Source organism: Hirundo rustica, chromosome 18, assembly GCF_015227805.2.
Source record: "Hirundo rustica isolate bHirRus1 chromosome 18, bHirRus1.pri.v3, whole genome shotgun sequence".
Classification (NCBI taxonomy): Eukaryota; Metazoa; Chordata; class Aves; order Passeriformes; family Hirundinidae; genus Hirundo; species Hirundo rustica.
The window spans coordinates 347,916-415,996 of record NC_053467.1 but is presented as its reverse complement, the minus strand read 5'-3'; the positions used below and the strand labels follow the sequence as shown (position 1 = coordinate 415,996).

Below are 68,081 nucleotides of genomic sequence, written 5' to 3'. Positions count from 1 at the left end.
TCCCGGGGCCCAGCAGCATCCCACTCCCCAGTGCAGGCAGCCTGGGTGGGGGTGACTCCCAGGACAGCTCCGGACCAGACACACGGGGGGGGTTCCCAAATAACCCGGGTTTAAGGAGCACACGGTGCGGGAGGATGGGCTGAAATGTCTGTCACCAGCCCAAGCCTGGCTTTTCTTTAGAGCAGGTGACTTTGCCGCCTTCCTGTGCTTCCCAAAGCCGTGAGCTCCGTGTGCAGTGTCCAGTACTCCAAGGCTGCACCTCCAAAACGTTGGAAAGACCCCACGGGGTACGGCCCAATGGATTCTCCCTTTATTCCAATAAAGCTGCGACTCCTCCATCTCCTTTATGGACACTGGCCTTTCACAGCGTGACCTTCCACACACTCCTGACCTGTCCCTGAGGGAGAGCAAAGGAAAAAAAAACCTCGTGGCCACGTAGCCAAACTCTAATTTGTGTGTTTTGTACCCCACTGTAGATTCGGTGAGACAGATGGGGAGTTTTCTGAAGGAAATCCTGGAGCTAACAGAGCAGGGTGCGTCTGACCAATTGACAGGGACGGAAAAATCTTGTACCAACATCTTCGAGGGCCCGAGCTCAGGTGAGGGCACTGATGGGCACGGGTGACGGGCAGGGTTACAGCAGAGCGTCCCCACATTCCCTCGCGCTGCTTTCCTGCAAAACCTTGGGACGTTTTTACTGATAATCCTAAATCCGCCCTGGGCTGGAGCTCAGCCCGTGGCTGCGGAGCTGCAGGCGGAGGTGGTTTGTGCCGGACCTCGGGGCTCTGCCGTGCCGGGATGAAGGGTCAGTGCCCTGGTTTCCCTTGGCTGTGTGTGTTCGTGTCCTCCGGCACTGCGGGAAGCTCTCGGTCCACCGGGATTCCTGCGGCTCCGGGGCACTCAGGATTTACTCTTTGGTAAATGTGGGACGCATTCCCTGAAGTACCGGGAAACGCTCGGATTTTGTTTCGGGCAGCGCGGCACAAAAGTGAGCCGCGCTTTTAAGTTCTCGTAGCAGTTCGCTGCCCAAGGTGTAACTTCCCCCTTCCTGGCTGCCGGGCATTGATGTTAATTGGTGGCTAATTGCAGCCATTAGCGCCTCGATTGTCGCGGCGTCTCGGGCAGGGAGTTTGTCACACGGAAATGATTTCTGATGTGGCAGAGCGAACATTGGATTTTGTGCGCGGAGCATCCTCCGCAGGGAGCCCGGAGCCGGCCCGCGGGCGTGCGGTGCCTTCACTCCGGTGCGGGCAGCAAGGGCCGGGGTCTGCGGCAGGATGAAGGGATTCTGGAGTCTGTCATTTCATCTGGGCAGCTGAAGGTCCCTGCACGTTCCCACCTTCTGGCAGCGATGGATTTGCTGCCGCATCTCTGCTCTTGTGCTGCGGGGATGTGCGCTGGCCCAGCTCTGTGCCCACCCCAGGGCCCGGTGGAGGAGCCCCTCCCTCACCCTGCGCGGCCCTGCCCCGGACACCCCGAAATGTGGGGCAGGCAATGGGGAGCCCTGGCTGCCCCCAGTCCATTCCCTGCTCCAAGGGCCGCGTTCCCCCCGTGTGCTGCAGAAACGCTCTGGGTGGCTCCGCTGGGCTTCACTGCGGGGCTTTGGGGCAAGGATCCCTCACCCCCCCGAAGCTCTGTTCTGTCCCCTCACGTCATCCCGGGGGACGAGGGCTGCTCCTCTGAGCCCCCAGGTTTGCTGGAGCAGACAGAGGGCCCTGCTGTGTGCAGACAGACAGACAGACGCACACCAGTGCGCTGTGCGCGCCTGGAGCGCTGCCAGGGGAACATGGGAAGCAGATGTTGGAGCGGGACCTGCTGGAGAAGCCCTGCTCTCGCTCCCTCCCGTGCCTCTGCGGTCAGGGCTGGAGTCGGGAGCTCTGCAGGGAGCAGCGCAGCCCCGGCTGTTGGGAATGTTGCTCACGTGGCGTTTGCAGAGCGCAAAACCAGCCGGGAGTCACGGGAGCTGAGGCACGACAGGAAAGCGAGGTGCTCCCGCTGCTTTTCCCTGTTCCCAGGGAAGGTGGAGTTACCCCGGGGTGAGTGCTGTGGGCAGCTGCGTGGGGCTCCTGCGCTGCCCAGCCCAGCCCAGCCCAGCCCAGCCCAGCTCTGCCGAACCCAGCCCTGCCCTGCCCAGCCCTGCCCTGCTGGGCCCCTCTCCTCACGGATCCCCGCATCCCTTTAACCTCCCAAAGAAACGCCCCGATGGCTGAGATCCCAGCCGGGCTCCACAAACCTCCCTGACTTCCACAAGCCGAGCAATGGGAATTCCCTCGCCTCTCCTTTGTCCTTTGCTGTGTCACCTCACGCTTGCTCACCAGACACGGGGGCTGAGCAGCGGGGTCTGGACCATGGAAAAGGATCCCAACTCCAGCCCCTACAGACATTCCCGTTCCGGCCAGCCCTGGCTCCTGCAGCTGGGATGTGGCAGAGGAGCAGCTCCTGCAGCACGGGAGGTGTCTGGGGTCACTGGAAGCCTTTCTGCAGCTTGGGGTTTCTTTGCTCTCAACAGCAAAAAAAGAAAAAGCAGGAATTTTATTGTGTCTGGCCCAGAGGCTCTGCCTGCGAATTTCCAAAGGGGTTTGACGGCTCAGGGCTGGAGAGAGCAGACAAAGGTTACTACGGGGAGGAGGGATCCGTTTTGCTGAGCAGGAAAACTCCAGTGGAGTGATTTTGCTCCTGGAGTGAGGAGCAGCACTATTGGGAAATCTGGAGAGGATGTTCCGAGGGCCTCGTGCCTTTCCTGCTCCAGGCCATGTGTGCAGCTGGAGCAGCCCCAGCCCTGGCTGACTTTCAGGGCAGATTAGGGAAACTGATGGGATCCAAATGCTCCGATCCGGCTCCTCTGGCTGCGGAGCAGCTGAGAGCCAAGGGGTGATGTGAGGTGTTAAACTCCTCCTGTGTAGGGCTGGGTCCCGCAGGTGAGCGCTGGACAGGAGTTTGCTCTGGAAAGGAAAAGCAGCGCTTTGGAGGGGATGAACCTTCAGCTGGAGAGACCCCAGCCAAGGGTGTGTCACCGTTGGCAAGAAAAATCTCTGGATGCTCTTGCACACAGTGGTCTGTGCTTCCATTTGAGGGTGCCTGTGTTTTTGGGATTCAAGCCCTTTATGGAGTGTTAATCCGAGACATCCCTTTCCCACCAGCACCGGGAGGGGGGCACGGGCTTTCGCTGCTCTTGGCCTTTGCCTTCCCTGCACCCCTGCGGAGATGGCTCTGATTTCCAGATGGTTTCCACTGCCCTGTCCCACGAGTGGAGAGGAGGCAGGAGGAGGCAGAGGGTGCTGGAGGGCTGAGCTGGGGAGAGGAGGGGAGAGCTGAGCGTTTCTCCAGGCAGGAATTCACTGGGAGCTCCCCTTGAGCACAGCCCGGGAAGGACAAGGCTGCGAGGGATCGATCCTGCGGGGGACACTCCTGCTCCTGGTGCCCAGGCTCCTCTGGTGTCTCCTGGAAATCACGTCCAGAGCTCCCTGCAGGGATGCGGGAGGGGTGCAGGCAAAGCTCCTGGGGACCCTTGCAGAAAGGCAGAGCGCAGGTTCCACTGTGGGGGGCTGACCCCAGGGGTTCAGTGTGCCACCGGCCTGCGTCCTGCTGGCCCCTGTGTCCCCGAGAGCTCCTGGTCCCTGTGTCACCCCCGGTGCGCCCAGGGCTGACCCTGCTGATGGAGCAGCCTGTGCACAGCATCTCCTCTGGGAAAAAGGATGAAAGGCTCCTCCAGAAATCGCCACAAAGCTCCTCAGGCCATTCAGGATGTGCTGCGGGACGCTGGGGATGCTGCTTTCCCTTCTGGAGAGGTGTGGACTGAAAGTGGGCAGAATTTCCTGTGCTGAGTGAGGCTGGAGGCTGACAGAAAGCTGCTGCTGCTGGCAGACACAGAAAGGGTGACACGAGTGGTGACACGAGTGGTGACACGAGTGCTCTGAGTGCTCCCTTGATGACAAAGCTGTTCACAGCTTCGGCTGTCACAAGTGATTTCCCAGCTCTGGATCACGGGGAGAGCTTTGGTCAGGGCAGGGCTGCTCAGGCACGGAGCCCAGCTGCCTCGGGAGAGTGCTCGTGCTGGCTTTGTGACATTCCCCGTGGAATCCAGGCCTGTCTGCTCCGTATCTGGGAGATAAATGGGTCTGTGGTGTGCGGCACCCACCAGGGAGCTGCTCATCAGCAGGAAAGTGAAATCATCCAGGCTTCGCTTCAAGTGACCTCAGAGCACTCAGGTCATTCCAGGAGGCTCCCAAAACCACACAGCCCCCACCAGAACCCGGCAGCCACAATTCCTGCAGGGAATTCCTTCCCTGGATGTGTACAATTTCTTTTATCCTCGTGTACAGCTGCTGCTCCGGCAGAAGCTCTGGAGACCCCAGGGCTGGGCGGGATCTGTGCAGGGGGAAAACGACAGAAAGGAGGGACTGCTGCAGCCAAAGCACTCCAGAAAGTCATTTAATGAAACAGTAAATGAATGAATCAACGTGAGAGCCCCAGGGACGATCCCAGCGCAGGACAGGTCGTGCCGCCTGTGTGCTCTGGCCCTGCCTGGGTTATATTTGGTGGTGGGTCTGGCAGCGTTTCCTCGCCTGCCCTTGTGTTTGTCCTGGTTTGCTGTGCAGGAATGAGGGGCTGGGAGCCGTCCTGGGTCACCCCGGGTTTCCTGGGGATGGGCAGGGGGCGGTTCCCCCCCGAGGAAGGTGAATTGTACAAACTGGGACAGATCTGGCGGGACACTGAATGTTCCTGTCTCACATTTCTGGCGTGGCAGGGAGGGGTCACAGCCCCGCAGCATCTTCCTGCTAAAAACAGCCGCTGGCCCGGCCCTGCTCCTGCTGCACGCGCTGTCCAGGGCAGTCCGTGTCCCGGGGCCCCTCCCGGGAACGTGGGGCGGCTCAGGGATGTGAGCTGGGCTGTCACGGGGTGCCGTGACCCTGCCCATCCTCTCCTGCCCCAAGAACAGCCTGCCCAGGCATCCCCATCCCTCGGGGTTTAAAAGCTGTGTGTGACCCTTGGGGACGGGGTTTGGCGGCGGCCCTGGCGGCGCTGAGGGAGTGGCTGCACTTGGTGGTCTTGGAGAGCTTTTCCAAGCCGAACAAATCCGTGACTCCGTGATTTCCAAGGGTCAGGATGCTCAGGCAGGGCTGGGGTTTGAAACACTGAGCGCAGCAAAGCCAAAAGGCTGGAGCAGCCCGGAGCAGGGAATTCTGTGCCGGAGCGATGCTGCTGGCTGGGAGCTCGGGAGATGTTTGGGCAGTGACATCTCCCGGGGCTCTGCAGCTGGAGGGGGCTCAGCCCAGCAGGGGCCGGTCTGGGAGCGTGTCACGCCCGGCAGGAGCCGAGAGGAGCAGGAACGGCGCCGGGAATGTGTGCCTGGGGCACGGCGGCACTTGTCCTGTCACTCCTCCTCAGCCGCCGTGCCGATGGGGCTGGCTGGGAATGTTTCCCTGTGCTAAGGAGAATTTCATGGCAGAATGAGAACAAGCAGTGCAAGTTTTCCGTTTGGAGGGATGGTTTGCACTGAAAAGTGAGATTTTCCTCTTCTCTTGCCTGATCACGTTTTTGATGCAAAGTGGAAGTTTTCCAGTTTTTCATCTTGTCAAAAAGTCAACAGCTCTGAAAAGCACATTTATTCTGGCAAAATACTTCCAGGCTGGAGCTTTTTCTTCCCAACTCCCTTTCAGCCAGCTCAGCTCACTGTAGCTGTTGGGGTTGGATGTCTCCCCATCTGAGCACCTTCGCACAGAAATCCTTCTCCCAAATTAGAGAGCGGGATTTTAGTGGGGGCAGAAATAACCATAAAGCAGCAGAGCCTCTGTTCTGTTGTTGAAAACCTGCTGGGCTCCCTGCTCTCCACAGGGAATGGGCACGGTCCTGAGGCTGCCCGAGCTCCAGGAGCTCCCAGGGGTGCCCCGGGGGGATTTCTGGGGGTCTGGGCAGGGCCGGGAGCTGCCCTGGGTGATCCTGGGGTCCCCCCAGCTCGGGACGTTCCCTGACGCTGTGATTTCCAGCGGAACACGTGCTGTGGGTGGCTGTTCTCCAAAAGGCTTCCATCAGATGGAGCTGTGGATATGCTCTGGGTTTTCCTTCCCCTCCTGGGAGTGTCTCGGTGAATATTCCCGTGCCTGGGGGGAGGACACGCTCCTGCTGCCACCGGGACCACACCGAGGGACCAGGGGCGCTTTGTGTCCCATGCCAGTGGCGGCTGGAGCGGGGCTGTCCTGACACGGCCCCCGGCCCTGGCTGTGCTGTTCATCCCCTGGGAGCTGAGAGGGAAACGTCTGCAAAGAGCAGCGCTCGCAGTTAACCCCGGCGTTAATGGGACTTTGGTCCTAGAAACCTCTTTCGGAAGGAATTGTTCCCTGTGAGGGTGTGAGACCCTGGCACAGGTGCCCAGAGCAGCCCCTGGATCCCTGGCAGTGCCCAAGGCCAGGCTGGACATTGGGGCTTGGAGCAGCCTGGGACAGTGGGAGGTGTCCCTGCCGTGGCAGGGGTGGCACTGGAGGGGCTCTGAGGTCCCCCCCAACCCAGATGTTCTGGGGTTCAGTGAAGCACTGAGGTTTCGTGGGGGGCAGGATTTTGGGGGGCTGTGGCAGCAGCAGGGCAGCAGGCGGATGTGGAGCCACTTGTGAACCTCTTGCCCTTTGCATCCCGCTCCATCTGCATTGGAGTGCAGGGCACTGCGTCTCCCAGGGGAAAAAATGCCCAGAAATTCCACAGACCCTTCAATGTGGCTCTGTTTTACAGCGAGACAAAAAAGGGGCCCTTTGTGTGAGGGCTGAAAGGAACAGCCCAGTCCCACAGCCTCCCCAAAAGCTTAATGTCAACTATTTGCCTCCTTGTGCTTTCTCATAAACAAGCACTTTCTCCTGAATTTCTGCGCTCTGGTGGCTCCCCCGGCTCGGTGTTCCCTGCTTGGTGGCTGCTGTGGGATGGACACGTCCCTGCTGTCCATCTCCCGGCCAGGGGAGGACAGGAGAGGGGACTAAAGCTGGGCTTGGGGAGAAGCGAGCAGCTTGAGCAGAGTTCAGTTCAAGACTCTGCTGCTTGCCCAACAGCAGGGGCGAGCTCTTGCCCACAGATCTGAGCAGGCTGAGGCGGCAGCAGCAGCCTGGTGAGTCCCCCCGGCTCACAGCAGGACCTGCCCCCGCTCCTGCCGGGGATCCCGTCCCGCGCCGGGGTCAGCGCTCCCGCGGCAGGTACCTGTGGAACCAGCAGCGGGGGAGCCGCCCCTGCTCTTCTGGGGCTGTTTGCGCGGGCACAGGAGCGTCCCGGTGCAGCACCGACCGTTTCCGTCCTGAGCCCACCTTCCCTTCCCCTGTGAGCACCTGCTCTTCCCCTTCCCAGAAAGGAGAAGCAGAAGTGCAGCGAGGCCCGAGGACGATGTGTGTGCAGAGTGAAGGCGAGGGGCAGCAGATTGCTGTGGGCACTGCTCGGTGCCCGCTCCTGTGCCCCCTGGCCCCAGCAGTGCCAGCAGTGTCCCAGGAGGCTGGGAATGTGCTGCCTGAGCTTCCTGCTGCTGGGGACCCCCACGCTCCCCCTCCTCCTCCTCCTCCACTTTCCAGCCCTGGGGCTGTGGGGGTGTCCCAGAATCTGGGAGTGGGCTTGGTGAGGGGATGTGATCCACAGGGGTGCGTTCCCACCTCAGCACCTGTTGGGAAGTGCTTGGGAGCGTGGAACCCCTGGGCTGGGGCAGGACCTTGGCTGATCAGGCCTGGCTCAATTCCCAGTGGATGCAAAGCCCCTGAAGGCAGTGGATGGGCACTTGTCCACTCCACCTGATATTGGATCAGGCCTGTCCTGGGATAAACAGGAATAAAATCCCTGTTGAGCTATTCGTTCCTTCTGTTGGCTTTTCACTGTAGCCCTAGCACCTAGACAAGGTTTTTCACCTTCCCTGGAATCTGTCACGGGATCCCGACTTCCCAAATCTGCCGTGCTGCCCCCTGTGTTGATCTGTCCCTGCTCCTCCCCTTTCAGAGCCTGTGACCCTCTCTTTCCATCTTCATCACACACAGGGAGGAGCTTGGCTCAGGGGCTGCTCATGGAGAACTTCAAACAGTAGAAGCAGATGAATGAATAAAGGGGATTTTTGTCACTCTTATCCTTTCATCAGCTTGATTTGGTTCCCAGCAGTTGATTTTGCAATTGCTGTTCCATATTTTTGCTTAGGGTCAAATTAAAACCCTGCTGGAGATGGAAGCAAAGTGCTGTGGGGTTGTACGGGACAAGGAAGGGCTGAATTTGGCTTCTGTCAGAGGAGCGCTTGGTTCTCCTCCTTTTGCTTCTTCTGAGAGGTTGGAAAACCCTGGATGGGAGCCCTGTGGGCAGGAGGTCTCTGTCCTGGGGATGGACATGGAGGCCAAGTGAAATGCAGTGTCCAGATGTTCCCAGCAGTGCCTGGCAGCGTTCCTGCCCCCCGGGCTTTGGGGCAGCACCAGCTGCTGCTCCGTCCCAGGGCAGCCCGGCAGTTTTGTGTGCCTCTCCTCGGCTGCAGGAAAAGGAGATGTTTCAGTGGGAGACTGTAGAGCCATTGACTCTGGAAGAGGCCTTTAGGGCTGACCCCAGCCCTGGATCTCCCCGTGCCCCCGTCCCCCCCAGGGCCCCTCGCTGCGTTCCGTGCTCTCCATCCAGGCAGGAGCGTGTCCGAGGCCTGGAGCCCCGGGCTGTGGGGTTGTGTGCGTGCCCCGGCTGCTGCTGCCACGGGAGCGGCGTGCGGCATCCCCTGGGGTGTGCCAGCTCCTGCGGGCCAGGGCACCCCGGCCAGGAATGTGGGAGCCACGTGGCCGGAGCCTCGGGAAGCCGAGGGGGCCCAGCGCCCGACGGCAGGGGCTGGCTTAAAAACAAATGAAAGAACAGAGGGAGAAACATTTCTAATGATTGTGAACTTTAGAAAAGGAAAATAAAAGCTCATTCTTTTGCAGGGGTCCCTCTGCAGCCTGTAATTTCATTTCCCCCATTTGCTTTTACTGCCTGCCCTGGGCCCTGTCAGAACCCCCTGATTTACAGGCGACAGCTTTGGCTGTTTGTCAGGCGAGGCTCTCTAAATATAAGGGTGTGAAACCTGTCCCGCTGCCAGCAGCTCTGAGAATTAAACTCACGAGCTGCAGCATGAGGCAAAGCGCCGGGCGCCTCAGGGCTCAGAGCGCTCTCAGAAAAGCCACACTCCCTCCTTCCTCTGGGGAGGCTTTTGCTTCTATCAGCCCGAATCTCTGCTCCTGCAGCTGGACGATGGAAGCAGAGCAGGCAGGAGGGTTGCTCTCTGCTCTCTGTTCTCTGCCCTCTGCTCTCTGCCCTCTGTTTTCTGCTCTCTGCTCTCTGCCCTCTGCCCGCTGCTCTCTGCCCTCTGTTTTCTGCTCTCTGCTCTCTGTTCTCTGCTCTCTCCTCTCTGCTCTCTGCTCTCTCCTCTCTCCTCTCTCCTCTCTCCTCTCTCCTCTCTCCTCTCTGCCCTCTGCTCTCTGCTCTCTGCTCTCTCCTCTCTGCTCTCTCCTCTCTGTTCTCTGCCCTCTGCTCTCTGTTCTCTGCTCTCTGCTCTCTGCTCTCTGCCCTCTGCTCTCTGCTCTCTGTTCTCTGCCCTCTGCTCTCTGCCCTCTGTTTTCTGCTCTCTGCTCTCTGCCCTCTGCCCGCTGCTCTCTGCCCTCTGTTTTCTGCTCTCTGCTCTCTGTTCTCTGCTCTCTCCTCTCTGCTCTCTGCTCTCTGCTCTCTCCTCTCTCCTCTCTCCTCTCTCCTCTCTCCTCTCTCCTCTCTCCTCTCTGCCCTCTGCTCTCTGCTCTCTGCTCTCTCCTCTCTGCTCTCTCCTCTCTGTTCTCTGCCCTCTGCTCTCTGTTCTCTGCTCTCTGCTCTCTGCTCTCTGCCCTCTGCTCTCTGCTCTCTGCTCTCTGCCCTCTGCCCTCTGCTCTCTGCCCTCTGCCCTCTGCCCTCTCCTCTCTGCTCTCTGCTCTCTGCCCTCTGCTCTCTGCTCTCTGCCCTCTGCTCTCTGCTCTCTGCTCTCTGCTCTCTGCTCTCTCCTCTCTCCTCTCTGCTCTCTGCTCTCTCCTCTCTGCTCTCTGCCCTCTGATCTCTGCTCAGCTCTGTGTGCGGGCACTGCGGGGCTCAGCACCACCAGGCACAGCTCCATTGAGCGAAGGTTTAGCACCAGGGCTTGCTCTCAGGTTTTGTTATGTTCTCATCATGAAAAGGAAAAGGGCCAAAGGAGCCCTCACACAGTGGCAGCGATGCGGCACAGGCTGCTGATGGAGTGCACTGATAATTTTGTCTGAAATCTGGGGAGAGCCTGGGCAGATCTCAGCGTGTGCTTTAAGCTCAGGCTGATAAGGAGAAGCTGTGATCTCTGTGTGATGATATTTCTGTGTGTCTGTCTCTTCTGTCTCTGGTGGTGCTTTTTTGGATGGTGTTAAACAATGTGAACCTTTGCCTGGCAGTGTCTTGAAGCTCAGCAGCATTAATTCGGGTTTAAAGGGGGCCATGCGTGTCCCCACTCTCCCGGAAACCATCATTCTATAATGGACTATAAAACTCCGGGTTTGCCCATTTTCAGCATCACAAAAGGGTCATTGTGTGACCAAGGGGTCTTTTACACTCTGCTCTCCAAAGGGGACCCCAACACCCTGAGCCTGATTTACAGCCTGGGGCTGCTGCTGCCAGAGCTGGGGCAGCCTCAGGCCGTCCCGGCTCTGCTCTGAGCCACAGCTGGACGCAGGGGGCGGCACAAAGGAGGCGTTTTGATCCCGTTTTCGGACTGGAGCAGAGATCTCAGACCGGTTTGGGTTGGAAGGGACCTGAAAGCTCACCTTGTCCCACCGCTGTGTTTTTGGGTTCCAGGGGATGTGCTGCCCTCTCCCAACGTGGGGCTGCCGAGCGCCCTGGTGCCCCGGGAGCCCCCCGGGCCGGCTTACGTGACCCACACGGGGCCGCTGGTGCGGCTGCTGCTGGTGCGGGAGGGGCTGGGCCGGGCTGTCCGCTCCGGCCCCGCCGGCCCCGCACCGCCCCGGCCCCGCACCGAGCGCGGACCCGAGCGCACCGAGGGCATCTCCGAGCGCACCGAGCGCAGCCCCGAGCGCACCGAGCGCAGCCCCGAGCGCACCGAGCGCAGCCCCGAGCGCACCGAGCGCGGCCCCGGCAGCGGCCCCGCCGCCAGCCGGGAGGATTCCACGGGAATTCCCAAGGCTCCCGCCTTGGCACCGCCGGGCGTTCGCCACAGGATTGTTTTTGCGAGAAAACTTCCCCGGAGCGAGCAGGCGTGTTCCAGCCGGAGGGAATGACCCGGCTGCAGCTGAAGCAAAGGAAAGGAAGGAGATGCTCCCGAGCGCTTTCCAGGCTCCATTAAACTTCCCCTGCGAGCAGCATTTGGCTCTTGGAGTCTTTTCCTAAAAGGCTGGTTGGAGGGAAAGCAGGGGGGGGGGGGGGGGGGGTGGAAACGCATCCCGTCCTCTGCTCTCAGGCCTCTGCATTTGAAATAAAATATGTAACTCGCGATGGTGCAGAGCGTTTGCGGTGTGCTGGGACTGTGTGTGCAGGTGTCCCAGGACAGCGCTGTGACAGTGTCCCTGCACCTGGGAACCTGAGAAAACCGCTGGAAGCCTCCTGGAGGAGCCCTGGCCCCCAGCCTGAGCTGGGCTTTGCTGACTCATTTCTGTCGGGATCACAGAGCAGGGGACAGCCGCGTTTCCGCAGGAATTCCCCTCGCCAAGCCCTGCTCCATCCCCCAGGGCACAAAGCCGCGGTCCTCCTGGCCCAGCACTCGTGCAGGGAGCAGCTGCGCCCCTCTCGCCGCGGCTCTGCCCCGGTAGGAGCTTGGTATGATGTCAATGCTTCGAGTGGGTGAAGCAGAGGAGGCAAAAATAGACATTTAGACATTTTTCCAGTTATGCCTTTTCAAAAGGGAATATTTATAGCTCGAGGCCTGAACACAGGCCCTCTTTGTGGATCTGCTCCCAAACACAGCACAGCACAGCACATCCCCCTGGACCCTCAGGATGCGGGAGGCAGCTCTGAGCCCCGGCAGTGGGAGCCCCTGAGTCCCTGGATGTGCTGAAGCGCTCCCAGCCCAGGCACGGGGCACCCACAGGCACCTCGGGGTGCCCTGGGGCTGCTGCCCTGGCTGCAAGCTGCCCTGGCTCATCTCCAGGGCAGGGCTGCAGCCCCCGGGGGTCTGAGCCTGCATTTCATGACTAGCTGTGGACATGATGAGGATGGTGATGAGGGAGGTGATGAGGGAGGTGATGAGGGAGGTGTCCCCAGGGCGCTCACTGCTGGATGTGGAAGGTCCAAACCCCTGCATTCCACTTCACCTCTGTTTCTCCAGCTGTGGGATTTGGATAAGGGGCTTCACCGCACAGTTTTGAAGTGCTTTGGGACCTTCTCAGGCGTTGTTTCACCCAAACCACCTCCCAAGGTCTGATCCTGCTCACAGGGAGCTTTGGGGCCGTTCTCACGAGCTCTCACGAGTTCGAGCTCCCCGTGTCCTGTTCTCTCCCTGCCTCAGCACCGCGGGGAGCTGGGCTGTGGGTGGCAGGTGAGGAGGTTCCAAAGGTCAGGGCTGGCTCTCCAAAGCCCGTGGGAGCTGCACTTTCCATCGGGCTGTGCCGGGGCTGGCTGCGCTCTGCTGCCCTGCAGGGCTCTGCTCCTGGTGCTGCACAGAGGGGCTGCTTTGGAACTTGGGTTTGGGGCTTCTGGGACACTTTGGAGAGCACCTAATGGAGGTGTAACCTGACCCGTGTGGGGGCAAAACTCCCAGACCTCTGTGATGGGAAAAAGCGTTGTGGGCAGGGAGGTGGCGCTGATAATGCCTGTGAGGCTCTGCGGGTGGATTCAGGGCCTTGCAGGGTCACTCTTCGGGGATCCGGGGGGATTTAACTCCTGCACCTTAACCGCAGGAAAATAGTCCTGATGAGCAGTGGGTTAAAGCCTGGCTCGCTGTGCCCGGCGGCTCCGAGGGGCAGCCTCCAAAACGTGGCCAGAAATCTCCAGCGTCGCCTCAAAGTGCTTTTCCTCGAGCCTTGGGCTGACCCCTGGCACGTTCTGCAGGCTGGGGAGTGGGACAGTGCCCACTGCACAGAGCCCAGCTTTGTGCCAGCTGCTCGGGCTCCCCACGCCGGCTGCAGGCTCCGAGCCCTCCCTGCCCCGCGTCCCTGCCCGGCTCCAGCAGCCTCTGCTGCCTCAGCACTGGCATTTGGATTCCTCCCCTGCGCTGGAAACATCCACAAAGGTCGAGTTTAGGAACAATAGCACTGAGAACCAGCAACTCCTCCTCCAGCAAATGCAGATCAAAGAGTCACAGAGTCACAGAGGGGTTGGGCTGGAAGGGACCTTGGGAAACATCAATTCCACAGCTCCCACTGTCCCAGGCTGCTCCAAGCCCCAGTGTCCAACCTGGCCTTGGGCACTGCCAGGGATCCAGGGGCAGCCACAGCTGCTCTGGGAATTCATCCCAGCTCCTCCCCACCCTCCCAGGGAACAATTCCTGCCAATCTCCCATCCAGCCCTGCCCTGTGTCAGTCTGAAGCCATTCCCTGTCAATCCCTTGTCAGTTGTCCCTCCCCATCTTTCCTGCAGCTCCTTCAGGTCCTGGAAGATCACACCGAGGTCACCCCAGAGCTTCTCCTGTCCAGGTGAACAATCCCAGCTGTCCCAGCCTTTCCTCCCAGCAGAGCTGCTGCATCCCTGGGATCATCCTGGAGCCTCCTCTGGGCTCTGCAGCAGCTCCAGGTCCCTCCTGTGCTGCTGTGGGGCAGCTCTGCAGGTGGGCTCTCACCTGGGGGGCACAGGGACACAATCCCCTCCCCAGTCCCCTGGCTGCAGTCCCTTCCCCTCGCAGAGTTTGTGCCTGGGCGTTTCCCAGCAGGATGGCAGCCGAGGCCAGCGCTGCTCTGATGCCCGCCGGGTCCCTCCTCTGCTCGCTCTACCCACACACATTTCCTGGAAGAGGCTGCAGCAATTAAATCAGCATGGATGTGCTGGGCTGTGCTGAGCCGGGGCTGTGGGGAGCTCGGGGTGAGATGGAAACCTGCTGGAGGAACAGAACCTCTCCCTGGTGCCGCTCTGGGCCGCTGGCCAGGCTCCTTGGGCTGGATCGATGGCAAAGCCCAGCCCCAAGAACACAGATCCTGTGCAACGGGAGCTGATCCCAGCCAGCCGGCTCCAGAGCCGCTGATTCACTGCCTGTGGGTAAACAGGGATGCGCGAGCTCTGTGCCCGAGCTCTGTGCCCGAGCTCTGTGCCCGAGCTGTGCCTGGAGCTCTGTGCCTGGTTTCTGTGCCCAATCTCTGTGCCTGTTCTCTGTGCCTGAGCTGTGCCTGAGCTCTGTGCCCGAGCTGTGCCCGAGCTGTGCCTGAGCTCTGTGCCTCAGCTGTGCCTGGAGCTCTGTGCCTGGAGCTCTGTGCCCGGTTTCTGTGCCCGATCTCTCTTCCCGAGCTGTGCCCGATCTCTGTGCCCGGGCTGGGCAGGGAAAGGCTGTTGGTGGCTCCGCAGACACTCGTCAGCACTTCCACCGGGAGCTCTCCTCCCTGGAGAATCCCCGAGCCTGAGGGAGGGGAAATGACGGCTCAGGCTGTAAAACCGGGTGGGGCAGGAGCCGCAGCAGCCTCGTGTGACCTGGCAGTGACCCGGGAGCCAGGTGAGGGCTGTTGTGGTGCTCTGCCCCCTGCACAACGCCGGGGAGGGAAAGGCAGGGGAGGGAAGGCTTGGAGAACCCGCTGTAGGATGGTTTTTGTAGGCTTTGGCTTGGGAAAACACATCCTGCTTGGATGAGCTGGTCTGGGTGGATCCCTGAGAGCTTCTGGGACCGGCGGGATTCAGAGCTTGGTGCTTCCAGCTGTGCCAACCCCACTGTCCCTGCAGCGATGTCATAGGGCAGGCGAAGCCTTACCTGACTCTTTCCACCTGGGAAAGGTGTTCTGGGCTAAAACCAGCTGGTTTAGGAGCCTGCCTGTCCCTGCCCTGGCCCCGTGCCCGGTGGCACCTGTCCCTGTGCCAGCTGTGAGCAGACGCTGACGGGGTTGGTGCCTCTGGGGAGCTCCTCAGCCTGGAGGAGCCTCTGTCCCCAGGGCCTCAGTCCCAGCACGGGTGTATTTTCCATTCCTCCTCGTTGCTCAGGGATCTGGAGTGGAACAAGGGCAGAACACCCAACAGGGCTTCGCTTTTTACTGAAATATCTGTTTAGTGAGGGAGAAAGAGACCAGTTGAGTTAAAGCCAAAGTTCAGCGGGACATTCTCCCCCACGCACGGCCAGGACTCTTCTGGGGACATTCCCGGTGTGGTCAGGGTCAGCTTGGCCACAAAGAGCAGCTCCAGGTCTCACTTGGCTTTGTGCTGATTTCAACCCTAAAATGCTCCATTTTCCAAGTCTGAGGAGCCCCACGGACAGATCCAGCCCCTGCTCTGCTCCCTGCAGGAGCTGGCCCGGGGCTGAGCAGAGGTTCCTGCTGTTCCTCCAGACCCAGACTGAGAGGTGAAATTTCAAAGGAGGCAGAGTGAGATTCACACAGAACTGTATTTCCCAGCAAATTTTGGCCAGGCCCTTTGCTTCCAGCACTGCAAATGAGGCCGATCAATTATTGTGAAACAGAAAGTGGAAATTACTTTCCTGGCCGCCCTGGCTTTGTTCCAGCCTCTCAGTTTGCTGGAAAACATTCCAGCTGATGTACTCCCCACAGACTCCCTCTGGGGTAAAAGGCATCCCACTGCTTGTTTTCAGCTGATCCCTCCAGCCCACCGCCGAGCCTTGCCCACGTTTGTGCTCATGTTCCTGAGTGCTGTGGGTGCTGGGACACCCTGGGAGCAGCTCGGTGACAGCTCTGAGCCGCCCATGCGCTCCCGGGCTCTGCAGCCCAGCACAGGGACCGTAGGAAGAGATTTCTCCCAGCAGCTCAGCTGCTTTTCCTGCAGCTGGACAGGATTTCTGATGAAGAAGCAGAGCCAAGAGTGAGCCCTGCCTGGGAGGGACATTCCCAGGGTGAGCCTCTGCCCTGCTCCCACCTCCTGCAGGGAGGAGAAACCTTCCCCAGAGTTATGTCACGGGAGGGACGTGCCGAGGAGAGGTTTCACTTCTTCAAACAGCCGCATTTTGGACAATTTCCAGAAGAGTTCTGGTGATGAATAAGCACTTTCACCCTGGAAAACTCTTCCTCCCCCCGCCCGGAGCAGCGCAGTTCTCCACTTCTAAGGGCCACATTGCCTGAATTCCAGGCGAGTCACCTCCCTCCCTCCGGTGCTGACACAGCTTTTGGGGGATGCATGTCCCGGGGGCTGTGGGACCCTCTGCCAGCTCCACACCATCGTCCCTCTGGTCCTGTGGCTGGTGACAAGCTGGGGTCACCGAGTGCAGCTTCTCTCATCATTTGTCTGAGGTCCCCTTGCAGGGGGTGGTGTCACCTGCTCCTTTCCTTTGGGGAAAACCAGGGGTGTCCTGATGATGTCATTGAGGCTGTGGGTGCCCCAACAGCAGCGAGACAAACAACTCCTGAGCAGCTGGGGGTGGATCCATCCCTGTCCATGGGACACGGGCTGGGTGTGGATCCATCCATCCATCATCCATCGCTCCATCCATCCATCCATCCATCCATTCATCCATCCATCCATCCATCCATCCATCCATCCATCCAGCATCCATCCAGCCAGCCAGCCAATCCAGCCATCCATCCATCAGCCATCCAGCCAGCCAGCCAGCCAGCAGCCATCAGCCAGCAGTCCATCAGCTCAGCACCAGTCATCCAGCAGCCATCCACCATCCCATCCAGCCAGCCAGTCCAGCCATCATCCATCCAGCCATCATCCATCCATCATCCATCCATCCATCCATCCATCCATCCATCCATCATCCATCGCTCCGTCCAGCCATCCAGCCAGCCAGTCATGCCATCCATCCATCCAGCATCCATCCAGGCAGCAGCATTGCCAAGCAGCCAGCCAGCCAGCAGCCCGCCAGCCAGCCAGCCAGCCAGCAGCCAGCCAGCTCACCGGCAGCCCAGGCCAGCCATCCAGCCAGCCAGCCAGCCAGCCAGCAGGCCAGCCTAGCCAGCCAGCCAGCCAGCCAGCCAGCCGCCAGCCAGCCAGCAGCCAGCCAGCCAGCCAGCAGGCAAGCCAGCAGCCAGCCCAGCCTAGCCAGTCCAGTCCAGTCCATCCCATCAGCCAGCCATCCATCCATCCATCCATCCAGTCCATCATCCATCCATCCATCCATCCATCATCCATGCATCCATCCATCATCCAGCCACTCATCCTCCATCCAGCCATCCATCCATCCATCCAGCCATCCATCATCCACCAGCCATCCATCCATCCATCCATCCATCATCCATCATCCATCCATCATCCATCCATCCATCATCCATCCATCCATCCCTGGTGGCTTCTCTCCCTTTCCCTTGGCTGTCCCCAAGGCTTGGGTGGCCCCGCAGAGGAGAGGAGAGGAGAGGAGAGGAGAGCCGGTGCCTTTGCCTTGTCCTTGGGCGGGGCTGGGGCTGAATGTCCCACTTCCATATTGTGCTTCAGTGGGTTTTTAAATTTGTTTTCTTTGTTAAATCTGATCTGAAGCACAGGACTCAGTTTTGGCCGGCGGATCCACACCCGGGCTGGGTCTCAGGGGCTGTCCCTGGGAGCACCGCTGGGTTTGCTCCGTGGAAAGCTGCTCAGCAGCGTGTGATGAACGAGGCTGTGTTGTGGCACAGCTGTTCCAGAGCCAGCGAAGCCCTGTGGATATTCAGGATTCCGCGGGGCTCTGGAAACATCCCAGAGGGCGAGTGGGAGGTGAGGTCAGATCACAGCTCCACTTGGCCCTCGCTGCTTTTCCTGTTTCCCTCTGAGGCTTCCCGGAGCTCTTGGTGCAGTTTGGGCAGGATTTGGGAATGAGCACTTTGGAAGGGGAGGGAGGGCTGGGATGGGCCCCCACACATCCCTGGATCCCCCCACTGCAGCCCGTCACCGATCCCATTCCCAGCTGCTCCCACACTGCTCCGAGGATCCATCCAGTTTGTTTCTCACTTTGGGCTTTGCCCTTGAGCCTCCACGTTTTTCTTACAGATTCCAACCAACTTGGATAATTTTCTTTTTCCAAGATTTCTCCCTGCCCCAAGTTTGCTCGCGTTGAGGGGAACAGAATCTGGGGTCTGAATTCTTTCCTTGCCCAAACAATCAGTTTCATATTGACTCAAGCACAAATATGCTCTCTGCAGTCCAAGGTAAAGAGCCACGGAGCCAAAGGCCCCTTCCAAGAGCTTTGTGGTGTGAGAGGGAAGGAGCAGCCCGGAGTGATGCCCCGGCACGGGGGAGCAGCCGCTGCAGAGCCTGATGTGACACCGCTGCAGAGCCTGATGTGACACCGCTGCAGAGCCTGATGTGACACCGCTGCAGAGCCTGACCTGACACCACTGCAGAGCCTGACCTGACACCGCTGCAGAGCCTGATGTGACACCGCTGCAGAGCCTGATGTGACACCGCTGCAGAGCCTGAGGTGACACCACTGCAGAGCCTGACCTGACACCAATTGCAGAGCCTGATGTGACACCACTGCAGAGCCTGATGTGACACCGCTGCAGAGCCTGATGTGACACCGCTGCAGAGCCTGATGTGACACCACTGCAGAGCCTGATGTGACACCGCTGCAGAGCCTGACCTGACACCGCTGCAGAGCCTGACCTGACACCACTGCAGAGCCTGATGTGATACCGCTGCAGAGCCTGACCTGACACCGCTGCAGAGCCTGATGTGACACCGCTGCAGAGCCTGATGTGACACCGCTGCAGAGCCTGACCTGACACCGCTGCAGAGCCTGATGTGACACCGCTGCAGAGCCTGACCTGACACTGCTGCAGAGCCTGATGTGATACCGCTGCAGAGCCTGACCTGACACCGCTGCAGAGCCTGACCTGACACTGCTGCAGAGCCTGATGTGACACCGCTGCAGAGCCTGATGTGACACCGCTGCCACCAGAACCGGGCGTGGGGATCCTGGAACCGGGCACGTGTGTGTGCGTGACCCTCCCTGGAACAGAGACGAGGATTCATCTCACGATGAGAGCAGGCGTCCCTCCCCTCCCTGGGCGATGGCTCTGTGCGCCCTGGCTGCTGCCGGGGCCCGGGTCACCCTGGCTGCTGTGGCAGGGCCGTGTTCCTGTGCTCCCCGCTCCCAGCGCTTGCTGAGGCCCTGGCAGCCTCACCCCGACCTTCTCACGTTACCGAGCTTTGTGTCCCGGCGAGCTATAAAAAGCCTGCAGGGAAACTCAAACCACAGCACAGCTCCCGGCTCTGCCGGCGGGATGTTCCTGCTCCTTTCCAAACGGAGTGGGGCACGAGGAGAGAGGGATGCAGCACTGCAGGGACAGGGTGTGGCACTGTAGGGACTGGGTGTGACACCGCAGGGACAGGGTGTGACACTGCAGGGACCCGGTGTGACACTGCAGAGACTGGGTGTGGCACTGCATGGACCCTGTGTGACACTGCAGGGACCATGTGTGACACTGCAAGGACCCAGTGTGACACTGCAAGGACCGGGTGTGGCACTGCAAGGACCGGGTGTGGCACTGCATGGACCGGGTGTGGCACTGTAGGGACAGGGTGTGATGCTGCGGGGACCGCGTGTGACACTGCAAAGACCCAGTGTGGCACTGCAGGCACCAGGTGTACATGTTCAGGGCTGTTGCTCCACACCTCAGGCTCCTTGGCTCTGCTTTTTCCGTTCCTGGCTGGGGTCTCAGGGGAGGAAGCTGTTGGATAATTCAGCCATTTGTTCTGGCATCTCCTGCGGGTGCCGGCTCCGGCCTTCCTGGATGTGCTCACACGGAACTGCTGGGCCCAGAGCAGCTGCGGGGCCTCCGTCCCTCACTGCTCAGTGAGCAAAGGACACAGAGAGGTCCTTCCCCTGATCCCGGTCCTTCCCCTGATCCCGGTCCTTCCCCTGATCCCGGTCCTTCCCCTGTTCCCGGTCCTTCCCCTGATCCCGGTCCTTCCCCTGATCCCGGTCCTTCCCCTGATCCCGGTCCTTTCCCTGATCCCGGTCCTTCCCCTGTTCCCGGTCCTTCCCCTGATCCTGGTCCTGTGTGAGGCTGCCCAGGGACTTTGGGATCCTCCTGTAAGTGGAAAGAGTTTCATCCATCTGACCTTGCAGGATTCCAGAGGGATCCCACCTGTCCCAGCTCCCAGTGCCCTGCACTCCGCAGAAATCAGACACCTCCACGTGGATAAGAGTTCCCATCCCCAATCTCCTTGCAGCCCATTTTGGATGCAGCATCTGCCAGAGGGCAGGGCTGGATGGGAGATTGGGAATCAGGAATTGTTCCCTGGGAGGATGAGAGCCCCTGGCACAGGGTGCCCACCCTGGATCCCTGGCAGTGCCCAAGGCCAGGCTGGAGCAGCCTGGGACAGTGGGAGGTGTCCCTGCCATGGCAGGGGTGGCTCTGGGTGGGCTCTGAGGTCCCTCCCAACCCAAACCATTCTGGAATTCTGTGCTGTCCCCACACTCCCTTTTCCCCTTGTGAAATCCAGGGATTCCCAAGGGCTGGGGGTGAATATCTCATTGGCAAATCCGGGGATTCCCAGGGGCTGGGGGTGTGCATCTCCACAGCAAATCCAGGGATTCCCAAGGGCTGGGGGTGTGCATCTCCACAGCAAATCCAGGGATTCCCAAGGGCTGGGGGTGTGCATCTCCACAGCAAATCCAGGGATTCCCAGGGGCTGGGGGTGTGCATCTCCACAGCAAATCCAGGGATTCCCAGGGGCTGGGGGTGTGCATCTCCACAGCAAATCCAGGGATTCCCAGGGGCTGGGGGTGTGCATCTCCACAGCCGTACATTCCCATTTCCCATCCTACTGCATCCAGAGCAGTCAGGACACACAAAAAGCCAAATCCGTGTTTTGTTGCTATAGAGAAATGCAGATTTTGCCCACCAGGCCAGCAGAAGTTGGTTATTTATTCCTGAGGAGCCCATGGAGAAGCAAAGGGGGGTGGAATTGCTCTGAACCATTTATTGTGCCAACTTTCAGGAATATGAATTTGGAAAAACACGGTCTCGGTTTCTGTCTTTGCTGCTTGCCTGTGGCACAGCATTTTAACTGCAGCAAATAAAAGGTGGGTGGGAATGTTGTGGGGATGAGTAGGATGGGAGTACCTCAGTTATTAAAGCCACTATAAAATTATTCCCATTCATCTTTCCATATGAACCAGCAGGTTAATTGAGCCTGAGCCATGCAGTAGAAATGTGCTGATTCCAACAACATTTTCCAGCAGCAAAAAACCAAGTGGAAATATTTTGCTTGGACAGTATAGAAACTCCGGCAGAAGCAGAAGCTTTCTGCTCCATCATTACGCTCATTTCATGTAATGGAGAGTGTAAATTTCATGCGTTATTGTCTTCCTAGGTCGTATCACTCCTCACACGTGCGGTGTGATTTAGGAAAGGCACAGGAGGAACAGGAACCTTGGGAAGAGTCACCGTCACCCAAGTGAAACACCGCGATGGCCCCAGACTGCTGCTGGGGAGGAAATGTTCCTTGGCAAACACGAGGATTCCAGCTTTTTGTGCAGAATCAGAATCAGTCTCTGCCTTCGTGTCAGGATTTCCCAGGCAATGGAAATTGCAGCTCCCAGGCAGGATGTCGTCTGTGTTAATTGTTCCCTGGAGTCAGATGCAGCAGGAGATAACCCGGAGGGAAGCAAAGCCCCTGCTGTGAGCCATCCACACGCCCGGGAACAGGGCGGGGATGCTCAGATCCTGGGGAGGATCCCGGGGAGAGAGCCTGGGAGGGATCCTGGGGATGGATCCTGGGGATGGATCCTTGGGATGGATCCTGGGGATGGAGCCTGGGATGGATCCCGGGGAGGGAGCTTGGGGGATCCATCCTGGGGATGGATCGTGGGGAGGGATCCTGGGGAGGGATCCTGGGGATGGATCCTGGGGAGGGATCCTGGGGATGGATCCTTGGGATGGATCCTGGGATGGATCCTGGGGAGGGATCCTGGGATGGATCCTGGGGAGGGAGCTTGGGATGGATCCTGGGCTCTTCCCAGGGCTGGGATTGTTGTGATCCAGGAATGACAACGGCATGAGAACTTTTCTGACTGTTCCACCTCAAACCTGTGCTCACCCTGGAAAAGCAGCTGCGCCTTCCCAAAAACCTTCCAAGGAGGAAAACAGCTTTCTGTTTCTAATAAGGGCCCCAGCATCAGCGGAGCAGGCTTTATTTTCACTTTTTCTCCTCCACAAAAGTTTCCATTGTGTCCAAATGCCACTTTCTGTCAAAAAAGGTTTTGATGGAAAATATTTTACTAAATCTGTTTGCAACTGATTCGAAGCTGTGCCAGGACAGAGGGAACGAGTAAAGCCCGTGAAGCTGCTCCTCGGCACATTAAAGGGAATATCCCAGACTTCCCAGCGCCTCTGGAGGGTGTTTGGGTGGTCCCGGTGGAGCTGGGATCATCCCAGCCTCCGGTAAATGTTAAACTAACAAATAAATCTGCTTCACTCAGCAGCCGGAGCCGAGCCTTCGAGCTGGGGCGAAGCTTTTAAATATCATCAGGCGTATTTTCTTTAAAGGAAGGAAGGATCTTAATTCCAGCATTCCAGCCCAAAATAGACGTCCCTAAGAATAGCCCTTCCCCGCGGCAGGGCAGGATGCTGCCGGGAGGAGAAGGGGCTGCGGGAAACAAGGGGTGCTTTCCCTGGAGAGCCGGCGCTGGGAAGCGATGGGGGCTAGCTGTGGCTGTGGGAGATCGGCCCTGGAGCACCCAGCCCCGCGGGGACGCCTCGGAGCTGCCCCTGGGGCCGGGGCCGGAGCGGCCGGGGGCTCCTGGGGAGGGGGAGCTGCTCCCGGAGCCCTGCCGGCCCCTGCGGTGGCGATCACCGCTGTCCCCCCGCCCCGGGGCCGGCTCCAGGCAGGGAGAGGATGCTGCGGCCACGCTCCGTGTCCCCGTGGAGAGAGGGAAAGCAGGAAAAGCATCCCCTGGGAATGAGAGCCTGGCTCTGTTCCAGCGGGAGGTACCCTGGATCCGGAGCTGCCGGGCTGGAGGGGTTTCTCTCCAATTCCCACCTCTCCAATTCCCCTTTATCCAATTCTTCTCTCTCCAATTCCCCTCTCTCCAATTCCCAGCTCTCCAATTCCCCTCTCTCCAATTCCCATCTCTCCAATTCCCCTTTATCCAATTCTTCTCTCTCCAATTCCCCTCTCTCCAATTCCCCTCTCTCCAGTTCCCAGCTCTCCAATTCCCCTCTCTCCAATTCCCCTCTCTCCAATTCCCAGCTCTCCAATTCCCCTCTCTCCAATTCCCATCTCTCCAATTCCCCTCTCTCCAATTCCCCTCTCTCCAATTCCCATCTCTCCAATTCCCAGCTCTCCAATTCTTCTCTCTCCAATTCCCCTCTCTCCAATTCCCCTCTCTCCAATTCCCCTCTCTCCAATTCCCCTCTCTCCAATTCCCCTCTCTCCAATTCCCCTCTCTCCAATTCCCCTCTCTCCAATTCCCAGCTCTCCAATTCCCCTCTCTCCAATTCCCCTCTCTCCAATTCCCCTCTCTCCAATTCCCCTTTCTCCAATTCCCCTCTCTCCCAGTTTGAAAAGCGCACTGCTGCGGTGCCCCAGGCTCCGTGGAGTCCCACAAGAGGCTGAGGGATGGAGTCTGCATTCCCAGCCCTTCTCCCTACAAAGTACAGGTTTGCACCCCTTGAACACTTTGGGCTGGATATTCCCCTCTTCTGTGCAGATGGGAGCCCCGAATAGGAATCTTGGCGCGAGAGATGAGTTTCTCAAACAGCTTCGTGAGCCCCGAGTTGTGGCTCTGAGAAATCCCTGAATTTCCGTGGAAGTCCCGATGAAACAATGAAACCTGACAGCACAGGCGGCTCCTTCCACCCCATTTCCTTCCTGTGAGGGCTGGCAGTGCAATTTTAATTTCCCAAGTTATAAACACCCTCAGGAGCTGAGAGCTCAGCATCTCCTGGAGGCTCCAGCTGCACCTTCCCAGCTCCTCCAGCTCGTACCCGTTCCTGGTACTTCCCTGCCAGAGCTCTGGGGGCCTCTTCTGTGCAGCTTCAGCGTCACATTCGGACTGAGCTTCCCTCACAAATCTCCCCCTGGGCTCTGGGGATGCTCAGCACTAAATAACATCATCCCAAGGTTTTCGTGAGCACGTGCCAGACCTCAGACATCCTGAGTTTGGAGTTACCAAACTGCATTTTAGTTTGCAAACAGCATGTGGGGTCTGCCTGTGCCTGGTGGAGGTGGCACTTGTCCCAGTTCGTGTCCTTAGGGGAAGTGTCCCCACGGGAGCTGGTTGTGTGGATTCCCTCAGTTCTCGGAGGCAGAAAGAGGAAATTTTGGGGCAGAATCGCCCCCTGCCATGGTGATATTAAATGTGTAAGCGAGTGAACGAACTGGCTCTGTTTCACAGCCCAGCTTTACAGCTGAGATGATTTATGTGTCAGGTGGGTTGGGAAATGTTGGTCTAAAACCAGGCAAAACCCACTGGGTTTGGCCAATTGCTCGCTTGGTTCTTTGGGCCCCTCTCAAATAAAACTCCAGGCGGGTGTAATGAAACCACAAACCCCCAGATCTGAAAAGATGCCTCGCCCCACCCCTGAGGAGCGCCCAGGAGCCGAATCAAACACTCCGGAAAGAGTGGGAAATAATCAGGTGGGAAAACGCGAGCCCCATCCCATGGAGAATCCAGCCCCATCCCATGGAGGATCCAGCCCCATCCCATGGAGGATCCAGCCCCATTTCCATGGAGGATCCAGCCCCATTTCCATGGAGGATCCAGCCCCATTTCCATGGAGGATCCAGCCCCATTTCCATGGAGAATCCAGCCCCATCCCATGCAGGATCCAGCCCCATCCCATGCAGGATCCAGCTCCATCTCATGGAGGATCCAGCCCCATTTCCGTGGAGGATCCAGCCCCATTTCCATAGAGGATCCAGCCCCATTTCCACGGAAGATCCAGCCCTATCCCATGGATGATCCAGCAGCGGGGAGGGCGTGCATGGACCATTCCCCCTGGGAGCTGCAGTGTTCTCGGGGGTGGCCGGGGCTGCTGTGCTATTATGGGATTGCTGCAGTTCCTATAGCAGTGATCCTACAGGCCCGGAGCCAGGGGCACTCCCGCAGCAGCGGCTCCTCTCTGGTCACGTCCTGAGTGGCCCCAAAAGGCCGTGGAACGTCCCCAGCTCGTGCCAGGGGACAGCACAGGGCAGTCCCCCCGCCCCAAAGGCCCTGCCTGGGGAAGGTGCTGGGGTGGCCATGGAGGGAGCACCTTGGCAGTGCTCAGGGGGAGCTGAAATGTGAGGAGAGGGATTTGGGGATGGATCTTTAAGATCCCTTCCAACTCAAACCATTCTGTAATTTATTTTTTTCTAAAAGCAATTTCCATGAATGTTGGTTTGGTTTTTATCCAGAGGAGCTTTCTGGGCCCTTCCACACTGGGATCGTGTTCAGCCCTCACTGTTTCCTGAGGGGCAGGAGCTGAGCTTGTTCCTATCAGCTCTGCAGACATTTTGATCCTTTCGCTGTCTGTGGAGTCACAGCCTGAGTACGATGACAGGGAAAAGAAATACAGCAACTCTGCCTCCCTCTTCCAATGCAAGCCCTTTGCCAAAGCAATAAAAAACTTTAAACAACGGCCCGTCATGACATAAACCAGCCCTGGAGCTGTCTGCCAAAATTCACCTCAAGAAAGGAGGTCCAGAAATAAACAGTAACCTATAAAAAGCCCCACAGCCTTAGAGAGAGCCCTCTCAGTGTGTTAATTGCTTTCACATCTGGCTCTGAAGTGAGGAGCGTGTAAGGCAAGGAGAGGCCACCAATAACTCACTGCAGCTGAGCACTAAAGCATGTGCGGAGCATCCATCACCAGAGCCGTCCGCTTCTACTCAGAGACCTCAGGCGCTGGGGCTCGCTTTTAAATTTTGTGTTTAAACTGCCCCGGAATAATGGGGCTGATGTTAATAAACAGCACACGGTTAAACGCTTTCGCAGGTGGGACATTTCAGGGTAAACGTAGAGACACTGGGTTCATTTCCCTTGTTCTCCCTCCATTGGAGCAGGTTCTCCCGCCCTTCTCGGGAAGAAGTCAGCCCCAGGGTGGGTGGCAGGTTTGATAATCGAGGGCTGCAGCAAGGTGGGACACACAAAGGAACAAACTGGGGGTGGTCTCACGAGTGTGTGACCCCAAACTGTGCCCTCGTGTGAGCTCGGCTGGGAGGTGCAAACTGCCCCGAGCTCCTGGCAGATCCCGGGCAGATCCTGTCAGATCCCGGCGGGCAGAGCTGTGCTGGGTGCTCTGCACCCCCTGCTCCGGGCTCGTGTTCAGCACCTTCGGTGTGTCCCGGGGGGCAGAGCTGTGCTGGGTGCTCTGCAGCCCCTGCTCCGGGCTCGTGTTCAGCACCTTCGGTGTGTCCCAAGGGTTCACGGAGCTGTGCTGGGTGCTCTGCACCCCCTGCTCCGGGCTCGTGTTCAGCACCTTCGGTGTGTCCCGGGGGGCAGAGCTGTGCTGGGTGCTCTGCACCCTCTGCTCCGGGCTCGTGTTCAGCACCTTCGGTGTGTCCCGGGGGGCAGAGCTGTGCTGGGTGCTCTGCACCCTCTGCTCTGGGCTCGTGTTCAGCACCTTTGGTGTGTCCCGAGGGTGCACGGAGCCATCTCCTGCTTCTCCCACCCGTGGCTCTGTGCAGCTGGGGGTCCCGTGGTGTGGGAGCCCCTTGGCTGTCGGCTGCAGCTCAGAGCACCATCCCCTCTGCCCAGGGCTCTGCAGTGCCCCCAGAGCTCCCCCAGCACAGAGGGAGGCTGCAGAGAGGCTCTCCCTGAACTCAGTTCTTCATTTCTGGTGGTTCCTGGGCACTGCTGAGAGCAGCACCAGTAAATGATGACGTTTTCTGAGGTCAGCACTGCTGTAATTACGGGAGTGATCCCAGGCTTAACCTCGGGGATGAGCAGAGCCTGCCCCAGGCATCTGTGGTTTGGTGGTTGTGACTCATCACGAGAGCGCAGGGAGGGATTTGTGATGATTTATTCACGCCGCATTTATTGTTTGGAAAGCTCAGTCAAATGCTGCTCTGGTTAGACTGAATGATTCAGCTGCCAGCCTACTTTTGGTCTAGTTTTGATCTCTTTATTGCTTTCTCTCTAAGAGCCTCATGTTCAGAGGTGAAAATCGTCTCAGAGAACCATGGAATGGTTTGGGCTGGGAGGAAACCTAAAGCCCATCTCATCCCAGCCCCTGCCACGGCCAGGGCACCTTCCGCTGCCCCAGGGTGCCCCGAGCTCCCCTCCAGCCCAGCCCACTCGGGGCTCCTGCGGCTCCATGAATGAACAGTTGATCCCTTTCAGGCAGGTGCAGCATTCATGGGACACAGAGGAATATTCAGACGTGGCTAAAGCCGTGACTGGGCCCTTCTGGGTACGTGCAGGCTCCCAGGGGCGTGGAAAGGATCCGGAGCTGGGTATTTTCGGCAGGGCAGCTTCTGGGCCAGTGTAATGCCGTATTAATAGACAGCAGGACGTGGAGCTGTGACACAGAGATGGACAGCTCTTGGCAGTAGATTTTGTACTCAGGTATCTAAATGTATCCCTTGAAATTCCAGTTTGGCCTGCCGGGGCTGCCGTGCTGAGAAGGGGCGCCTCTGCTTCCCATCAGCCCCCCGGGCTCAGCCCGGTTTTGTTCTTTTATTCTGGCCTAAACTGGTTGGGGCTTCAGCACGAGCTGTGTCCTCACGTGTCCATCCAAACTGGACGTGCCCCAGCACAACTGGGTGGGGACAGTTTGTAATTTTAGTGATGTTGCAGCTGTTGGAGTTGTAGTCAGGATTAAGGAACCAGGTTTAATTACTCGAATAAATGGTGGTGGTGTAAACAGCCTGTTGAATTCCCTGGGGCACTCAGAGATCTGGGATTTTGGGATCACGGACTGTGCACTTGGGAGTCACTTGTGGTATTTGACTGCGTTACCTGTGCCAGTTCTTCTCATCTTCGCAGCTTTTAGGATGTGTGAGAGGAGGTCTACGTTGGATTTTGGGAAAGGTTCTTCCCCCAGGGAACAGGCACGGCCCCAGAGCCCCAGGAGGGCTTGGGCAGGGTGGGATTTGGGGGGTCTGTGCAGGGATGGGAGCTGCACTGGGTGATCCCTGAGGGTCCCTTCCAGCTCAGGACATCCTGTGATTCAGTGGGGCCAAAGCTCAGCCCACCGTGATGTCCCCACTGTCCCTCTGCTGGGGAAGGTCCTGTCTGGGCTGCACAGAGCACCCCCGGGCCGTTTACAACGTTATCGACTTTTATTGCCCAATTTAGCAAATCCTTCAAAAGCCCTGGGGTTGCCTCCCACAATCAGCGGCGTCGCTGGCCGGGCAGTGATTCATGCGAGCAGAATTAGTCACGGGCAGGGTGTGAGAGCCCGGCTGGGGCTGGGAGCGTGCAGGGAGCAGGGAGCAGGGCCGGGTGGGTGTCCTGCTGGGGACGGGGCTCGGCAGGGCTGCAGTGCCGTCATTTATCCATGAACTGCTGCAGAAAACCCAACCGACGCGCTGAATGTCCTGTTTCGGGCCGATGAAGCTGATTCCTGCCCCGGCTGGAGCGGGACGTGTGTTTGAAGTGAGATGAAGATGTGCAGCGCTCTGGGTTCCGTTTTCTGTCGCTCTTTGGCAGGAGGCAGAGCTGCCTGGGAGCCCAGCCCAGCACGGGTGGCCAGCGGGTCCCCAGGACCTGGAAACCCCTCGGTGCTGTCCCAGCCTGCGGCTGCAGGGGTTGGGACACCGAGGAGAAACTGAGGCGGCTGCGAGAGGGCAGAAGCACCAGGCTGGGTGCTCGATGAGCCCTGGGCACAGCAGGGAAATGAAGAAAGTGAAAATATCGCTCTGGATAAAGCGAGACGTGGCAGCTGCCGCAGCAGAGCTGGATGGTGCCCCCAGAAGCTGGGGACAGCCCCACTCGGGTGAGCTGGGGTGCCTGGGCTCACCACAGCACCCCTCCCCAGCTCCCGGGCTAGAGCCAGAGGTAACTGGGAAAGCATTCCCAGAACATTCCCAGTGCCACTGGGTGAGTGGTGCTCGTCACCCTGGTGCAGGGAGGGGCCCTGGGGACATCTCACCCCCATCCTACCCACCGAGCGAGGCTCTGGCCGGCCCAGGAGCACCAGCGAGGACGCTGGGTTTCCAGGTGTGGCTCTGGTTTCCCAGGAGCATCTCTGGGATGCACAAGGGCTGTACTCAGCTGCCCACTGGTGGCACTGGGGGCTGCCCAGGGTGGCACTGAGCTCACAGGACCATAAAATATCCCGGGCTGGAGGGGAGCCATAAGGATCCTGCTCCTTGCAGAACACCTTCACCTAAATCAGATGGCCACGGGCGTTATCCAGCCCCTCAACACCGGTCCCTGGATGCCCAGGGGCTGCGCAAAACTGCCCAGCCGTGCAGGAGTCCTGGGGTGCCCTGGGAGGTGTCCACTGGCCCCAGGTTGCCCACCCCGCAGGCTGTGTTGCCCGAGAGCCATTGCTGTGGCCATTCCGGGGCGGCTCAATGGCCAGCACGGGTCACAGAGCCCGGCCGGCGTCACAGAACCGCCCGGAACGCGGTCCCTGGGCACGGAACCCCCGCCCATAGCAACGGGGCCCCTGGGAGCCGGGCAGTGCCAGCACCACCGCAGCACCCAGGGGTGAGCAGCAGCACCCCCGGGCGCCCCCAGCCCTGAGCTCACCCCACACGAGGCCGGGGGCAGCTGCGCCTCGCCCCGAGGGAGCAGCAGCACAGCCGGTACTGTCCCCAGCCCCAAACCCCCTGCGGCCCCCACACAGCCCCGGCTGTGCCCGCGTCCCGGGCTGCTGGAACCCCTCATCCCGGCCTGGTTTATCCCAAGGGGGCAGCAAGGGGGTTTATTTCAGCTGGAAATGAGTGGAAAAGCAATCCAGCCCGTTCCCAAAGTCTTTTCTCTCTTACACGCTTGTCTGTCCGTGCCTAAAGGGGAATGGTTTGTTTGCAGGGATTCAGGGAAAGCATCCCCCAGTCTCCAAGTGCTGCTTCCCAGGTAAAGGAGTGGCCTGGAGAGAGGGAATGGCAGTGGCCTGTCCCCAGCAGGGACAGCAGGGATGGAATGACAGGGGTGGGGACATCACACGCAGGGGCTGCACACCCTCACAGGTCATTAGATTGACAGGGAACATGAAGGAATAATAGGAAATAAGGGATTAAGGAACAAGGAAAACAAAGGTATGAGATCTGTCCTCCTCCTGAAGCAGCCACGATTTTTTTCTCTTCTTGTTTCAAGACCTGCCACAAGACACCGGCAGCAAAGCTGGTGTCAAATCCCTCCCTATCCAGGACCTGTGATGCTGCCAGAGAGGACTCACGTTCGGGAGACCCAGGAGCTGTGTGGGTGCCCCGGGCAGGGCTGCTCCCACCACGAGCTGGGTGCTGCTGTAAGAGGCGCCACAGGGACAGGAACTTTCTGAGCGAGGTTTCCTCTGCCCCCTTTGTGCAGGACCAGCAGCATTCCAGGATGGAACTCTACGGATACCCCTTAAAAGCCAAGTTTAACCAGCCACGGCCACTGCCTCCCAAGGTCCTGCCAGCCACCAGCACCATGAGTGCCAGCTGCAAGAACCGCACTCCCTATCTTCCTGAGAGCCTCAGCATGCCATGGATGCCCAACTCCTACTACAAAGCAGCTGCCCTCAACCCCACCTTGTCTCCCCTCACCGAAAGCTTCCCGGGGCTCCCCCCCACCAAGATGGTTCCTTTTATTTCCGAGAGACCCAACGGCGTCTTCACCCGGCACACGCTGGATGACTGGCACAGGTCCAACATGACCAACTACAAGGAGTCGGAGACCACGCGGCACAACGCGGAGCGCCTGCGGGCCGACCTGAACCGCACCATCAAGGACGTGTACCAGCAGGCCAAGAGGACGCAAGGGGAGAGCACCCAGAACCTGGGAGAGCGCGTCAATGACATAGAGTACTGGAAGTCCGAGCTCTGCATCGAGCTGGATGCCATGATCAGGGAGACCAATTCCCTGGCGGACATGCAGAAACGGCTGGAGAGAGCCTTGGCCGACACCGAGGGCCCCTTCCAGGTAGGGACCCTGCAGCCCCCAGCCCGGACATCTGCAGCCACTCAAACCTCTCCGAAAGCTCGTCCCAGCTCCATAACGTTGGAAAGTTTTCATGAAGAGCCCATTAGCTGAGTCAGTGATAAACAAATCCCCTGCATCTGCTGCGTCCTCCTCCAGCACAGGCTGAGCGTGTCCCTGCAGGGTTTGTTTAACCGAGTTTTTCTATATCCAAAATCCTGGCTTGGGACACTAAAGCCCGGGTCTCACCACGGGGCTCTGCAGAGGTCAGCACGGAGCCTGACGGGGGTCCCTGCACTCAGCTGTGCTGGCCCGGGGGCACGTGGGCCCCCTCCCATTGATTCCACCTACCCCAGCTGCCTCGGGAAGCTTTTTCCAGGCTGCCATCCTGTGCCCTCCTCTATTTTCTTTTCCTGCGTCCCCTGCCATGGGCATGTCCCTGCAGGGAGCCCTGTCCCTGCAGGCAGCGCTGATGTCACCACCTGTCCCCACCAGGTCGCCCACAAGTGTTTGCTCAATCGGGAGAAGAGGATGGGCATCGACCTGGTCAGCGACGACGTGGAGAAACAGCTCATACAAGTGAGTCTGGCAGCGCACATCCCGTGCCAAAGCTATTTGTACCTGAACTCCCCTCAACAGGTTTGGCAGCCCCGTTCCCTCACTGGCTCCCCAGCGCTGCTGAGGTGCTGAGTTCTTCCACCCCCCCAAACCTGCTGGGGCAGGGGCTGCTGCTCCCAGCCAGCAGCGTGCCCGTGGGAGCGGGGGGAGCTGGAAACGACCCGGGTTTGTGGCACGTCAGGGTCCTCTGACCCTCTTTGAGGAGCCTGTGGGGTGGCCCTGCCTTTCGGAGCCCTGCCTGCACAGACCTCTCATTATTTCTACGATCTGTCCCCGTATCTGTGGCACGTTCTGTATATTACACACGCAGATCAAGAGGGCAGGGTGTGCCTGGTGGCTTGTCTTCTTTCCCCGGCAACATTAGTTGGGCTATTAAAAGATATTAATTACACTTCCCCCAGCTCTGCTGTGCTCAGGGCAGAGTGGCTGCAGCAGCACTGGCACAGTGTGCTCAGGCAACGGATTCGATAAAAATCATAAAAACCTGCACTCCTGCCTGCCTTTATCTTGGCTGCTTTAAATCACAAATTAAAAGCCAACATGGCACAGCAAATGGGATCCTAATGCAGGGTATGGAGAAATATAATCACTGCAAAAGCCTCACAAAACTGGGAAGGGAATTGCAGCCCCTGGGCCTGTGAAGCCACTGCTCTCTTAGAAGATTTTTTGTTATGAGTCAGGCCTTGAAATATTAAAAGATTAGTTTAAAGGTCATGGGGATTTAGGGAAATTATCAGAGCTGGTATCTCCATAATGCCATCTGGGTTTTTTTAATGTTTGGGATGCATTTAGGCTGTGCTTTCAGCTGGCTCCTGGAGGCAGGAGGGATTGAAAACCCCTGGGTTTGGAGCACTGATCACCTGTCTCTGGAAACCTCCATGGGGGCAATAGGCTCGTGCTGCAGTCAAGGGAGCCGAGGGCAGCACGAGCTTTCCTCCAGGGGAGCTGGACACTGCTGGGAACTGAATGGGGGCTCACGCCAAAGCCCTCCTGTCCCATACGGATGGGATTTCTCGTGGGGAGGAAAATGCCCTGGGACTGGGGATGGGGATGTGTGGCACTGCTGGCCCAGGGCACCACTGTGCCCATCCAGGTCAGGATCCTGCCCTGTCTCCTTGTAAAGGACAGCAGCCCTGGCCATGGATGTCAAGATGAAAAAACTTGGGAACCCACCCTGAAAGTGATTTCAGAGGCCCTGAGCATGGCCACAGCCTGCTCCTGTCCCTGGCCATGGCCACAGCCCCCTTCTGTCCCCTCCTGTCCCTGGCCATGGCCACAGCCCGCTCCTGTCCCCCCCTGTCCCTGGCCGTGGCCACAGCCCCCTTCTGTCCCCTCCTGTCCCCGGCCATGGCCACAGCCCGCTCCTGTCCCCGGCCATGGCCACAGCCCCCTCCTGTCCCCTCCTGTCCCTGGCCATGGCCACAGCCCCCTTCTGTCCCCTCCTGTCCCTGGCCATGGCCACAGCCCGCTCCTGTCCCCTCCTGTCCCTGGCCATGGCCACAGCCCACCCCTGTCCCCTCCTGTCCCTGGCCGTGGCTGAGCTGCTCGGGTGGCTGCACTGGGGTCCCTCCCTGCACCCCGTGTTTGCTGTGGGGAAGGGGAGGTGCCTGGGGAGGCCCGAGGGAGGGGTGCCCAGGATGCCTGAGCCCCGATGCCGATGGGTTTGCTTGGCCTTTGCCCAGGAGATCAAGATCATCCGGTCCTGCCGGGAGAGGCTACAGCAGTGCCTGGACACGGTGAATGCCCAGCTCATGTAAGGAGGGCTCTGGGCTGACGTGGGTTTGCAGCTGAGCCGTGCCCCTGCAGAGCCCTGTGTGGGCTGGAGCCCCGCAGGCTCCGGCGGAGGAGGGCAGGGGTGCTCCGGGAGCACCGAGGGGCTGCGGGGAGCGGGGCGGGCAGAGAACCATCCCACAGCCCCATCGCGCCTGAGGCTGCTCTTGGTGCCCCCCAGGTGCAACAAGGAGGCCCGGCAGGAGCTGGAGAAGGACCTGGCTGACAAGCAGCTGGGCCACCACATCGACAGCAAGTGCTACCAGCTGAAGAACACCTCCAGAGACCTCCACTTCTTCAAGGGCGTGGAGAGGATCGATGCCACGTGAGCGCTGGGGCCTGGCAGGCACAGAGCCTGCCGGCAGGGAGCTGGCAATTCCAGCCCTCTCTGGGGCTCATCCGTCCCTCCATCCATCCATCCATCCATCATCCATCCATCCATCCATCCCTCCATCCATCCCTCCATCCATCCATCCTTCCATCCATCATCCATCCATTCATCTATCCATCATCCATCCATCCATCCATCCATCCATCCATCCATCCCTCCATCCATCCATCCATCCCTCCATCCATCCCTCCATCCCTCCTGCAGACTCCCACCTCCCAGGGGTCCTTTCCCTCTCCTCTGGGCTCTCCAGGGTGAGAGGAGCGCTCTGCTTTCCGCTGGTACCCAACACCCGGCGGGTGGAAGCGAGCCCGAGCTAATCAAACATTAGATCAGGGCTCAGAGCTCAGCCTGTAAACGAATTCAGCCCAGCACCTCTGCACGGCTCATTAAGTTGGTGCATGTTTTCAAAGATCTCTGTGCTTGCCTGAGCGCCCCTCACTGATGGGAAGTCTGGGGGCTCACACCTGTCTGGAGAGGGCCTGGCAGGGAGCTGAAATGACCCAGAAAATCAAGAAATGAGAGCGTGGTCCTGGGAAAGGGTCCAGCTGCTCTGGGGTGCCAGGAATTCAGCTTTGGCCCTGCAGTAAATGAACGGTGACCTAACCTCGCACCACTGAGAGATGCCCAAGTGGCAAAGGGCTGAGAGAATAAATCTGCTCACACAAACACATGAAGTTTATGGAGAGGCACAGGTTGAGACAATTTTGCTAGCAGTTTGAATAATTATTCACAGTAGAGCTCAGGCATATTTAGACAGGCAAATGGATTGCAAAGGATTGAGGCTGAAATTCAGAGGGGGGTAAAATGTGCCGAGAATCAGCAGGTTTTAAATGGAGCTTATGTGGTATTTAAGTCTTTTGTTGACCTTGTTCTGGACTACTGCACAGGCAGGAACTTCATCCCAAATGCACAGACAGGGAATGGAGTGGGATCTAAAGCTCGTTCAGTGTAGTGGGAGACTGAGATGGGCTGTGAGCAAAAGGAATTGACCGAATTGCGATCTGTGTGTCCTCCAGAGGCTGGGAACTCCTTGGCACTCAATGCCTCAAAGGTGTAAATAGGGGATCCGATTGGAATCTCTATTTCTTATGTGAGAATCCTTTGTTTCCCTGAGCTTTCACAAGTTGTCTGGGTGAGCACAGCCCTCATTTGATAAATGCCATCAAACCAACGGGCTCCAGATGTTTCACGTCCGTGTAATTTAATTACGAGCAGAGATTTCCTCTGCCCCAGTCTGCGGCTTTGCCAAGGGCTGTGCTGTCCCCCCGCAGGGTCTCGGTGCCGGAGACGTGGGCCAGGTTCACGGACAACAACATCTTCCGCTCGCAGAGCGCGCGCGCCGCCTCGGCCAAGCTGCGCGCCAGCACCGAGAGCCTCCTCATGGGCACGGCCGACGAGATGTGGCGCCAGTTCAGCAAGGTCAACGACGCCTTCACCAGCCGCATCACCGAGATCGCCAATGCCAAGAGCAAGATCCAGACACACCTGGCCAAGGTACCTGGCCCCGCCCTCGCTGCTGGCATCACAGGATTCACAGAATCACAGAGTCACAGAGTCACAGAATTAACAGAATTCACAGAATTCACAGAATCAGAGCCACAGAATTCACAGAATCACAGAATTCATAGAGTTAACAGAATTAACATAATTCACAGACTCACAGAATCACAGAACTCACAGAACTCACAGAATCACAGAATTCACACAGTTAACAGAATCAGCAGAATTCACAGAATCACTGAGCTCACAGAATCACAGAATTCACAGAATCACAGAATTGCCAGGTTGGAAGAGATTACCAAGAACATCAAATCCAATGCAGCCCCAACACCTCAACTAAACCCTGGCACCCAGTGCCACATCCAGTTTTTGTTTAAACACATCCAGGGATGGTGACTCCACCACCTCCCTGGGCAGACCATTCCTGTACTTTATCACTCTTTCCATGAAAATCTTTTTCCTAATGTCCAACCTAAATTTCCCTTGGCACAGCCTGAGGCTGTGTCCTCCCGTTCTGTCAGTGCTGCCTGGAGACAGAGCCCAACCCCGGCTGAGCACAGGCACCTCTCAGGGAGCTGCAGAGTGATAATGTCACCCCTGCACGTCCCCCCAAGGGATGGCCGCTTATCCGTGGGCTCCCTGCCCTGCTCTGCCGGGCACAGGAGGGGAGATCAGTGGTGGGACATGGCCCAGACCATTGGGACTCATGGGAAGCTTCCTGGGAAGGGCTCAGACCGGCTGTTTGCAGCACTAGGGGCTGATGCCACATCCTAGAATGAGGAGCTGTTAAAACCTCTCCCTGTGTTAGCTGATGGATGATCCATTCTCACAAGCAGCAGTTTTGGGAAGCTGGAGATTTGATAGATCCATCACTGCTCCTAAACCTCCTCTGCTCTGATGTGGCAGCAAGAGCAAAGAGATTTTCCCTGAAAACTCTGCTGGACCTGTGCCTTGATGTGGCAGAGCCCAGGGGTGTTTGCTGAACTCTGGGGTTTTTCTGCCCAAGCAGGAGAAAAGGGAATGATGTGATCACTTGAGAAGATATTTTTTCATTGACACCTGTCCTTGTTTCACCCCAGACACGGCAGGAAATCTTCCAGCTCGAGACGAAGATCCAAGTCATCCAGAAGACCATAAGGGACAAAGAGGTTCAGCTGAAGGTGGCGCAGACCCGGCTGGACGAGCGCACGAGGAGACCCAACGTGGAGCTGTGCCGGGACGCTGCCCAGCTCCGGTGAGGCCCCTGCCGGGCTCACTCGGGGGCACCTCCGCGTGACAAAATGGCTTTTTCCCCTGAATAGTCCTTCCACGAGTGCCCTGGAGGAACCCAAAGCACTGAGCAGCTGTCCCAGCCCTCGGGTGCCGGGAGAGCTCTGCACCCCTGGCAGAGGCTGGGCACCACGGCTGGGTCCAGCCTGATGCCGCCCCACGGGGGGCTGGAGTTTTCCCGCTCGGGCAAACCTCACCTTCCCTCCTGCCTCATCCAGGCGGCTGCATGTGCTCAGTTCTGAGGGATGAGCCTCTTACTGTCCCTGCTGGGGCCCTCCACCACCTTCAGGGGGCTTAGGAAAAGGAGGGAGAGGGACTTTTATGCAGGCAGAGAGCGACAGGGCAAGGGGCAGTGGCTTTAAACTCAGACGTGGCAGGGCAGATGGGAGATTGGGCAGGAATTGTTCCCTGGCAGGGCGGGCAGCGCCTGGCACAGGGTGCCCAGAGCAGCTGTGGCTGCCTCTGGATCCCTGGCAGTGTCACTGGGACTTGGAGCAGCCTGGGACAGTGGGAGGTGTCCCTGCCATGGCAGGGGTGGCACTGGGTGGGCTCTGAGGTCCCTCCCAAAGCCCTGATTTAAACCCAGCCCTGGAATTGGTTCAGCATCACTTGTTCCCCTTTAGCCTCTCCCAGTGTCCTGTCCTGCTGTGGGCGTCTCCCGTGCAGGATCCCTGCACAGGGAAATCCAGGAGGGTGAAACTATGAAGCCACAAAGCCAAACAGAAACGGGGAACCACAGCTGCTCATCCCTGTCCCCGGTGGCTGAACGTCTCCAGAGCTTTGGAACAAACTCCTCCACTCCTCCCATGGGGGTCGGGAGGAGCTCTGCCCTCGGCTCTCCCACGCCAGGGCGCTGGAATCAGCGCCGGGGAAAACGCTGAGCCCAGAGCGCCCATCTGGGTGGGCACCACGCCAGTGGTGGAGGTTCTGACGGGGTCCCGCTCTTTTCCAGCCTTGTCCAAGAGGTCAACGAGATCAACGAGACGCTGCGGAACCTGCACCAGTGCCTGCGCGCCTCCGAGGACATGCTGCAGATGCTGGTGCGCTCCAAGGGCGTCCTGGAGTACGAGCTGGTGGTCAAGAACAACTCTCTGTTCATTGACCAGGAGCGCTGCATGGGGATGCGCAAGAGCTACCCCAGCACCGTGCAGATCCTGGGCTACGTCTCAGCGGGGCTCACCTGAGCGTCCCCGCGCTTCCTCTGCTTCTCTGCAAATACATTGTCGCAATTTCACGCATTTCTTAGGATTTCATTTCCTGGTGTAAACTCCGGGCAGAAATTAAACGAGTGTTTTGTTTGCTGGGTTACCAGGATGCTTCCTTTCCTTTGTATTTTCTCTTTCGCTGTGTGCCAGGAAGGAGCTGAAAATATCCTGTATGTCACCAAATCCACCCACGGGGATCCATCCCCACCCTCCCAGTCCGTGTTTTCGGGAGAAAAAGCCGTCGCATCTTCCTCCTTTTGAGTGCGTGTGATGTGGACGAGGCACAAGGGGAAGTAAAGCCACTTGTCAGAATAATGAGCTGCTGACATCCAGGATAGATTTTTAATGGTGCAGCAGAAGAAACACAAACTGTCCCGGAAAGAGTTGCAGTTTGTGCCGTTCCTAAAATAGAAAAATGTGCATTTTAAGCTGATTTCTAATGATAATTGTCTTGCTTTTGAAAAATGTTAAACACCGTCAAAAATGTCAGTGCTGGGGTCTTAAGAAGAGGAAGTAGATTCAACTTGGAGAAAGTTCATTGAAGAAAGTGCTGCGGATTTAATTTTGTGTTCCTAATTTAACCTCTCACGTGCAGTTTGTTGGTGGGAGCACCAAAGCATGTGTAAGATAAAGAGATTAACTGGGTTTTAAGCCCCTCTGGCTGCACGGAGCCTTCTCTCCTGCTGTAAATCCGAGTGGTTTTACCAAGAACTGGAATTTTCAGAGGGATAAGTCTTCAGTCAATCTGAGGCTGAGCGTGAAAGTCACTCTGCAGTTTCCCTCCCTAGACTGTCACATCTCTTGAATCTTTTGACCTCAGCTGTTGAGCTCAGCCTAAAGCCTGTGGGCACCAGGAATCCCAACAGGGCAGCGCTGAGTCCCTGCCTCCCTCCCTCGGGAATCCTGGGCAGGGACCAGCAGCCCTGGGGCTGGCAGGAGCCGGGAGCTCTTTCCTGCTCTGCCATGCCCAGAGGTCTCCTCCTCACCCCACAGCCCCTGCGCCCTCCCCACCCTCCCTGGCCCCAGCTCCTGGCAGGATCTCCCTCCCAGCACCAGCCCTAAACAGGAAGCAATTGTCTTTCTAACCTTTTTTTCTTTACTAGCACTTTTGTCGAGACTAAAAATAGATTTCCTCTGCTTTGTGTGTGTCTTGGGGCCGGAGTCCTTCGGAGGCAGCAGCCACTCTTTGCAGAGGAAAGAGACAGCAGAGCAGGAGACGCTGCCCAGCTGATCTCACCTTCCCTTTCTCGCCTTCCCTGGGTCCCAAAGGAGCCGCTGGCAGCTGAACTCACCTCCCTTTTTTGTCAGCACCCTCTCCAGCCCTGGGGCTGCTCCGTGCTGCTCCCTGCTCCTTTCCCAAAGCCCTCCCAGCCCCCGGGATTTTGGCCGCTCCACTTGTCTGCACACCCACTCCAGATGCTCTCAGGCAGAGCTGCCAGGATTTTGGGCCCCAGGAGTTCATCCCCAGCCGAGTGTGGGGCACCAGAGGCACCCACAGTTCCTGGAGCCAAGTCCTGGCACCAGTGACATCTTTGCCTTCGTTTCACTTGCACCTTTGTCTTTGAGTCACGTCAAAAATATCCGGGCACACCAGGATCAGTCTCCACTTTTCTCCAGTTTTGCTTTCAGAGCTGCCCAAACACTGATCTTTCCCACTGGCCCAGCTCCTCTGGGGTTTTCTCCTCACTTTAGGGCTCCTCTCCAGCACTTATGTGGAGCTGCAATTACCCTGCTCCATTTTCTCTTGCTGTCCTGGCCTCTCGATGCTCCTTTCCACAGCACTGCCAAAGAGTTTCTTTCCTCTCTTTGAGCCATGACCAGAGGAATTTCAGCCTCAGCTCCTCTCATTTCTTTCACAAATACTTTCCACTTTCCTGCAGCAATTTCCCAGACGTTAGAGAATTCCCAGGCCCCTCTGGGGTTTTGTTCTCTCCACGCCAGTTTTCCACAAGTCGACAGTACCGATGTTACTTCTTCTGGCAGCTGATATCCCCCAACGCCCCCCAGACTTTGGTCAGGGCATCCTACGTGTGCCTCAGTGTGAGCGCTCCTCCCCCGGGGGAGCCTGTCCTGCCACAAGCTCCCGTCGGATGGGTCTCCAGGGGAGGTTTGGGTGCAATTCCAGGGAACACGCGGCTCCTGGCCGCCTCTCCTGCACAGGGAGGGATTTGCTTTCCATGACAGAGCTGCTGCTGAGTGAAGCTGCTCCATTTAATCCCAGCAGGGCTGGCTTTGGGATTTGAGCAGCCTTTGATGTGCTCCAGGAGGCAAAACAACAGCCCTGCCTCCTCCTGCTGATGGCTGAGATGCCTTTGCTGCCGTGCCGTTAAATGATTTCCTTTCAGAGATCACTTCTAAATCTCAGGCCAGGCCCATCGTCTGCCTGTCTGTACTGTATGGCTCGACGTGTCTGCCTTTATTGCTATTTACTGCCGGTTTATTGCTGCCTCCATCAGCCAAGTTGCTGAGAAAGTTTCTTCGTGGAAATTCCTTTGTATCTTACAACCGTATTCCCACCCTTCTGCATAATCCCGTTTGCATCACTGCGGCAGAGCTGGGTGTGTAAATTAATTGTTTACTGACTGGAGGAAAGACAATAAATTAATAAACCCAGGATGCCGTCGCTTTGTGTCAGTCCAGGTGAACGTTCCAGGCAGGAGTAGCAAGAAACTTCTTAGAAAGGTGGATTTATTGCTTAAGAAAACAAACATCACTGAATGTCCTGGAAGGGCCTGATATGAATTTGGGTGAAATCAAAGCTTGCCAAAACCCATGTTAACAATGTATTGCAGCATAACTAGTGAAGATTATTGTGCTCAAGGGAGAGAGAATTCCCCAAACAGCATCAGCAGTCAGGAAAAAAAAAAAAACAACAACCCTAATTTCATTGCTATTATGGAAAAAAAAAATTAAAAAAAAGAGAAAACTTTGGCAAAATGCTAAAGGAAAATCTGGGCAGTGTAGGATCACAGAAATGCTTGTGCTGGCTCGGACCAAAGTGCAGCCTCTGCCAGAGCCAACAGGAGATGCTGAGATAAAAGCACCAGAAGGCAACAAGAACTCTGTGAGATTCTCCCAGCCCACTTTCCCAGCTTCCAGCAATTACTATCCCAAGGACTTCCTGAGCTGACAGGGCCGTCCTTGGTTTAATGTTCCCCGATGGATTTGTTTCACATGCTCTTGATCGAGTTGCTCTCGGAGATCGAGCAGCATCCGCTGCGTCCCTGGGCAGGGACCCGCAGGGCACGGAGCATCCGCAGCCCCTGAGCAGCACCGAACATCCGCAGTCCTGAGCAGCACGGAGCATCCGCAGCCCTGAGCAGCACTGGTCACTCCAGGGCAGCCCTGAGCAGCACTGGCCACTCCGGGGATCCGGGAGGGGATGAAAGAGGGGCCACACCTGGCACCACTGAGCCAAAAGAGTAAAACTCAACAGTTTGGGCCAAAGTGTGGCTGGAAGCCGGTTTAGACCTGTGTCCTCAGTAGGGTCTGTCCTGTGCTGGCAGGGGAGGAGCACGAACCAGCAGCTCAGAAAGTGTCCGGGGATGTTCACAGCCCCAGCTGAGGAGCTCCGTTGATTTTTTGTGGGTTTTGGGGTCAGTGGGTAAATTTTGGTTTCCTTGAAGTCACTGGGATTTTCTCCAGTGATTTCAGCCTGGCTCTATCAGTGCTGACAACTGGCTTGGAGTGGAAAGCAAAAAGCTGCATGAAATTGGTTTGGGGACATGAATACAGACAGAACTAAAATATTTTATAAATTCTTCTTGAATTAGTAGAAAACAAACCAGGAAAAAAATGCCTTCAAGACACATTAGATCTTTTGTTATTGAAATTGGCTGAATATAAAGTCTCTATATTTTGGGGTTTTTTCCCCAGCTGAAATATTTTTTTCCAATACCCATTCCGCCGGTGTAAATGTATTTATACATTTACATATATATCTCTATATATGCACTATAGATCCTGCACAAAGTGCAGTCAAACCACAACTTGCTCCACTCCTTCTCCGGGTGGCACAGTCGTTTGAAAACAGGATTTTCCCCGCCTCGTTCCCTCCCCAGCCCGCAGCGAGCCGCAGGAGGGGTTTGCTGATGGCAGCGCAGATTTCGGCCCCTGCTCGCTGCATTTCAGACCCTCCTCGCTAATGGTGTAAATCGCCAGCGCAGGCAACAGGAAGCGAGTCCCTAAAACTGTGATGAGAGCAAAATGTGGGGTTAACCAAGTTCATCCTCGCAAGGACGCACAGAGGAAATGTTGTTTTTTTGTGTAGTTGGAGATGGTTTGTCCTGAGGGGCATGGTTCGCCGGGCCCGCGGAAAGGCACGAGCAGAGCCCTGCTCCTTCGGGCACCCGGCCCGCAGGGACAGCCCCAGCCCTCACCAGCCTTGTTCTGACCGTGCCGCAGATGTTCAGTCCTCTGGACGGCACTGACAGGCGTCACAGGGCGCAGAGGGGCGGCGGCAGCAGCAGAGGAACCGGCGGGATTTTTGGAGGGGCAGGGAAATCGCATCCTTTGGAATTTCAGCCTCTGCCTCTCTCTCCCCCGACCCCCCCGGCTCCACTGGCCCATCATCGCTGGCTGATGTCTGTGCCGGGACCCTTCCGTGAGTGCGAGCAGGAACTCCGTGCTGCAGGAACACGCGTCTGCCTGCCAGGAGAGAGGAGCCAAGCACGCTTCCCTGCCTCGCTTCTCCCAGGATTCACAGTCCCGCTGCCTGCACGCCGAATTCCCTCCTTCTGGCAACAATGCGGGACGGGTCCGGAGCTGGCGCGGGAGAGGGAGGTGCTGGGGATTGGTGTTGGTGCTCGGGAGCGTGCAGGTCTCCTGCGGGGATATTTGGGAGCTGGGGGTGGACTCTGTGAGTGGGGGTTGTTTGAAGAGATTGGTTGTGCTTGAGGAATGAGCGAGGGCGGCAGCGCAGCCACCCCTTCCTTCCCGAGCACCTGAGTCACAGAATCACAAACTGGTCTGGGTTGGGAGGGACCTCAGAGGCCACCCAGAGCCACCCCTGCCATGGCAGGGACACCTCCCACTGTCCCAGGCTGCTCCAACCCGGCCTTGGGCACTGCCAGGGATCCAGGGGCAGCCACAGCTGCTCTGGGCACCCTGTGCCAGGGGCTCTCACCATCACTGGGAAGAATTGTCTCATCCAGCCCTGCCCTCTGGCAGTGGGAGCTATTCCCTGTGTCCTGTCCCTCCATCCCTTGTCCCCAGTCCCTCTCCAGCTCTCCTGGAGCCCCTTCAGGCACTGGAAGCACACTCAGCTCTCCCCAGAGCCTTCTCCAGGCAGAACAGCCTGAACTCTCTGTGTCCTCCAGAGCTGTGGAAAATCGCACCCTCCGTTAGTGAAACCTTGCTCAGTTCTACCCAATTTGGCTCTCAAGCGCTAGAAAAGGTCGATTCCAAGAGCTATAGAATCCCTTCAGCTCAGCCAGACGCTCGTTCCCCAAATCCTGTGCCGGGATCCTGTCCAGGGCTGCACAAACCCGCGGGGCCGGGGTGAGGGGACCCCCGGTGTGGGGAGCTCTGTCCCCTGCGGGCACGGCCGGTCCTGCTCCGCCAGCCCGGGGCTGCTCGGAGAGCGGAGCACGGCCACCTCCCCCCGCCCTCCTCCGGGGCACGGGGGGCTCAGGAGAGCGGGGGGCTCGTCTCTTGTCTCCCCCAAATCTCCTCGCTGTCGGGCGGGAGCGGCTCCCGGCCCTGTCCCGGGGAAGGGAACGGGTCCGGGGGCGGCTCCCGGCCGGGTCCCGGGGGGAGGCGGCGGGGCCGGGGCCGGGCCCTGCCCCGTTTATAGGAGGGCGGCGGGTGGCGGCTGAGCCCTCCCCGAGCCGCAGACGCAAACGGGGCGGTGGCCCCGGTTAAAGGGGAAACTTGACAGCGCCGCCGCCAGCTCCGCTCCGCGCCCGCTCCGCCGCCAGCGCGCTCTGCTCCGCAGCGATGTGAGTACGGAGAGCCCGGCCCCGCGGGGACAGCGGGGGACACGGGCTGGAGACACCCCCGGGGGCTGGCAGCTCCCAGGGAGGGAGGGAGGAGCAGCCCCGCTCCGGGGGCTCTCTAAGGAGAGGGTCAGGGCAGCCCCTTCCCCTCCTCACCGGGGGAGATGGGCTGGGGAAAGCGCGCCCAGCTCGGGAGAGGGTCCAGGAGAGCCGAGGGGAGATGGGGTGAGGAATCCCCTGGAGAAGAGGGACGAGGAAGCCCGATGGGCCGAAAGGGGCAGGGGCTGATGCCCCCTGCTCCCCCCCTCCCCGGGGGTCTGCAGGGCAGATGAGCCCGGTGAAATTCCCCTGGAGTGGGGCCGGCAGAAGCACCCACACTGCTCGGTGGGCAAGGCACTCCCCCCCTTTCCTGGGGAGCCGGGACCGAGCCCCCCGCCCGGAGCACGTCCCCTTTGGGGAGGGGGTCGGACCCTCCCGGGCTGAGGGGCTGCGGGACCCCCTTGGGGAACCGCCCCCCGTGAAGGTCCCCGGGGAGGGGACTGTGAGGAGCCCCCTCGGTGCGAGAGGGAGAACAGGCTCGGGAAAAGGTCTCGAGGGACCCCCGGGGGATATCGGGGAGCGGGCAGAGGGCTCGAACCCCTCTTCATCGGCGGAGGGAAGCCGGGGGCCGGGCAGTGCCCCGGCAGCATCCCCCGCGCCGGGCGGGGCCGAGCGGAGCGGTGCCGCTGGCCCCGGACAGACGCACGGACACACAGACACGCACTCAGCATCACCCCTGTCCCGCCGCAGCTCTGCCCTCCTCCACCGCCAAGATGCTGCTCTTGCTGCTGGGGATCATCGTGCTCCACGTCACCGTGCTGGTGCTGCTCTTCGTCTCCACCATCGTCAGTGTGAGTTGGGCTTTTCCTGCTCCGCGGGGCAGCGGCGCGGCCAGAGCGGGAGGGGTTATTTCTATTCGTGCCCGGTTTTCCAGCCGGGCTGTTAGCAGGAAGCCTTTACTCCCTGGTGGCAGGAACAGCGGGATTTGGGAATTTGAGGGTTTGTGCTGTCAGGGGAAGCTGGTGGGACGCTCGGCTGTGTTCTGTGGGGGGCTCTCAGGGCATCCACGTCGCTACAGAGACACAAGGGCTGTTGGAAACATCTCCTCATCCTCCCCAGGCCGGCTCACGTCAAGAAGCAGCCTTGGAGCACCCCAAATCCCCTCTTGTGGGGTGACGGCGCTCTGCCCTTGCGTTAGGGAGCTCCGGGCACAGGGCTGTACAGGCGGTCTGAGCACAGCCCCTGAGCGGGGCTGGCTGGGCGCTGACCCCTCAGCGCAGCAGCTCCGCTCCCCTGGGCTGCGGATAAGGCACAGCCTCTTTTTCCTAACCCGAGTTCCAAGGCTGGATCCGTGTGAGCCCCGAGGGCTGGAAGCAGCGCAGCGGCTCCCAGCACAGCCCCGGGGCTGCAGCCCAGCGAACACGTCAGCTGCTCGGGCTTAGAGCTGGCTTTAAGGCAGCTGCTCTGTGGAGCTGGTGACTTCCAAGCTTGCCTCACCAGGGTCTTCTTTCCCGCTTGGTTTTTCTTTTTTTTTTTTTTTTTTTTTTTTTTTTTTTTTTTTTTTTTTTTTTTTTTTTTTGCGGTAATAGTCATGGAAAACGTTACAAAAAATCTTCCGAGCCGTTAGGAATCACGTGGAGGCGTTCAAATATCCCGGCCAGGCAGCGGGCGAGGCCGGCGAAGGGAGGGGAGCGAGCGCGGCCCCGCGGGACTCGCTCGGGGATTGAGGAGCACAAAGAGCTCCTGTTCCCGTCCGCTGGGGCTAAAGCAGGCAAAGCAAATACCGGCATTTACCTGCCAAAGCCCTCCCGAAGGAAAAACGTGTCCCTGGGAGCGCGGGGCAGGGCCGGACCGTGCGGGGCTGCGGCTGCTCGGGGCTGGAGCAGTGGGGACACACACGGCCGGAGCCGTGGGGACACGGGCAGGGTGGCCGCTCCTGCCCGCGCCCTACTCACGGGCTCTGTCTGTCCCGCAGCAATGGCTGGTGAACGGCGACCGCACGGCAGACCTGTGGCAGAACTGCAGCACCGGAGAAGTCTTCCACTGCCTGTCATCCTCCTCCAACGGTGAGTGCCCCTGGGATCGGGGCTGTGCCCCCGGGATCAGGGCTGTGCCCCCGGGATCGGCGCTGTGCCCCCCGGGATCGGGGCTGTTCCTCCCCAGGATCGGGGCTGTGCCCCTCGGGATCGGGGCTGTGCCCCCCGGGATCGGGGCTGTGCCCCCCGGGATCGGGGCTGTGCCTCCCCGGGAACAGGGCTGTGCCCCCCGGGATCGGGGCTGTGCCCCCGGGATCGGGGCTGTGCCCCCTGGGATCGGGGCTGTGCCCCCTGGGATCAGGGCTGTGCCTCCCCAGGATCGGGGCTGTGCCCCCGGGATCGGGGCTGTGCCTCCCCAGGATCGGGGCTGTGCCCCCCGGGATCGGGGCTGTGCCCCCGGGATCGGGGCTGTGCCCCCCGGGATCGGGGCTGTGCCCCCGGGATCGGGGCTGTGCCTCCCCGGGATCGGGGCTGTGCCCCCCGGGATCGGGGCTGTGCCCCCGGGATCGGGGCTGTGCCTCCCCGGGATCGGGGCTGTGCCCCCCGGGATCGGGGCTGTGCCCCTGGGATCAGGGCTGTGCCCCCTGGGATCAGGGCTGTGCCCCCCGGGATCGGGGCTGTGCCCCCGGGATCGGAGCTGTGCCCCCCGGGAACAGGGCTGTGCCCCCCTGGCTCCGGTGGAATCAAGAGGGCTTTGCCCTGGCAGGTTTTCTGGGATTCCTTCTTGGGTTCTCCTGCCCAGCCCTCGCCCGCTCCGCGGCGTGCCCCGCTGGAGGAGCGCGGCTCTGCGTGTCCCGGTGCGGGGACACTGCGGGACGCGGTGCGGCGCTGGGGATGGACAGCCCCCGGCCCGGGCTGCGGGAGGGCTGATGTCACGCTGCTGACATCACCCCAGAGCCGATTGCTGCGGTCAGCAGGGGAGGAGAGTGTCTGACAGCCCGTGACACGCAGTTCCCAGGGTGACCAGGGGCACCGGGAGCACAAAACCCGCGTTAGAGTGTTGGGCAAGCCCGTGCCTCAGTTTCCCTGGAAGGCAGAGCTAATGTCGGCGGTGCTGAGGCCAGCGCTCCTTTTGTTAGCCTGGTTTTTGCTTTCCTGCGGAAACGGATGGTCCCGGCACAACCCCGGCTGCCAGCGGCCGCGAATCCCAGCGCTGTCACCGGGACACGGTCACGCCGCGCCGGGCACGGGCAGCAGCAGAGCGATGCCACGGGTGCCTGGTGAGGGGACACGGTCACCCCGGGAGCGTGAAACACCCCCGGAGGGTCCCGCAGTGGAGCGAGGCTGTGAGAGGGATTTCGGAGATCCCCATCAGCATCCGCAGCCCCGGGAGCGATGCGCCCCGCGGGAGGCGATGCCGCCGCTGTCCCCCCGTGTGCCCGGGCTCTGGTCTCTGCTGACGCCTGCTGGTGTCCGGCCCGGCCGGGGCGCGCCTGGATCCATCCCGGGCTCCTGGAGCGTGTCCCGGCCGGGCCGTGCCGGTATTGCAGCGTCGGCAGCGCCGCTCATGCGAGCTCCGAAGTGCTGAGCCCCTGCTCTGCGCTGAAAGCGCAAATCCCCAAATCCTGCGCTTTTCAAACCCGCGCCGCTCTTTCTGGATGTTTACGGGACGCTCTGTGCTGCCGAGAGGGGCTTGTCCGAGCTGTGGTTGGGCGATTTCCGCACACCCCGCGGTCCTGCCGCTCTGGGCGTGCCCAGCGCCTGCTCCCAGAGCTGCTGGAGCCTTTCCAGGGCTGATTTTTCATCATTAAAGGGACGAGAGTCAAGATGATCCCGTTGAAAATGCAGCTGAGCAGCCGGGCTGGGTTGACAGCCCTGATTCAGCGGCAGGTTTCCCTGCCCATGGCAGGAGGGGAGGAATGAGGGAATGAGATGATCTGTAACGCCCTTCCAGCCCAAACCATCCTGGAATTGCAGGATAAAGTGCCCCAGTGAGCTGCTCTCCGAGTAGAAGTTCTCTGTGCTCGAGGCTCGGGCAGCTCTCTGACAGCCCTCACCTCCCCAAAGTGAGGTATTTGCTCTGGCACCAGGAGAAGCGGCTTTGCATGGACAAAAGGTCGTGCCCCATTCACCCCGCGGCCAGGGTGTGGGAGCAGTGCCCCGAGAACCTGTCAGTATCTTGTGGGACCCCGGATGCGGGGCCCAGAGCCCACCACCGCTGCTGCAGGAACATGCAATCCAAGGATATTTCCTGGGGTTATGTACGGCTTTTCAGGTCTGTTTGTAAAAACACCAAAAACGCCCCAAGGTCTCCTTTCCAGAGGGTCCTGCTCCCTCCCTCCCCTGTCACCGCTGCCAGGAGCTGCTGCTGGCCGCTCTTTGGAGCAGCAGTGAGGTCACAGGGCAGGGATGCAGTGGCAGAGCCACCTCCGAGGCTCACGCTTGTCTCCTGCCTCATCCTCACACCCCTTGCCCAGGAATCTGCTTATTTTCAAAATTAGGAACAGTCCCGTGGAGACACCACAAACCATCCTTGCTCACAGCTCTCAGAGCAGAGGCTGCACTGGGCTCCAGAGAGACAGGAAAATTCATTTCCTGTGCCCAGGATGGTACAGGATGGTTAATCCCGGGGTGCCAAGGTGCTCTGGGGAGACAGCAAGGATCCCTCATTGGGAATTTTGGCAGCATTTCAGTCTTTACCCAGGGGCAGGTTTTGCCCTGGCCATCACTGTGGCCTCTGGGGTGTGGTCATTTCTTCTCTTTTCAAAAGGCAGTGGGACTCAGTGAGTGGAATTTGGGAATTAGCTGGTGCTGGGTGTTCATCACTTTGGGGAGCCGTGGTGGAGCTGTGGTGTCCCTTGGCCTCAGCTGGGCCTCCCCTGTCCTGTCACACCTCGGGGACTTTTCTTGGTGGCGCTGCTGTGGATGCCCAGCGAGGAGCAGAACTCTGAACCCCAGGTGCCCGCAGGGTTTGCTCTGGTGTCCCCTGAGGCAGCTCTGGGCTGTGCTGCTCACCCTCCAGACGATCCCGTGGGGATGGACCCGGCAGCAGAGCAGGGCCAGGGCCGGGCACAGCGCTGCCCAGGTGAGGATTCCAGGACATCAGGGAATGGGCTGCAGTGGCCTGGCTGGGGGCTGAGCTCCCACCTCCCCAGTTCCTCCCGGCAGGGCTCTGCCCTCGGTGTGCCAGGGCTGAGCCATCCCAGCGAGAGCCCCGGGCACATTCCCGCTCCCTCTGTGGACAACCGCCTGCTTGTTGCTTTGATTCTTGCATTTGCTCTTAGATAATGCTTTTTTTTTTTCTTCAAGAGGCCGAGAACTATGGAAAAAATGTCGCAATCTTTGCTTCGTTTGCACTGTCAGACATTCCTGGAAGAGGCTTATCTCAGGAATTCAGCTCTGAATCCCGGGACTGTGGGTCGGCAGGGCCGTGTGCCAGCCCGGCTCGGGGCACGTGGCCGGGCCCAGCAAGTGCTCTCGAGGAGATCCCTTCCCCGATTTCCAGACAGGGAAGATTTTTCCTCCAAAAATGGCCTTTTCTTCCCGCAGCTGAATGTGGAAAGGCGACTTCTCTTCTGCTGCGTTCTGCTCTGATGGTGGTGGCAGTGCTGAAATTGGGATCTCCGTGGAGATCCCCACGTCCCCCTGTAACACAGGAGACATTTCTCCTGTCGTCCTCTTACAGCTTCTCCTGTGGCTGCCTTGTGCACAGGCAGGCCGGTGCTTTGGGGCTGTTTTAAAGAGAAAAGAAACCCCTAAACCTTGGGAAGTGCCCGGCTGCCAGTGCCCCATCCCTGAGTGCCAGGGGCCCAGCCCTGAGGTGATGGCCACAAGCGAAGCCCAGGGGGTTTCCCAGAGCAGATTTCATGGATGTCTTCAATGACAGGTGACACTGGTGTGACTCGGGCAGGGCTGAACCCTCCCTGCCAGCCCTGGGGACTGTAACTCGTCCCTTGGTGTTCTGAAATCAGCTGAGGGCCGTTCACAGGATCCCAGAATGGTTTGGGTTGGGAGGGACCTCAGAGCCCCCCCAGTGCCACCCCTGCCATGGCAGGGACACCTCCCACTGTCCCAGGGAACTCCCAGCCCCAGTGTCCTTGGGCACTGCCAGGGATCCAGGGGCAGCCACAGCTGCTCTGGGCACCCTGTGCCAGGGCTGCCCACCCTCTGAGCAAAGAATTTACTCCTAAAACTTAAAAATCTCCTATTCCAAGAGAGTATTTTATATTTCAGATCAGTTTGTCCCATAACTTTCTTGCCTTCAATAGGAAAGGGATTTCCTCTGCTTAAAACCATTTTTTTATTGTGGCTTGTTCTTCTTACAAAGAGCATCTGATCAGGAGAGGTTGGGAACTGGTGCTGTTTTTTTCCCAGCTGCTCCAGAGGTCCTTGGCTCCCATTTTTTCTGTGAGAGGTGAGGTCGGACACCTTTCCCTGCCATATTTGTGTTCTGGCCCACAGAGGAGTGGGATGAGGGCAACGTGCGGGCAGGTGACGACTGTCAAACCAGGAGAAGGGGTGGGGGACTCCCCTGCAGGGTGCAGGGCTGAAAAAGCCTCCAACCAGCATTTTTTTGGCCTTGATGAGACTCTTGGGTGACCCTGCCCCGGGTGTGTGGGCTGAGGCACCGCTGCTGCCCACCCTGGACTGGCCTGGACATGGCTGGCAGCTGGCTCTGGAGCCCTTGGGAGGATCTGGGCATGCCGTGATGGATGTGCCACCTCGGCACAGGCCCGCAGGAGGTCAGCGCCATCGTGCCAAGGCTCGGGGAGAGGAGCTGCCTGGGGCTCCGTGGAGCTGCTGGAAGGAGATTTTGGTGGTGCCAGCAGCTCTCTGCTGCATCAGGAGTGGCCTCAGCGGGACGTGAGCTCCGATGGGATGGGAGAGTGGCAGCTCTGGAGAGCGCTGGGTGTCCTGGCCTCATGCACCTCGGACGGAGCTCCAAGGAGAAGGAAAGGGAGGAGAGGCGAGAGGAAAGGAGGAGGAGAGGAGCAGACAGAGCTTTGAGGGGTTCATCTCCATCTGAAGGAGCTGCAGGAGAGGCGCAGGAGGCCCTGGACAGGACTGGGACTGTGACAGTGCCAGTGCTCAGTCACTGCCTCCCTGCAGCCCCAGGGTTCCCCTCCCGCTCACCCCTGGCTCTCACAAACACCTTGGGAGCTCTTTAGAGTCCCCCTTTGGCATGGGATTGCCAGGAACGCCTCGGTCCAGCATGGCCTGGTGGTTCCCAGGGCATGGAGATGGGAGCACTGGAAAGGAGCAGCTGCTGGGTGCCAGAGCTGCTGCTCCTGCTCCGAGCATCCGGCAGCACCACCGGGAGTGTCCGACTGGGCCACAGCAGGAGGAAGCTGCAGTGGAGATGGATTTCCACTGGGACAGCTGGACAGACGGGGAGGACGTGTCCCCAGCAGGGCAGGTGTCCTCAGCAGTGGTCAGGTGTCCCCAGCAGTGGAGGTGTCCCCAGCAGGGCAGGTGTCCCCAGCAGTGGAGGTGTCCCCAGCAGTGGAGGTGTCCCCAGCAGTGGAGGTGTCCCCAGCAATGGAGGTGTCCCCAGCAATGGAGGTGTCCCCAGCAATGGAGGTGTCCCCAGCAGGGCAGGTGTCCCCAGCAGTGGAGATGTCCCCAGCAGTGGACGTGTCCCCAGCAGTGGAGATGTCCCCAGCAGTGGACGTGTCCCCAGCAGTGGAGATGTCCCCAGCAGTGGAGGTGTCCCCAGCAGGGAGGTGTCCCCAGCAGTGGAGGTGTCCCCAGCAGTGGAGGTGTCCCCAGCAGTGGAGATGTCCCCAGCAGTGGAGGTGTCCCCAGCAGGGCAGGTGTCCCCAGCAGTGGAGGTGTCCCTGCAGCCCTGGTGACAGCCCTGGGGGCTCTGGGCTGTGCCAGGCAGCACCACGGGCGCCTGATCTTTTCTGGCTGGGTTCTGGGGGGTGTCTGTGCGCAGTGCAGCCCACAGCAGAGTGCTGCCGTTGAGCTGCAGGTTCTGCATCTCCAGCTCACCCTTTTGCAGCCCTTTTCGGGGCGTTGAATATCAAACCCACTGCACGTGCCAGCCTTCTGCTGCAGCCTGGCCCCTTCAGAGGGGGTGGTGTGAGCTGGGCTCGGGATCTTGGGCACGCCTTGACACCCGAGAGTGTGCTCTGGAAAAGCTCTGCTCAGAAGCGTGGCCTCTCCTGGCAGCCCTGGGCTGGTGCCTTTGTACCTGTGCTGTTCCTGGCCCTGCCGAGACTGAACAGCAGCAGGTTTTACAGCAGGGGCACGAATTTCCCTCCCTCCAGCTTTGGCTGTGTCATATGCTGCAGTTACCTCCTTAATGGATGTTTTCTTCCCCAGAAGTGGCTGCTTTTTAAATGTTCAGAGCGTACACGCTTGGCAAAGGGAAAGCTCCGTCTGCAAAATGTTCCCATCAGCTGCAGATCGCAGCACGGCGGGGTTTTAATGCACAGCACTAATTTAGGGAGTTCTTACAGCAGCGGGTAAGCTGAGTGCTCAAATAAGTGTCTTCAGCGTGCACTTTGCTCTTCCTCCTTGGCTGGGGCCAAAGAGGGTGTGGAGGGTGTCAATTAAACCCGGGCAGGCAATGCCTGCCCTTCAAGGCCCCTGCTCCTGGCCAAGGGCACGTTTTTTCCCTGTCCTCTCAGTCCTGTCAGGGCATAAAACCCCCTGCAAGCCGGGCTGGGGCTCTGCTGGCAGGGGTGGGCTGGCTGCTGTTCCCCTGGGAGATCCAACCACAGTTTCTGCTCTGGGTTTCTTTCTCTCGTGCTGGATTTTAGGGCAGTGAAACGTCTTTATCATCCTAGGGCTGAAGTCCTCTCCTTGCTGTTGTAAACAGTGCTGTGAGCACATCAGGGCTCACAGAACTTAAAGGAAAATTCAAATTTGTTTTGTAAAATCTTCCTGCTTTGTCTCTGGCTGCCTGAAAGGGCTCTAAGCCCACTCCTGCCGGGTCGTCTCCGGAAGCGGCGTGCAGGGTTATCTGTCCTTTCCACGCTGCTTCCTTTTCTTCTTCCTCCTGAAGAACAAAGATATAAACACAGAGCTGAAGAGATGCAGGGGGAAAATGGGATAACCAGCTCGCTGCCCAGGGGAAACCACAAATAACAGCCTGGGAGTAAACAGCGCTGACAGCCCGGCTGCAGCTCGGGGCCGGCCTCCTCCGGGAAACTTCTGTGCCTGACATCCTGAGGGCTGGGCACCGCACCAGCAGCAAAGGGGTTAAAGGCACGGGGGGCTGGGGAGGTAAAAACCCTACCTGCAGTTACAGGGGTGATTTTAAATGTATTAAAGTCAATTAGCTGTCCTAATCCTGCTGGAGTCTGTGGGCAGCTGCCGTGGAGTTAATGGAGCTCTGGAACTCGCTCTGGTGGCTCAGTCCTGGGATCCTGCCCTTTGTTTTCAGAGAGGAGGCCAGCAAAAGTCAGCAAAGGGCTGGATGCGAGCAGGCTCAGAGCTCTGGGATCATCTCCTGATTTCCCCGCTCCCAGGCTGGCTGCCCAAAGCCTCCGGCCGCGCTGGGCTCCCCCTTTCTCTGCCTCGGGCACGGCTCTTTATTACAATGGGATTTTGCAAAGCCCCAATAAATCATTTGCATTCAGAACCGAGAACCAGGCAGGGGAGGCGGATGCAATTAAAGGGCAGCTCAGCTCAGCTCGGCTCGGCTCGGCTCGGCTCAGCTCATCTCAGCTCTCCGTCTAGACAGCCCTCTCCTAAAATACCCGGCCGCGGGAGCATCCAGCTCCCCGCAGGAAGGGCTCCTCTCGGCCGGATCCCGTGGCCTTTGCAGCCACAAAAGGCTTGGCTTTCTGCTCCTGGATGGACCTGCAGGGCTGGGCTCGGCTCAGCCGGTGCGCGGAGCTGGACACAGCTTCAGGGCTGGGGAAGGGGCGAGACGAGAGCTCGGCTCCCCGGCCGGGATGGGAGCCCTGTCCGCGCCGGGGAAGGGCAGGAGGGGCAGTTCAGCCTCCGCTCTGCTCTGAGCAAGGCTTCGCGGTGATGGTGGTGGTGCTGGAGCTGCCTCATCCCGTTTCCCGCTGGTGGAGGATAGCCGGAGCTGAAGGGGCGGGTGGGGCTGAGGCAGGGGGATTTTCCCTGCCCGGCTGCCCGGGATGGGGGAGTACATTGGACATTTTGCGTGCACATGGCAGCGAGATCCACCCTGGGATTTCCTGGCAGCAGCAATAGCTGCTCCTTCGCAAGGACTGGCAGCAGCTGGAGCACGGGGAACCCGGTGCACTGCGGGAGGGAAGGGCCGCGGCTGGGGAGTCCCCTGGCACGGGACGTGTGTGAGGAGCAGGGGCTGCTCGGGGTGCTTCCAGAGCTCCGGGAGCAGGGACTGCCTCCGCTCCATTGCCTGAACATCCAGACAGGAGGCAAAGACAAGGGGAACAAATCCCGGTCCGAGGTCAAACACCCAGACGGGACTGAGCGGCGCAGGATGTTCCCTGCAGCCGAGGATCTGCCGGGAGTGCCCGGGATGGTCGCTGCCGTCCCAGCCGGGCTGTGCCTCGCTCTTGGGTCCAAACTCCGCTCTCCCCGCCCCGAGTGCACCTGGCGGGGGTTTGTGGGGACGCGTGGTCACTTCTCTGGGGCAGACGCTGCCCTGGCCCGTCCCAAGCGCCCCGTTTGCTGCTCCAGGGAGGGGGTGGCTGAGCTGAAGGGCAGCTTTCTGCGAAGTTTTGCTCCATTTCAGCCATTTGCTGCCGGGACCAGATTCTGCAGGCAGGCGACTGAAACTGGTGGGAGTGAAACTGTGGCAGGAACGTGGGGCTGAGTCTGAGGCTCCGGTGCTGCCTAATCCCGCCTGAGGATCCAGCCCCCAGCAGGAATTTCCTGCTTTTCGCTGGGTGGTCCGCGCCTCAGTTTACCTGTACTGAGTCCCGTGTTTTGATTTCAGACTGTGCAAGGAAAGGGGGAGGCAGAGGTATCCCTGAGCGCTGCCTCTTTCTGTCAAGCTGCAGCAGCTCACGGCATGGAGCTGCGTTTTGCTTGTTTATTTATATTTTTTTTTACGTGGGGAGTTACACACCCACTGAGGCTGGAAATAGCTGAGCAGTGACTCACGGGGCTGCTTTAACCGCTCTGCTCCGGGACACAGCTGCGTTTGGCGGCTGGGCAGCGCTTCCAAAGGGTTCAGCTCCACGGGGGCAGAGGGTGTTTTCGTTGCCGTGTGTTTATTTGCCCTCGGAGCTCGGCCAGCGCCGTGTCCCAGAGCCTGATGCACACGGCTTTGGTGTCTGCAGCACGGCTGAGCAGCCAGGGCCTGGCACCGGGCTGGGCACAGGCTCTGCCTGCTTTTGGCAGGTCAGGGGTTTTATCCCTGCTCTGTTTGTGATAAATGCTCCCGAGGCACCGCCCAGGGCTGTGATCTGCTGTATTCCAGCAGCTGACCCACGGCATCCCCACAGCACCCGAAATCCTGGGAGCTGTGTGCCTGTGCCAGATCCACGGCATCCCCATGGCACCCGAAATCCTGGGAGCAGTGTGCCCGTGTCAGGGTCCATGGCATCCCCACAGTACCCAAAATCCCGGGAGCAGCTTGTCTGTGCCAGATCCACGGCATCCCCACGGCACCCGAAATCCTGGGAGCAGTGTGCCCGTGTCAGGGTCCACGGCATCCCCACAGCACCCGAAATCCCGGGAGCAGCGTGCCTGTGTCGGGATCTCAGCACTGGACACGGCCCCAGCTGCTCCCAGACCCTGGGGAGCCAGGGTGGGGTGGTGGCCCGGGGCTGGTGGCGAGGCCATGGGCAGAGCAGGGTGGTGCCCACGCTGAGGTGTCCGTCTGTCTGTCTGTCCCCAGAATGGCTGCAGTCTGTCCAAGCCATGATGATCCTCTCCGTCATCTTCAGCGTCCTGTCGCTGTTCCTGTTCTTCTGCCAGCTCTTCACGCTCACCAAGGGCGGCCGGTTCTACATCACCGGAATCTTCCAGATCCTGGCGGGTGAGCGGGGCTGAGGGGTGGCACTGCCACCTGGGGACAGGGACAGGGACAGGGACAGGGAAGGGAAGGGAAGGGAAGGGAAGGGAAGGGAAGGGAAGGGAAGGGAAGGGAAGGGAAGGGAAGGGAAGGGAAGGGAAGGGAAGGGAAGGGAAGGGAAGGGAAGGGAAGGGAAATTAATAATTTGTGGATTGTCCCATCCTGGGATGGGATCCAGTTCTTGGGCTGGTGTGTATCCAGGCTCTCCTGGCCCTGCAGGGGGAAGGTGCAGGGGGGTTCTGCCCCAGCCAGGGAGGTTCTGGAAGGACAGGGTACCAGAGCCACTGGGGCAGGGCTGGGGGCTGTGGATCCCAGGGATGCTGGAACGAGAGCTCTGCCTGTTCCCCAGGGCTCGGGGTGGGATGTTTGGTGTCCAGGGTGGCTGTGCTGGCCCTGGGACCCTTCACCAGGCTGGGTGAGGCTTCCACAGCTGCTGGTGTGGTGAGGAAGTCGTGACGATCCTGTTCTGGCAAAAGAGGGCTCGGTGATTATTTATAAACTTGCCATGAGGGGCCCTGGTGCTTTTCCCTGAGCACAGAGTGTCTGGGAAGGAGGCTGATTCTTTCTAGAGCTTTAGATGTTAAACTAGAAGCCACCCGAGGTCCTGCTGTTTTATCAGTGGAAAAACTCATTCACTGAGTTTAGACAGTTTCTGGGCATCCTCTGGCCTTCCCAAACCCTGGAGAAATCCACAACTAACCTTTATTGGCATGAAATCCATGATGTGTGGATGTGCTTGGCCACAGTTCAGGTGGAGGTCAGATCAGTTCACCATCTCTGGAAAAAGAGATGGATGGAAACCCCTTGGAGCCAGGGAGGGGAAATGGGCATTGATAATGCAATTACCTGCCTGAGAGCTTCCCTAATAGGCCCGGGAGCAGGAGGCTCCTCTCTCTCTCCCCTGGGCGGTTGCTGGTGAGCCCTCGTTGTCTGAGGAGGAGGAGGTGGGGTTGCAGCCCTGCAGTCCCTGAGCTGTGGGTTAACGCCGTGCCCAGCCAGGATGAAGGACACAAGGAGAGTGTCCTCAGCCCGTCGGGATTCCCTGAGGCCAGGGGACCTGTAGGGAGAGCTCTGGATCCAGGTGGACCCGCAGAGGTGGGCACTGGTGGCCGTCCTTGCTGTTCTCCCTGGCCAGGGCTGGAGGGGGAGGCTTGGGTCAGCCCTGATCCTTGTGACCCAAAATGTCAGGAACCAGAGCAGGGCAGTGCCAGCAGATCCCACCTGGACGTGGGGACAGCTTTGCTCTCAGGAGCTGAGCCTGCTCTGGTCTCCTTGCTGCTTGCAGGCAGCCAGGGCAGGAGCGCTGGGCTCTGCTGGCTGGCAGAGCTGGGCACCGCTGCCCTGAGAGCCAGGGAGGAGGGCAGGGGCTGGCACCCACTGCAGCTTCGGCCCAGGGACACCGGGGAGGGAGGCGAGGGCAGGAGGAGAAGGGTGAGGCCGCCTCGGTGTGTGGTGCAGCAGCCAGGCAGGGTCATCCCAGCACCTCCACACGGCTCGGAACCACCCCCAAAGCCTGCCTGGCTTTGTCCTGGTGGGGTCAAGGGCAGCAAAAGGCCCTCAAAGGCTCCCCTCCATCCTTGGCGAGTCCAGCACATCCAGCTCCTCGTAGCTCAGCACGGCAGGGATGTTGGTTTGGGGCTCTCGGGCTCTGACCCAGCTGTTGCCTCCTCCTCATCATCACTTTTATCTCTGCTCTCGCACGCTCTCAGCCCAGAGCTGCTGCCCCGTGAGGGTGGGCATCCTGCAGAGGGTGGGCTCGGCCTCCGGGGCTGTGCCTGCCCACGTCCCACCGCTGCCTGCAAACCCCTGCCTCGGAGAGCTGCCCTGGGGCTCGCACAGCCCCAGCCCGGATCCTCTGCAGGGCTGGGGCCGCTCCAGCACCGACCACCCTGGGAACCAATGTCAGGGAGCGTTTGCCCTCCCGGCCTGCCAAAGCGAGGCTGGAGCGTGCTCCCGAGGCCAGGCTCTGCAGGGTTGGTGCATTTCTGCTTGCAGCAGTGCAGGCAGCTGGCTGCAGCTGCATCCCCTGCTGTCCCCAGCCCAGGGCAGGGCAGACGCCCCGAAGCGCAGCCGCAGCCATCGCCCCTGGCCAAAGCCCCGCTGCAGACAATGGCCGCTGTATCTGCCCGTCTGGAGGTGACTGCGTGGCCGCGCGCTGTCCCCCGTCCCCCGGTCCCCTGTCCCCCGGACAATGGCCGCGCTCTTGTGCACGGGCCGGGCAGTGGGAGTTGGCTCCCGTGCTTGGAGAGTGGAAACTGCTCCCGCGGCGCCCTCACGAAGTGAATTTCCACTTGTGTGCTTTCCCCGAACAAAAGGAGCAGTGTCAAGTGGAATTGCAGCTCAAATATCACCGTGCTGAAATGTAGGTGGTCCTGAGCTCCGGGCAGGGGATTTGGAAGCCGGCTCCAACAACAGCCCCGCGGCTGGATAATGGAACCACTGGGACTGACTCAAAGGCCCGTTTGGGGCAGGAATAGAGGTGGCTTTGTGTGAGCCCGGGCGTGCCCACCCCTGATGGCGGGGTTTGCAACAAAGCTTAAACGCTGCCCACCGGGGCTGGGCCTGGCCGGACACCCCTGGGAGCCCCTGGCTGGTCAGGGGGGCAGGGGGGAGGGAGGGGATGGGCACGGAAGGGTTTGCAGGGAGCTGGGGTTTTCAGGAACACGGTTTGTAGGGACCACACTTTTCAAGGAGCAGAGTTTTTTCAGGGATGAGTTTTTTCAAGGAGCAGGGTTTTTCCAAGGAGCAGGGCTTTCAAGGAGCAGCGTTTGCTGGGAATGGGGTTTGCAGTTGAGCTTCTTGTGCAGCTGTGAAGGATGGGGGATCACAGCCAGAGCATCCTGAGGCTCAGCTGGGTCTGTATCACCTAGAGAGGTGACACAGAAACCCCCCTGCCTGTAAAGTCCAGCAGCACTGCGGGGAGCAGCCTCAGGCCGGGTTCAGGCAGGGCAGTGGGGCCGGTCTGGAGCAGCAGCTGCAGGGATGGGTTCACCCATCGGGTGATGTTCCAGCTCTGTCTGCTCCAGAGCCTCTGGCTTTGCTTGCTGAGCGTGGCAGAGATTTCCCCGCTCACCTCCAGCCCACAGCATCCCCTCCCCACGCCTGGAGGCTCCCGGTTTTCCAGGGGCAGGATCCAAGGGGCAGTGAGGGCGCCGGTGCCCGTGCTGGCGTTGGGCGCTGCCCCGAGCTGTGTCCCTGACGCGTGCCCGCGCTCTCCCCGCAGGGCTGTGTGTGATGAGCGGCGCTGCCATCTTCACAGTGAGGCACACGGACTGGCACCAAGCCTCGGAAAACTCCTCCTACGGCTTCGCCTACATCCTGGCGTGGCTGGCCTTCCCCCTGGCCCTGGCCAGCGGCATCGTCTACGTCATCCTGCGGAAGCGCGAGTGACGCCGCGGGACGTGGCCTGGCCTGGCAGGGGCATTCCCGGCGTCCCCACGGGAGACGGAGGAGAATAGATGAGAAAACGGAAAAGAAAATTAACCAAAAACCAACCAAACAAACAAAAAAAAAAAAAAAAAAAATGAATAAGCCCTCCCACCCAAACCAAACCCAACCGACCCCCAGAGGAAACTCTCAAAGGGTTCCTTGTTAATTGAAGATGTATATAGTATCTATGGTTTAAAAAACCTATTTATAACACTTTTTACATATATGTACATAGTCTTGTTTGCTTCTGTTGACCATGCGCTGTTTTAAAGCCTGAAGCAAGTGCCTAAGGACCTCTCACTCCTAACAGTGTAACGAGAGCGCAGTGATTTTTCCCCCGTGCACAATCCTCTCTGAGCTGAACTCCCCTGCCCTGCCCCGGCCCGTCAGAGCCCCCAGCCCCGCTTTTAGGCTGGCGTGGATCGGTCACGCCTGGTTCCGCAGCCAGGGCTGGGCCCTGCTCCTGCCACACGCTGTGATCCAGAGGGCACGTCCAGATCTGACGGGAGACGCCTCCGAAAGGTTTGAAGGATTTCGGAGCAAAGGCTTTGATTGCCCCAAGTGCCTAAATGACTTATGTGCCTAAGTCCCGCTGCCCTGCCACCACAGCCGCTGGGAATTTGGGCTTTTAAATCACTTAGGCGGAGCTGCAGCGCAGCCCGGGCTGGGGCCGGGCTGTGCCGGGCGCTGGGAAGAGCTGCTCCCAGCCTGGAGCGTGCTCTGTCCCTGCCGCGGAGCCGAAGTGCCCCGGGAAAGCGGCAGCCCAGTCTGCCCCTGAAACCCAGCCCCAGGTGTACGAAATGGTGCTATCTATTTACCATTCCTTATCCCGCTAAGCCACTTAACCTTAGTCACTGGAAATTCACTTAACGACCTTGAGGTAAACAACCAAGCTAGAAATGAGAAATAATTCTGTGTAATATAAACGAGCTATAACCGCTTTTGTACTTAGATTTGCTCTTACTATTATTTTTAATAAAGCATTTATAACCAAGGTTCCTTTTTCCCCTCCGTGGTGCAGAGGAACAGAAGCAGCTCTGGCTGGAGCCCATGGGGCTCTGGCACCGGAGCGAGGTGTGAGTCCTCTGTCTGTCAGCAACGAGTCTGGCCATGAATGGAGCAGGCACCAGCACAGGCCCCAGGCTGCCTCTGAGGACTCCAGACACTGTTGCTTTCTTTGGTTAATTTTGGGGTTTTTTGGGGTTCTACTTTTTTTTTCCTTGCTTTGCTTTTCTGATTTTATACCGACTGTGTGGACTAAGAAGCAATGAAATAAAAGTCAGAATAACTCAGGTGCTTCTGCTTTCTGGGGTTTGGGGGGTGGGGGGGTGGGGTTAGAGGTGGGCTCTGCTCCAGCAGCCTGCTTGCACAGCCATCCCCTGGAATCCTGGAATCACAGAGGGATTTGAGCTCCAAGGGATCTCAAGTCCCCCCCGGTGCCACCCCTGCCATGGCAGGGACACCTCCCACCGCCCCAGGCTGCTCCCAGCACAATGTCTAGCCTGGCCTGGGGCACTGCCAGGGATCCAGGGGCAGCCACAGCTGCTCTGGGCACCCTGTGCCAGGGCTGCCCACCCTCACAGTGTATTTATCTTTCTGTGTGCCCATTTTGCTGAGCTCCAAGCCCAGGAGGGGATTGCACTTGCCGGAGCAGCACCAGAGCCCTGTGAGGTCACCCCGGGTCCTGCCGGGTTTGGCACCTGGAAGAGGGGACAAATCCTTCCCTTCCGAGGAGCAGGTAGGATCACAAGTGGGCTTTTCCCTCCTGTGGGGAATTAAAGATACTCTTCCTCACTTTGGATCAACACCTAGGGAGGCAGAAAAAAGCTGAGCACTTCAGTTTTGCCTCTGCTCTTTGGCCATTCCCAGTGTGAACAGGAGAGTGGCATCGACTCAGGCCAGCACCTCGGGCCTGCAGGGCTGCTTTGTGTCGAGGGTGTTGAGGTTCTGGAAATGTGTGCAGCTAAAGGACTTTTCAAAGAAACAAGGTGAAGGGTTGAAAACATTTTGACATCCTGTCCCCCAGACAGGCACGGAGCTGCGGCAGGGGAGGGCTCGGCTGGGCACCAGGGGAAGGTTCCTCCCCAGAGCTGGTGGGCACTGACCAGGCACCCCGGGTGTGTGACACCCTGCACGGGGGCATTGCAGTGACACCCTGCACAGGGGCACTGCGGTGACACCCTGCACAGGGGCACTTGGGCTCCTCCTCTGCCCATTGCCCCTGTTATTTCCCCCGTTATTCCCCCGTTACTAATTTCCCCGTTATTCCCCCCGTTACTAATTTCCCCGTTATTTCCCCCGTTATTCCCCCGTTATTAATTTCCCCGTTATTTCCCCCGTTATTCCCCCGTTATTAATTTCCCCGTTATTTCTCCCGTTATTCCCCCGTTATTTCCCCGCCGGTTCCCGTCGGTCCCGGCCGAGCACGGACCGCGGGCGCCCTCCGGTGGCTGTGAGCGGAGCTGCAGACGCGGGATCCCCCGAGCCCCGCCCGGCCCGGGGACAGCGGGAGAGAGGGGACACGGGGACAGAGAGGGGACACGGGGACAGAGAGGGGACACGGGGAGAGAGGGGACACGGGGACAGAGAGGGGACACGGGGAGAGAGAGGGGACACGGGGACAGAGAGGGGACACGGGGGGAGAGAGGGGACACGGGGAGAGAGGGGACACGGGGAGAGAGAGGGGACACGGGGACAGAGAGGGGACACGGGGGGAGAGAGGGGACACGGGGAGAGAGGGGACACGGGGAGAGAGAGGGGACACGGGGACAGAGAGGGGACACGGGGGGAGAGAGGGGACACGGGGACAGAGAGGGGACACGGGGAGAGAGGGGACACGGGGAGTGAGGGGACACGGGGGGAGAGAGGGGACACGGGGAGAGAGGGGACACGGGGAGAGAGAGGGGACACGGGGAGAGAGGGGACACGGGGAGAGAGGGGACACGGGGAGAGAGAGGGGACACGGGGAGCGAGAGGGGGGACACGGGGGGAGAGGGGACAGCGGGGACGGACGGTGCCGGGCTCCCAGCGGCGCCTGGAGGTGCTCTGTTCTCCCAGCGTGGTTTGGGCTGGACAAACCTTGCAGCTCATCTTGTCCCACTCCTGCCATGGCAGGGACACCTCCCGCTGTCCCAGGCTGCTCCAAACCCAATGTCCAGCCTGGCCTTGGGCACTGCCAGGGGTCCAGGGGCACCCTGTGCCAGGGGCTCTCACCCTCCCGTGGAACAATTTTCTCCCCAATCTCCCATCCAGCCCTGCCCTCTGGCAGTGGGAAGCCATTCCCTGTGTCCTGTCCCTCCAGCCCTTGTCCCCAGTCCCTCTGCAGCTCTCCTGGAGCCCCTTCAGGCCCTGGCAGGGGCTCTGAGCTGTCCCCAGAGCCTTCTTCTCTCCAGCTGAGCACCCCCAGCTCTCCCAGCCCGGCTGCTGTCCCTGTGGTCAGGTGCTGGGTGCGGGGACGCAGCTCCCAGGCCGTGTTTAGCAGCAAGGGGAGCTGGCTTCCCTGCAAAGGCATCACTTACTGCCCGTGGGGAATGGCTGAGTTAAAGTGCTAAAGAGTTAAAGTTCATCAGAATCCCACAAGATGCTCCAGAGGTCTTTATTCCCATCTGCTGCTTGTGTCTGCCACCAGCTCCGGGCTGGGCCGAGCTTTGTTTCACCAAGCCTTGAAACCCTCCAGGTGTGGAGAGTCCCCAGCACTCCCCTGCCAGGGAAAAGCCTTTCCCAAACGCCCCAGAGCTCAGTCTGCCCTCACGGCACCGCTGGGCACAGCACCACGCCCCGGCCCTGCCCGGGAGCGCTCTGCCCCAGGGATGAGCAGAGGGCAGAGGCGGCGGGTCCCTCCCCACGCCGTGTGCTGTGCCCCACACGGCCCCCAGCTCCCTAAGGACACCAGGCCTTAGAGCAGGAGCGGCCTTTGTGCCCGATCAGCTGTGAGCGCTCCCAGAGCTAAATGAGCCTCCGAATTTCAGTGCTCCCTGGGGCCACAGCCCAATTAAAATCCAAACAGCCCATAAAGCAGCGAGCCGAACGCAGCAGCGGCAGCAGCGCGGCACGAAATGGCAGAGGGGTGAAAAAAATATTAGAGAAGTTTCTTTAATGTGTGTTGTGTCATAAAAGCAATTGTTGAAATGGCTTTTGCAGCGTTCTCAGCAGTAAATACTCCTGGAAAATGTGCTGAGCGAATCTCATCTCCCTCGTTCATTTACTGCCTTGTAAACTGAAAAATTACAGTGGGAATTAAACCCGTGTGTGCCCGGGCCCTGCTGCGGATCCAGCCCTGCTCCTGGCCCGTGGAGCAGCACCGACACGGGGACTGGAACCAGGAACAGGACTGGAACCGGGAACGGGACTGGAACCGGGAACAGGACTGGAACCGGGAACGGGACTGGAACTGGCATCGGGATTGGGACTGAAACCGGGATTGGCACCGGGAATGCTCCAGGAGTGCTCCGGGAATGGCAGGGCCGAGCCCGTGGGCCAAGAGACCCGGAATGTGGGAATACAGATGGGATACAGGATACGGGGTACGGGATATGGGATATGGGCAGGAGCCGGGATGTGGGATCCCACCTGCAGAGCTGCCCCATCCCCAGGTGTGCCAGCTCCGGTGTCCCTGTCCCTGCAGTGCCATCCCCGGGTGTGCCAGCTCCGGTGTCCCTGTCCCTGCAGTGCCATCCCCGGGTGTGCCAGCTCCCGTGTCCCTGTCCCTGCAGTGCCATCCCCGGGTGTGCCAGCTCCGGTGTCCCTGTCCCTGCAGTGCCATCCCCGGGTGTGCCAGCTCCCGTGTCCCTGTCCCTGCAGTGCCATCCCCCGGGTGTGCCAGCTCCCGTGTCCCTGTCCCTGCAGTGCCATCCCCGGGTGTGCCAGCTCCGGTGTCCCTGTCCCTGCAGTGCCATCCCCGGGTGTGCCAGCTCCCGTGTCCCTGTCCCTGCAGTGCCATCCCCGGGTGTGCCAGCTCCCGTGTCCCTGTCCCTGCAGTGCCATCCCCGGGTGTGCCAGCTCCGGTGTCCCTGTCCCCACCATGCCATCCCCGGGTGTGCCAGCTCCGGTGTCCCTGTCCCTGCAGTGCCATCCCCAGGTGTGCCAGCTCCGGTGTCCCTGTCCCCACCATGCCATCCCCGGGTGTGCCAGCTCCGGTGTCCCTGTCCCCACCATGCCATCCCCGGGTGTGCCAGCTCTGGTGTCCCTGTCCCTGCAGTGCCATCCCCGGGTGTGCCAGCTCCGGTGTCCCTGTCCCTGCAGTGCCATCCCCGGGTGTGCCAGCTCTGGTGTCCCTGTCCCTGCAGTGCCATCCCCGGGTGTGCCAGCTCCGGTGTCCCTGTCCCTGCAGTGCCATCCCCGGGTGTGCCAGCTCCGGTGTCCCTGTCCCCAGGCCGGGGCAGCTCATGGTGGCCCTCTGGGATCCATCCCCTGCTCTCACCGCTCAGCCAAGGCTGTTCCTGCCTCTCCAGCCTCCCCAAGCTCCCGGCATTAACGAGCCACTTCCCCAGGCTGATGAAAGGATAACAGCTCCGTGTTGTCCCTGGTTTATTTGCTTCCCGGGGATAATTCCACATGTTTAGCTTTCCCCAAGGGGGAGCTTTCCTGGGGGAATCTTCGGCTGGCGCTTTGCAGGACGGTTTTATTGCTCCTCTGCAGGCACTGTGTGGGGTGAGGCTTTATTTTAAAGTCCTTTAACTGCTTCATTACAGCCTTTGTCGGTCATGTCTCCTTTCATATCCACTTTTTCAGCTTTCATTTCCCAGGGCTCCCTCTTATCTGCCTTTGGAGGCAGCCCTTGTAAAAAAATTTTTAAAAAAAGACAATCAAACCCCAAATCTCTGTCCCTGGGCTGCTTTCAAGAGAAAGGCCCCTGCCCCTTTCAAACCCCTTTGGGGAGGAATAGATCCCAACCCGGCGTGCGCCACGGCCCCTCGGAAAGCCTTTGATGCAAATTAAACCAAATTAGTGTCTATGATATAGATGAGCAGAGGAGCCCCCGCTGCGCCCCGGGCCTGGCCCTTGGTGTAATCTCTAACCCCTGTCCCTTGCTCCCCTCGGCTCTAATTGACCGTGAAGCACCTGGGGGTGGCGTGGGGGGATCCCATCTGCCTGCGCAGGGCAGGATCCCCGCTCCGAGGGGATGGGGACGCTTTACCGGGCTGGGATAATGAATTACCTTGTGCTCAGTGCCCAGTTCTGCTGCTGCTTCTCTCTTATTCCCCCTTAATGAGAGTCCCCCGAGCCCAGGGGTGTCCCAGCCCTGCCCCAGAGCCCTGGGGGAGCTGGGGCTGCTCCTGAGCCCGGCTCGGCGAGGGGCAGGAGGGGCAGGAGGGGCAGGAGGGGCAGGAGGGGCAGGAAGCTCCTGAGCCCGACACTGGCAGCTCTGCAGGGGGCTCCCAGCGTCCCAGGGCAGTGACAGACCCAAGGGGGCTTTCCTGATGTCCCAGGGCTGTGACAGCCCCTCAGGGGGGTTCCCAGCCCCCTGTCACTGTGACACCTCAGGGTGGGGTCCCAAGGGCTCGCCCAGCCCTCGGTGTGCCCCGCCCGGTCCTGCAGGGCCAGGCTGCCCTCGGCAGGAGCGGGGCTGAGCTGTGCCGGCGCTCACCGGGGCAGGACGGGTCGTGGTGGGGGTTTTGGGGGTGTGAGGGGGATTTGAGGGTCCTCTGGCCCTGTCGGGCTGGGAAAGCCGCACGCGGTGGCCTGGCAGGGCGGGCAGGCTCGAGGGAAGTGCAGGGAAATTTGCACATGCAAATCACACCGCGCCCATGCAAGGAAATATCTCTGCTTCCCTGCCCTGTCCCGAGGGCCCCCCTGAGCCAGCGGCACCGTTCGGGGCTCATGACCCACAGCAGGGTCACCTGCTCCTCCTCCCGAGGGGTCTCAGCGCACACCCCGGGCAGGGAGGGACGGGAGCAGGAGCGCGGAATTTGCCGGTGCCGCTGTGCCGGAGGATGCTCCGCGGCGGGGTCACCGCGGGGCAGCCCCGGGGAGCGGCGATTTCACTCGTGCGCCTTCAGAAGGGGCTGCGCGCTCTGTGAGCGCGGCTATAAATAAATCCCGGCCACATGGAATGGCGAAGCGAGGCCAAGCCCCGGCGCGGAGCGGCAGGGGGGAATCCATCCCCGGGATGTGCGGGAGGGGGCGGTAGGAGCCCGCAGCTCCCGTGCCGAGCGCCCCGGGAGCGGAGCCGAGCATCCCGGGCTGGCCGAGACCGCTGATGGGGACAGCGCTGCCCGAGACCGGCTCATCCCCGCTCTGAACGAGCACAGAGCATCCTCCTCTTCCTCCCCCGGGCTGGAGGGGCGAAGCCGAACCCCGGCGCTTGGTTCCGTGTGAGGGTTCCCAGGCAGGAGCAGTTTCAGCTTGAAGCAGGAACTCTGTGGCTGAGGATTCACTTGAACACAGAGCAGCTCAGCCTGTGCCCAGCCTGGCCAGCACGGCCTGTGGGGTTGGGGCTGGGGTTGGGGCTGGGATTGGGGTTGGGGCTGGGATTGGGGTTGGGGTGGGATTGGGGCTGGGGCTGGGATTGGCGTTGGGGTTGGGGCTGGGATTGGGGTTGGGGCTGGGATTGGCGTTGGGGTTGGGGCTGGGATTGGGGTTGGGGTGGGATTGGGGCTGGGGTTGGGGTTGGGGCTGGGGTTGGGGCTGGGATTGGGGTTGGGGCTGGGACTGGGATTGGGACTGGGGTTGGGGTTGGGGCTGGGACTGGGATTGGGGTTGGGGCTGGGATTGGGGTTGGGAGGAGCTGGCCCATTTGCAGAGCGGATCCGTGTCCTGCCGGACCTGGAGCTCGGCCCTCGCTGGGGACCTCACTCATATCTCATCCAGTCCTGGCCTCCTCTGACTGGTGCCAGGAAAAATCCAGCAGTCCCACGGTGGGGTTTAGTCCAGGGCAGAATAATCCCGAAGAAAACGAAGGGTGTGAAGTCATCAGCCAAGGTGTGCAGTGGGTGAGGGGGTTACGGGCAGTGACCCTTGCCCCCAGGTCACACAGGGTCATCCTGAAACTGCAGGTGCGAGGCTCCCCTGCACGGAAAACCTGCATTTGTACCTAGGAAAGGCGAGGAGACACCTTGCAGCTGCGAATCACAGCAGCAAAAGGGGTTTCTCCTTGCTGAGGCTGGTGGGAGGAATGATTGGATGTTTTAAGTGGTCTTAGTGAATTCTTCAAGTGCTCAGTGGGAAAAGACAGGAGGAGAGGACGCAAATGACAAGAATAAGCCAGACTGGCATCTTCCCATGGATTTGCAGGATTTCCTGGTGTGCCAGGGTCACCAGCCACTCTGCCTTGCTAAGGACTGCGCTGCTGGCACTGGGGTCCCGTCCTGCAGCTGTCTGGGGTCCCCAGTGCCCCCAGTCAGCATCCCAGGGCTGGAATGATGCTCCCTGCTGCCTCCTGGGATGGCTGGATCCCGGCAGGGCCCTCAAAAAACCTGAACAGGGGAGCTGGGCCAGTGGGGAGAAGGGGAGGGGATCCCCAAGTGCTCCAATACCCTAATCACTCCATTCTGGGAGATAATACTTTTAATTTTCGCCACACAAAGAATATGTCTTGAACCAGAAGGGGTTTGCCTAATTCATCATGCTTGCTCTGCACACAATACCGGGGCTGACAAGCAGAACATTTTAAAATGAGAGAAGTGGACATAATTAATGCTCATGAATTGCAAACGCTTCTTTATTAAAGGGCTCTTGCTTGCCCCGGGACCATCTGCTTCATATCGCTGGGCCGGGGTCCTCAGGCTATAATAACTTGCAGCTTTAATAATTTTACCTCTTAATTAAAGCTCATCTCAAAGTGCAGGAGCACAGACATGTTCCAAGCCCAAATCTGATTTTTAACGGGGCAGACCTTGAGGGATGGGTGATAGAATTTGCATCTTTTCCTTTGCAGCCTCCCTGCAGCGAGGCTGAGCGAAGCTGGGCCACAGCCCCAGTGTCCTGTGCTGGGGTTTGAGGGGCTGAGGGATCGGGAGCTGCGCTGAGCT

At 59.5% G+C, this 68,081-nt stretch overlaps 2 protein-coding genes across 2 annotated transcripts; both read left to right on the top strand.

The window, feature by feature from the left end:
• Positions 1–30,436: 30,436 nt before the first annotated feature.
• On the top strand, positions 30,437–37,741 carry TEKT3 (tektin 3). Its single transcript, XM_040081859.1, has 7 exons — positions 30,437–31,012; positions 31,505–31,588; positions 33,310–33,380; positions 33,579–33,722; positions 35,060–35,282; positions 36,368–36,522; positions 37,510–37,741. Exons 1-7 carry the CDS (start codon positions 30,437–30,439, stop codon positions 37,739–37,741), a joined length of 1,485 nt encoding a protein of 494 aa, XP_039937793.1.
• Positions 37,742–43,584: 5,843 nt separating this feature from the next.
• On the top strand, positions 43,585–60,404 carry PMP22 (peripheral myelin protein 22). The gene is made up of 5 exons (XM_040081760.1): positions 43,585–43,701; positions 44,488–44,588; positions 45,713–45,803; positions 55,507–55,647; positions 58,907–60,404. The coding sequence occupies exons 2-5, from the start codon at positions 44,511–44,513 to the stop codon at positions 59,071–59,073; spliced, it is 477 nt and encodes a 158-aa protein (XP_039937694.1). The 5' UTR covers positions 43,585–43,701; positions 44,488–44,510; the 3' UTR covers positions 59,074–60,404.
• The last annotated feature ends 7,677 nt before the right edge of the window (positions 60,405–68,081 follow it).

What these genes read in the sequence shown, in the direction of transcription:
- TEKT3 (XM_040081859.1), top strand. Translation starts at nt 30,437, where the DNA reads ATGGAACTCTACGGATACCCCTTAAAAGCCAAGTTTAACCAGCCACGG. An exon ending in TCCAGACACACCTGGCCAAG is followed by an intron (nt 35,283 to 36,367) that starts GTACCTGGCCCC and finishes GTTTCACCCCAG; the next exon opens with ACACGGCAGGAAATCTTCCA. An exon ending in CGGGACGCTGCCCAGCTCCG is followed by an intron (nt 36,523 to 37,509) that starts GTGAGGCCCCTG and finishes GCTCTTTTCCAG; the next exon opens with CCTTGTCCAAGAGGTCAACG.
- PMP22 (XM_040081760.1), top strand. Translation starts at nt 44,511, where the DNA reads ATGCTGCTCTTGCTGCTGGGGATCATCGTGCTCCACGTCACCGTGCTG. An exon ending in CCTGTCATCCTCCTCCAACG is followed by an intron (nt 45,804 to 55,506) that starts GTGAGTGCCCCT and finishes GTCTGTCCCCAG; the next exon opens with AATGGCTGCAGTCTGTCCAA. An exon ending in AATCTTCCAGATCCTGGCGG is followed by an intron (nt 55,648 to 58,906) that starts GTGAGCGGGGCT and finishes CTCTCCCCGCAG; the next exon opens with GGCTGTGTGTGATGAGCGGC.